The sequence below is a fragment of the Cyprinus carpio genome, unplaced genomic scaffold (assembly GCF_018340385.1).
Source record: "Cyprinus carpio isolate SPL01 unplaced genomic scaffold, ASM1834038v1 S000006753, whole genome shotgun sequence".
NCBI lineage: Eukaryota > Metazoa > Chordata > Actinopteri > Cypriniformes > Cyprinidae > Cyprinus > Cyprinus carpio.
In genome coordinates, this window is record NW_024879352.1 from 174,411 (window position 1) to 244,824 (window position 70,414).

General features: G+C 36.4%; 1 protein-coding gene and 2 pseudogenes across 1 annotated transcript; 1 reads left to right on the forward strand and 2 right to left on the reverse strand.

The window, feature by feature from the left end:
• Nucleotides 1-1,206: 1,206 nt before the first annotated feature.
• On the reverse strand, nt 1,207-13,904 carry LOC122144704 (transmembrane protein 165-like). Its single transcript, XM_042755848.1, is given in 7 exon segments — nt 1,207-2,450; nt 2,551-2,656; nt 2,943-3,080; nt 3,082-3,126; nt 3,242-3,417; nt 4,676-4,913; nt 13,848-13,904. Coding segments are annotated over 7 exon segments (837 nt in total). The 3' UTR covers nt 1,207-2,373.
• Nucleotides 13,905-16,234: 2,330 nt separating this feature from the next.
• LOC122144705 lies at nt 16,235-38,743 on the forward strand (annotated as a pseudogene).
• Nucleotides 38,744-63,359: 24,616 nt separating this feature from the next.
• LOC122144706 overlaps nt 63,360-70,414 on the reverse strand; it is a 25,555-nt pseudogene continuing 18,500 nt past the window's right edge.

Genomic DNA, 70,414 nt, shown 5'->3' on the forward strand with positions numbered 1-70,414 from the left:
AATCAAATTGTATATTCAAGTTCACAATACAACATTGCAGATAACACTATAGTATCAAAGTTATTTATGTTTACGTTTACGTCATCTACATTTATAAAATGCTAATTTATCCATTCACAATTTCTATACTAAATATTATTTTAATTAATATATTGTGCTGCTCTATTGTGTTGTTGTGAAGAGTGTAAGTAGCCAAGGGTATAAATGAAGTATGTCTCTAGTGTTTACTCTTCAGTCCCTTGCTTGTATTAAGGGTGTTGTGCTGAAAAGGAGTAGATATTCTACTGGAATAAGGTGGGTAATAGCAACTGATGTTTATAATGTTCTCTATTATAGATCAGTGGTAATAGCCCCTTTAGCAAAATGGGACACAACAATGTTTGGCGAAACTGCTGTCTTTTTAATATTAATATTAAATATTTATACTTTCAGAAAGCAATTACTAGAATGAGATGAGAAAATCCCCGGTTCACAAGTAATTACGTGTTCTACGAGGACGTGAACCTTTTTACAAATTGGGATCTTGTGCATGAACGCACCTTAACTTCTTGTTTATTGAACCGTTGTATAAAAACAACATAAAAAATAATGTATGGACCAGAGAAAATTCTCTGAATTATCTATAATAAAGATTTACAGTGGCCCCAAAAAGTAGAATGTTTTCGCCTCATTAAAAATGTATATATGTATCTATGACGAGCGGTATTTATTTAAATATAGCACAAGCACACATGTTAATCAAAATATTTACAATGTTTCTTAAGTTTCAAAATATAAAGCATAGGAATTTTATTCGAAAGTAAGACAAATCGTGATACAGTACGCTCTGGTTGTCAGACTCTGTGGAACACGTTCACACGTTAATGTGTTGAACTATACCGGCGATTATTCCTCTAGGACACCTGAATTAACTTAATGGCTGTGAAAAATTACCTTGAGACCAGTTGGTTAAAAATAATAATAATAAAAATTGGCTAAAAGAAAGTGAGGTTAGTTCTGAGGAAAGCTGAGGTGTCTTTTGTTTGGAGATGCAGTGGTTTGATCTTTTGCATCTAATGCAGTGCGTGACTCATGGCCTCATAACGTTTTTGGATATTCATGTTAACATCTTTGAAATTGTGCTTCATAACAGTGTAGAGTTATTACATCTGCTCCTTGATTTAATATTGTTTCCGTATTGTGAAAAAATAACCACATCTGACAGACTTGAGACTGACCTTTTTATTCAATATTTACAGGAATAATATTTTTCCAGTTCTTCTATATCTTCCAAAGTTTAACCCCTGTCAAATATTGACAGTCACCCTGAAAATGTTATATATATACTAATAAAACACACACACACAAGTACCAAATCTCCTCAATAGAACAAATTCTTCAACCATGACAAAATATCAGTATCTCTGCTCCATAGTAGAATAAATAAAAGCCATTCAGAAGAAAAGGGCAGACTTAAGAAATTATAGTCTTCCTAGACAATGAGAGAGCAAATGTATGCTGTGTGCTTCTTTCAGGGGAGCTTGTGAAAGCATGACTGTCCTTAACACTTTATGACCAGTGACGCAGAAGCACAAATGCATTTATGAGCACACAATGATGACTAATAAATACTGGGACTGGGTTTAAAGGCCACATGTGATGATGCAATCAGATCTGACATTATTTCATACTACATTTCAAGCCTTTGTAATATGGTATGAATAAAGGACAAACCATGAACAGGCAGTTTAGACAACAGGCAGGTTCTATAATTCAGCATTCAATTTGATGAGGGAACTGGGAGTGTTATATTGCTAAGGCTCTTGCCCACTAAATACTCCTGAGATGTGAATAGATTTACTGCTGTGCAGTGGGTAGACAGTCGTAGAGAAGAGTGACAGTGCTTCATCTGGTTTTAGTTTTAGAGCCGTTATAGTCAAGTAAGCTTGAACTTGAATTAAGCAGAATGGAACCAGGCCAGCATTTACCCATAGCACACTGCTCAAATGGGTAAAACAATAAGGAAACAAGATTCATGATTTGTTATTTTAAAATGTTACTATATGCCAGGAATTTACAGGAAAGTAAATTGTTAGGCGGCATACAGTCAGGAGAAATATAACGATCATCTAAAAATAGAACAGTGTCCGTTTGAAAGTAAAGAAAGACAAAAACAAGGAGGGATTAAGCAAAAAAAAAAAAAAAAATGAAATGCTCATTAAGACATGAGCAGTAAATGATTTTTCTTTCATTCATTCAGTCATACTTTACTTACACAAAAGAGATTCACTCAAACATATAAACAAGCCATCTGCAGTCTTTGTGCAGTCTCTCTCTGTTCCACTTGGTCTGGGTTGTATATATACAAAATGAAACCAAGAGTCAATTCTTCCATCAGAATCCAGAATCGGGCTTGATAAAGAGGGCGGAGAACGCAAAGGCAAGGAAAACGATTCCACCAATGATTGTAACTGTAGAGAAAGCAACAGGAAACATCATTAAATAAATCTGGCTATAGGTCAGTGCTTATGCAAACCAACAGAGCATAATGTACTGCACTAAATGACTCACCGGTTCTAACGGAGATCTTCTGAGCCACCATCCTTCCGCCGATAACAGCCAGGCCTGTGCACAGACAGTGTCCCAGTGTTCCTCCAACTGCTACTCCAAATGGATCCTGCAGCACAAACCCAACCAGTTATTAACAGTTAACAACACTAAAGCTAGCTGCTAATAATGAGCAATATGGAGTGCTGGATTATTTTAAGTTAATTACTTATAACGTAGAATAAGACTTAATTAAGAATAAAATATATTTAAAATCATATTATATATATATTATATATATATATAAGACATATATATATATATATATAATATATATATAATATATATATATATATATATATTTTTTTTTTTTTTTTTTAATTATATAAGGTCTAATTTGGATCCTGTGTACATACCTCTCTTGCAGCCAGCACAATAGTGGCAAGCTGAGAGCGGTCGCCCCACTCTGCGAGGAAGGTGAGGGTGAGTGCCTGAATGAATATAGGTGAGATCACGCTGTGCCACTTCCTCTGAGGTGATATGGTCGCCGTCCCTGGCTTCCACGTCAGGTGCTCCATTGGCTAGCTTATAGCGCTGAAGCTGCGAGAGGAGAGGAAAAAAACCAATCAAAGGTCAGATAAGATGCTTCAATTATGCAGGGGATGTTATTTAGCCACACCTGTAAACAAACACACTTGAGTTAGAAAGCTTTTACCTCCTCATCCTTTTTCTTTATCTCAGCCTGGACCTCCTCCAGCTCCTCTTGCCCTTCATCGGGACTCATCCTCAGTCCCTCCCTCAGCATCCTCAAACCAAATATGGCAAACAGCGCTGTCGATATGTAGTAGGTGTAGATCCGTGGGATAATGGTGGTGGCATAACCAAACAGGACTAAAGAGAAGACAGACAGAAAATTAGGTCATTCATGCTTTCAAATGATTTTATAAATAACACATGGTAGATAAACATGTGTTCTAAGCACTGAATTATAAACTAAAATATAACCCTTATAATTATATAAGACAGTGGTAAAGAGGCCTGTCATTAGAAGATGATATTGTGACAATGATGATATTGTTTTGGATGGATGCAAATGAAGAGTTTGGTTCCAAAACACTATAAATCCGTTTTGATTAATTTGAGTGTATTATGTGTTTTCTTTACCAAGAAAGTGGCAAGATGAAAACCACTATTTCTGTTTCAAACTTTCATATAGCATCTTTAGTTATAATAACATTAAAAATTCAAATCCAGATTTTGATTTTTTCAGAGTTTTTTATTATAAAAAAACTAAGGGTGTAATGGCATACGCTCTAAACTACAGTGAGCCCTTTTACATTAGGCCTAGGTTACCGTTAACAACAGAGCCCAAACTTAAATGTAATTACTATTTAGCTAAACTCAACTATAACATGTTAAATTGCACATAATGCAGTTTTTAAATTAACTTCTAAATTATAAAAATTCTATTTGTTGTTGAAATATATCAATTTACACAATGCCTCTCACAAATTGTTTCATAACAGATTTATTTAAACAATATAATTAAGACATCACTAACAGGTAAAGTAAAATATAATAGTCTTAATATTTCGCGAATTGCTCTTCTCTGCACTTCATTTATATCGCACTAATGAGCTATGGACACAGATGACTTCCTGAGGTAAATGAAATGCTGCATTACAGTCTGTTTAAACGCTGATTGAGCGATTACATGAGGCATGTGATGTTCATTCATGTTTATTTCACGTTAAAACTAGTAGTAAAGAGGAAGGAAAACTAGGATGCCAGGTGTATTCAAAGCACTGCCACTACTGTTTACAATATGTGGAATGGTGTGCTGTGATTGGTCGAGCGGATGTATCACATTCTGCAGAGAAGGGAGACTGGCGTTTGTCACGGTTTGGAAGATAGGGAGAGGGAAAAACATGACTCTAAGGTGGGACAGGAAAATTATTATAATTTTAACTCTAAGGTGGGACAGGACAATATCCCGGTTTTAAAAGAGGAGTGTCTTGATTTTGTTTAAATCTAGCTACTTTTTAATGCTATAAATACTGGTGAAAAGTGAAAGAGATGAGATGTGAGGTAAAAAATACAAACCACACAAAAAGACTTAAAAAATAAGATGAGATGTGAGACAACCTACCTGACAGACACGTCATGAGTCCCAAAGCCAACATGGCACCCACCAAAACAGTGAGGCGCTTGTAGCGCATAGCCATGATGGCTGCAATGAAGAATGTCTTGTCTCCCAGTTCAGAGACAATGATGACTGAGAGGGCTGCCACAAAGGCATGAATAAAGCCCAGGTTTCCCTTATTGGGTTCATCGACTCGCACTGCCGGGCCGGGTGCGTGACCGACTACAACGGTTGCCTTCTGCAGCTGGACAGAAATTATGATTCAGATACAGTTACATCAATTCAGATGTTACAAAAGACAACACATTTATTCAAAACATGGAGCAATATAAACATTTACAAACAATTACAGATACAAGTTCAGCATTTTAATATAAGAATTTATGTATTTTTTATACTATAAAGCAAGGATTAAAGGGATCATGAACTGGCTTTTTTATTATTCTGTACTGTTCTCTATGGTCCACTTATAATGCTATCAAGATTTTTACATAAAAAAAAAAACAATTTAGAATAGGCTATTTTCTGTCCTGTTTTTTTTTTTTTAAGTACAATGACCTTTTATACATCACAAGATCAAGGGAATTTAGATTTCTCAGTTCATGACCCCTTTAATGTTGGGAAAACTGAACTGTTCAGAAGAGCAGTTCCTGAGATTTTGTCAACTACTGCAGTAGTACGATGCTTATTCATCCAAACAGCTTGCCTGAAGAAATATATTGTAGAGTTAAATATAGAAATGTAAAGAATTTAACAAGAATGTTATGAATGTTCAACTTTCTATCAGTTTCCCAAATGCTTCAGGTAAACCAATAAATTCAGTCCAGCAAGTTAACCTTTCAAACTTACTCTATTTTTATTTCATATATGTGTGCTGTGAATGAATGTCAATATGATACTACTGTACTTTTCATTGTAGTTCTCAACCTTTTTTTATTCCAAGGCCCCCCCCGATTACAAACAATAAACTGAAAATATGAAAATGTTCAATCAGTTAAGTTGATTGTTTATTAAAACTAATATAAATAATTTCCAGACCTATTGGGCCCCCCCGTGGGAATTCTGCTGAGGCCCTGCTGGAGAACCACTGACTTAGACGATCAACTTTAACATGTTAAAACTTAAGAAAAGCAGCAACATAGACTACAAAAACACTTAATACAAACCGATGCACGTGGGTTTTTCATTTTGATCTGCTCTCAAACCCCTCAGAGTCAAAGCTTAATGTGTCTTCACAATGTGTCACTGACCAATAAAAAGGTCCCGCTTATGTTTGTGAAGAATAGGTTAATTCTTCACATAAAAATATAATACCAAATTATAAAAATGTCGATGATCTCGACATCAGAATCTCCTGAATGACCCTTGCTTGTCAAAATTTACATTCATCCGTTTAATAAGTGGACAAATCTATTACTCAAACCAGTTTCCCTTGAATGCCACCAGCCTACCAAAGTCCTCTTTGACAAATTTATGTTTTGTTATGTTATCTAGCAAGAAGATAAATGTCCCATACGAACCCCTCGGCGGGGCTGCTCCTCGTGAATGATTTTATTTCTCTTCTTGAGTTGCTGTAACTCCGGCTGAAAACAAACACGACGTTCGCAGAATAGATGAGCATATAAACCGGCCACCGCCATGCCGCTCGCCGGCCCGAAGAAGCATTTTTAAGGGCTGCCTTTATATGACTTCTGCCGTGGTAATACTTTGCAAATCAAGCTAATAAAATCGCTAATTTATATACATTAACGTAGCGTCGTTATGATCCAGCTAGGACCACCGTAGCCCATCTTCCCGGAGAGACCAATACCAAGGCTAAGACAAACTTATCGGTTGAAAACTGATCGCGATTGGTCACCTGGGACATAAACGTGTACCGTGAGACATACGTCACTTAACTGAGATAGACTATTGGTCGAAAACGTGCTTCCCAATGACGTGTGTTAAAGAACCGCCTTCAGGTAGGTAGAGTGGCAACGCGAAAGGGAAGGATGAGATTACAGACTAGACTCTCAGCTCAAAGAATAATTTATAGACATGAGTTTTCCTTCTCTTTGTTACACATTTCTGAAATGTAATTATTAGAAGCTGATTTTAAATGGTAGTAGATATGGTTTTGCTTAAAAGTGCAAATTCCCATCTTGTTTACACGAAGTTCAAATATTGATAGACGTTATTCCCATATAATGTAAAAAGTAAATAAAAGTCTATTTTTCTCTAAAGGAAAAATTGTCTGAACAATGGTGGGTATATAAACACCTTCTATACACTGGTTTGCAATACTGTCCTCAAGATTATTGAAACGAAGGCAGAACTAATTCATAACCACGTGTAAAATCTTGAATTACTTGTAACAATGCCCATTTTGTTTTAATCATTATTAGCACTACTGTTTAAATCATTGAAATTTTATATTTGTTAACCTTTCTCTCTGTTTTGTATTTTCTTATGGCTTGTCCTATATCCTTGTACATATGCAAGTGCAATAAAGTAAACCAAACAAACAAATAAAAAACAACCAACTGTAACCAGGTGATCAATTGCAGGAAACAGGCAGAAATATATTTCTCTCAGATTGATTCTGTTTTGTTTTAACAAGTCTTAATTCTAGACGCTGAGGAAGTTGGCTTTAGATAGCTAACTATGTCGTAAGAGCCACTTCCTTTTTAAGTACAGTTTGCTGACACCCCACATTACATCTTTAGCAAGTAGCTGTAGTCGGATCACCTTCTGAGTTTGAGTCCGTGTCGTGTGTCTTCACTCCTTGCCCTGTTCCTTATTGAACATGCTATGATCAATGTGTCAGCTGGTCCCATTTAAAAAGAAAGACATTTAAGATTATCTATGTTTTTATTGTTTAGTTGAATAATTAAATTTAATTCATTTGAGTCTTATTTCCATATAAAATAGCTTAATAATCACAGGGACAAACACACACGCATGGCCACATAAATCAGGAAGCTCATAGAGCCAGTTAATGTGGACAAGAGACCATAAACCAGCCCCCACACAGCATCTCTTGGCTGGGTACCAGGGTCTCTACTTTACCCTATCCTGGAGATAGAGGTGAACAAGGAGGATTCGGCAATATTAGTTTTTATAAGATATTAGGTTCTAAATATACAGTAATAAGGAAGACGTGATAGTCTTAAAATTTAAACTTTTTTTCTGAAGAAAAACGCAGCAGCTTTCTTTCTAGCCTGAGAACTGTCATCGTGCTCCATCTTGGCCCAGCAGTGAGAATGGGTGACCGGGCTCTCGGAGGAGGAGCGCTGCCCAGATGAAAAGACAGAGTACAGTCGCTCACCTGATGCCACGTGAGCTTGATTAAAGAGAGACCCTGGCACTTCAGAGACAATACTACCACAAACAGTTAGTTCAAATTCAGTGGGGAAACGTCGAGATACATTTGGGCTGATAAGTACTGAACTATCTTTTGGTTTCAATTTGGATTGGAGTGCATTTTAGAACAAAAATATGATAAAATGATGGCAGGTCAGATCTAGGAAACTGTACTAACCTGACTGTGGCAGAGAGGCATTTATAGACAGGACAGTTAGGCCAAGTAGGACATACAGTAGTAACCCAAGCCAAATGCATATGGGAATGGACCCATATATCACTTGTAAAAGCAGAATGGAGAGAGATGTAACTCTCAAAAGCACACATAATTAACCGTGTGAATATTTTATTGAAAGGTAAATGTAAAGCATATGCAACAAATAAAGCATGAAAAGATATTAAAATGTAAAGTTAAAAAAAAAAAAAAATACAGGATCTTCTTAAACAACAAAAATGTATATATAGCAGAGAATTCGAGAATCTTTCTGAGTTGGTAACACTATATTGAGCACGGTTTTAACTATTAGTAACAAACTGGTTGCCATTGTTTGAAAAAAGACAGATGAAGTGGGTAGGGAAAAAACATTATTATAGTACCTTTTCCAAGCAGCTCTTGGTCTGCCAGTCAGACACTAAAGCACGTCAATTAAGCCAATCAGGGAGAGCCTCATTCATGAACGACACAACGTAATGAGAAAAGTAGAGGAGGAGCCCATTCCACATGACAGACACCGCGTAGAAAATGATAGAAACCAACCTACAGACAAAACATCAGAAAAATTTTTCCTGCCTAATCGCCTTGAGTCTGTTTTTTATACACGTCTATGGTCTTGACATGCTCAATCAACTGGTTCTGTGGTGCGCATTCATCCGGGTGGATCTGCAGAGCACACTTGTTGTGGTTGAGGAAGATTACCCCTTTCTATGTTAAGGCGCTTTGAAGTGCACCAGAAAAAGCGCTAGATATAATTTAAGGATATTATTTTTTTTAAAATATGATATCTGAGGTCTACACAGAGTCCACTTAATCCCGATTCCTATCCCGTAACCTGATGAAAAACGTCAAACCGGCGCTGCCAGTTAGAGGGCGCTTGATGTCTTTCTTTTAGTTTTTCCATATCGTATTAAAATCCTAACACACGTGGTGTCTCGTAGACGAGCGAGGCAGTTTCAATTGAAAAACTTACAGAGAAAAACAGCTATTTTTAAAACACACAGCGCTAACAACAAAGAAAATTGCTAGTATGTTGTCGTTGTAAAGATACCGAGTGCAAAACAAAATCGTAGGTGATTTAGTGTTCCACTCTACTCACATAATTGGCTGCTATTGTATACCTCCGCTTCATGGTCAGTGTAATATGTGTGCCATATAAACCCACAAAGAAACACTTCTGCATGTCGCTCTATATACAAAATCTCTACAAATCTGCAGCGACGAGTATATATGAAATGTTTAAAATTAAAATGACTTTCGCTGAATTTATTCTCACTGTGTCATACTGTACAGAACGTGATAAATAGCTATCACAACGCACTGATAGCAAAACATTACATCGTACCATTTTCTAAACTATTTGTTAAATGTCCAGCGTGTGTATTATAAGTCACTAGCCATTGATCTGAAGCCGGACTCAGCACTCATTGGGGAAACCTTTTGAGTTGGAATATAAACATATTATATACGATTCATTTAAGATGAATCGGAGCCCATTCACAACTTCATTGTGACATCTTTAAAATGTAGTTTCAAAACGCCATTTTGCAGTTCTACCTATCACCACAGGGGGCAGGCAGGCACAATATATGTTGTCAGTATTCTTACAGAAATTCATGGGTTCACTGGAATAACTGGTTTGAGGATGTTTTGCATTGACCTCAAATAGTCTTTACATGTCTATAGGAAAGAGTGGGCTAATTTGTTGCCACAAGATATATGTATGTATGTATGTTTGTGTGTCTAAGTATTGAATTTCAGTATACATATATATATATATATAAATATTATATATAATCTTATATAATATATAATATATATATATATATCTATAATTATTAGCTATATTACTCTTAATATGGGGTTCTGATTAGTAGTAAAAATAATAACTCTTTAATGATGTTATTTCTTAAAGAGTAATATATATACTTACTTAAAAATACATTTAAAAAAAACTGTCTACTTGAGATTTTAATCTATGGCGGAGGAAGTACTCTCTGCACATTGAGGATTTTTTTAATGGTACCTGTTGTTTTTGTAAATTTACACACTTCAAACTGTTTGTATGAAAGCATATCACCCGTAGCGTGCAATAATGTCTCTATATCAGCACGGTTGTGATTACCTACGGTACTTCGGCTGTGGCCCCTTGTGGCTTTCAAATGTTTTTGACGTTAATTCCACCATTATCTTACCATTATACGGGATTTGTCTGATTTTACAGGAAGTAACACAATAACCAGACTAGGCACCAGTATCGTTTGTCTGTTTGCTTGGACGTTGTCCTGCCAATGGAAATGAAGCCTCATTCCTCAAATTGACCATTCACTATACCATTGTGTTCAGTCAATAAAAGAGGTGTGGTGAAAGATGTAAACACGCCCTAAAGTATTTGACTCCATGGATGCCTCATAGAAAGCGGTTTCCTATCTAATATTGTGTTCATTGTTTCCTGCCCCCCCCGACTCGTCCTCCCTTCCCCAGTGCTGGACCCCTATAACCTCCCTTATTGTCATTCCCTCCTCTTTCCATCCCTTTAGCCCCCTGCCCATTCCTACCATGCGGCTTCTACATCCTATTTTTCATGGCCTCCTTTGCTCGTCCGCTTTGTGTTCCCCAAACACACACTAACCCCATTTTCTCACAATACCTTGGATTTATTTTTCATTTGTTCTCTCCACATGGAAATTTATCCATCCACCATCCATACATCCATCCATCCAGGTCGTTTGCAACGGGCCGCATGTCCCCATCTGTAGGTCCAATAATATTGAAGCATAATCATATCATATGATTTAACTAAAAACGTGAGTATTTGTTGCTGCATATGTTTATTTGTGATTCATAAAATAACAATTTAAATTATATAATATCTATATAATATAATATCTATATATATATATAATAGTATATATATATAGATATATATATATATATTTATATATACATCGGGAACATAGTGTCTATATAGGGTAACTCGTATGCACTGATTCTTCTACTGGAAATTTGTCTGTCTCTTACTCCTCCCTCCTCTATAAGCCTCATATTAATACATATCGATATATCGATTGAAGGTGGTACCCTAACCCCACCTTAAGATACCTAACCCCAGCATGCACATGTGCACTCTCTAAGAACGCTTGGAACCATGCACATAGTTCTTGAGAGGCCAGTTTCATTGAAAACTTACAGAGAGAAACAGGCTATGTGATAAACACAGCCGCTAACAAAAAAAATAATTGCTATCAGGTTGTCGTGTAAAGATACCGAGTGAAACAAATAGTAGGTATTTTAGGTTCCACTCACATTAATTTGCTGCTTGATTAATCCGCTTCATGGTCAGGTAATATGTGCCATATAAAACCCAAAAAGAAACACTTCTGCATGTCTCTCTATATACAAAATCTCTACAAAATCCTGCAGCTACGAGTATGAATATGAATGTTTAATTAAAATGAGCTTTTCGCTGACTTTATTCCTCACTGGTGTCATACTGTACAAACGTGGATAAACAGCTATCACAGCGCCACTGATAGCAAAAACATTACATGGTACCATGTTTCTAAAATCTATGTTGTAAAATGTCCAGCGTGTGTGTGTGTATATTAAGCACTAGCAGTGATCTGAAGCCGGACTCAGCACTCATTAGGGGAAACCTTTTGAGTTGGAATATAAACAGATATATACGATTCATTTGAAGATGAATCGGAGCCCATTCAAACCTTCATTGTAGACATCTTTAAAATGTAGTTTCAAAACCGCCATTTGCAGTTCTACCTATCAACACAGGGGGGCAGCAGGCAAAATATATTTTGTCAGTATTCTTACAGAAAATTCATTGGTTCACTGGATAACGGTTTGAGGATGTTTTGCATTGACTCATAATAGTCTGTACATGTCTATAGGAAAGAGTGGGCTAAATTGTGCCACAATATATATGTATGTATGTATGTTTGTGTGTCTAATTATTGTAATTCAGTATACAATAGATATATAATATCTATATATATTATATATATATATTATATATATATATATATATATATATATATATTATATTATATATATATTACTCTTAATGGGGTTTCTGATTAGTAGTAAAAATAATACCTCTTTAATAGATGTTATTTCTTAAATATTAATATCTACTATAGCTGAAAAATACATTAAAAAAACGTGTCGACTGAAGATTTGAATCTATGGCGGAAGGAAGTACTTATGCACTTGAGGATTTTTTTAATGGCACTCTGTTGTTTTTTATTTACACACTTGTGCCTTCAAACTGTTGTATGAAAGCAATATCACACTCGTAGACGTGCAATATGGCTCTATATCAGCACGGTTGTGATTACCTACGGTTAACTCGGCCTGTGGCCTTGTGGATTTCAAATGTTTTTGAAGTTAACATTCCACTCATTATCTTACCATTAACGGGATTCGGATTTATAAACAGGAAAGTAACACAATAACCAGACTAGGACAGTATGCGTTTGTCTGTTTGCTTGTACAGTTTGTCTGCCAATGGAAGGAAGCCTCATTCCTCACTTGAGCCATTAACTATACCATATGTGTTCAGTCAATAAAAGAAAGTGTGTGAAAGAGAGTAAACCAGAGCCTCTAAAGTATTTGACTCCAGGATTACTCATAGAAAAGGCAGGTTTCCTATCTGAGGATGTTGTGCAGTGTTTCTGCCCCCTCCCGACTCTTCCTCACTGTCCCCAGTGCTGGACCCTCATTAGCCTCCCTTATTGTCATTCCCCTCCTCTTTCCATCCTTTTATCCCCCTGCCCATTCATCCATGCGGCTTCTACACCTATTTTTCAATGGCCTCCTTTGCATCTTCCGCTTTGTGTTCCCCAAACACACACTAACCCCATTTCTCACAATACCTTGGATTTATTTTTCATTGTTCTCTCACAATGGAAATTTATCCATCCATCCATCCATCCATCCATCCATTCGTTTGCCAAACCGCATGTCATCTGTAGGGTCATAAGATGGAAATGCATAATCATATCATAATGATTATAACTAAATAATAACGTGAGTATTTTTTGCTGCATATGTTTATTTTGTGAGTCATAAAAAGAACAATTATATATATATATATTATATATAATATATATATATATATAATATTATATAGATATAATATATATATATATATATATATATTCTGGAATCAGTAGTGTATAATATGGGGAACTCGTATGCACTGATTCTTCTACTGGACATTGTCTGTCTCTTTACCTCCTCCTCCTCTATAAGCCTATATTAATATCATATCGATATATCGATTGAAGGTGGGTACCCTAACCCACCTTAAAGATACCCTAACCCCAGCATGCACATGTGCACTCCTAAGAAACGCTTGACCATTCACATAGTCTTGAATCGTGATCTTCAGAAGAAAGTTAGATATGTTAAAACAATTTCTCTTAATGACATTTCAAAATGCAAACCGCTGGGATAAGCCATAAACATGGCGGGTATAATTGTGTGCATTTATGTTTCAAAGTGTTCACGCGTTTGATTCTGTTGATTATATTGCTTTCGCACTCTATTGTCTGGATGGCTGCAGGTTCTTTTTCCATGGCTTTTCCATGTTTTCTTTTCCAGTACCCCAACGCTGATGGACAGAGCAGGAAACTGGCACACCTTGGCCAGGCCCATTGACATGTGGTATGTAATAAATAAAGTATTCAATTATTATATTGTGGGTTAGCTACTATTTAAATACCAAAAAATAAAGAGAAGAAAATGTATGTTTTTAACTTACACAGAGTCAGGTCAGAATTTGAAAACTTAAAAGGAGTTTTGAATGTTTTTAAAGCTGAAGTGTGTATTTCTGAGGCTTTTCTGTCACCAAATTAAATTGGTTTGATTGTTTCAAATCTTCCAATGGTTTTGGATAAACAAATATTCCATCCCAAACTAAAAATTAAGCTCAAATAAAACAATCCCTGTGTATAAATATGTCTGTGTCCATATAGGCAAAAAACATTATGTGACATGAGTAGTATGTCATAGTATTCATAAAACAGTTCAGTTTCTCTGGATAACTTACAACTTCTAGCAAGATTCTGAAGTGAACATTCGATGGACACTTTACTATCCCATGAGGCCACGGGAGAGGAGTTGTGAATGGCAGGGAAGCCATTCCCTAACTAATGCCGCAAGTCACGTGACAGTGAAACCACGGCTACATCTAAATTTCCTACATAGATACACACATGCATACGAAGCAAGTTTCAAACCAAATGTAGTTGCCTACCTTCTACACAGTATGAGATTTCAAACACATGTAATGTCTACACTTTTCACACAAATCAACCTAGTGTAATAATGTAGCTTACTTGTAGCTTTTATTGTGAAACTGTAACAGAAGAAAGTATTTTAATATCAAAGAATTCTATCTATCTATCTATAGAGCAGCATCTCGCAATATTACAAGAACTTATGGTAGCTTAATAAATGATACAATTCTTCTCCATCCCTTTTTTATCCTTTTTTTGTATTTCTCTTGCCTATGTTGCTAAAAAGCAATGCGAAGTACAGAGTTCCCTTTGAGGGCTTTCCATGCATGCTGTTCGCATGAATCTGAAAGATAGGAAGTGCTCTTGTTTTCCTGATCCCCTGCTCAGAGCGGGAAGTGTTGTAGGTACTACGACTCCCAGCAGAAATGACCAGGACAGGAAACATGTGGTGGTTGGAGACTCAAACTCTAACCCTTTCGATCAAACCCCCACCTGAAAAACCAAGGCTTTTTAAGACCCATAATGCATCAGTTCAATGTCCCTATATACCAGCAACAACCAAAAAGAGAGACTAAATGGAATATACCAAAATGTAAATTTGCTGCTTCAAAAGCATAAATCAGGCAAATACAGGCCCAGAAATTGTCTTCTCAGACAAGATTAATTTCACACAATACAGGTACTTTTAAAAAACACTTTTTTCTACTATGCTATTAGTATTCCTATAATTAAGCCTCCCATTACATATGCACAACATTTCACTGATCCATGATTACAGTTCTGTCACACAGCAGTGGCATAATGGGGAAATGTAAGGTTGCCATAACTAAATGTTCAGCCACTCTACTCAAGAAATTGTGTAACCACTGTAAACAACCAACAGTTGACCCAAGGCCTGATATTGTCCATCACTCGTACACAAGGCCTACGTGCATTGTTTGCCTGGAGATGTCCTGTGTCATATGGCTTACTGTTACACAACAAAAGATACACCCTCCCCTTCCCAGTTTTATCCTTTGGATCCACCCATATCCCACTGGCAGCTTCTCTGGGACATTCTATCTCAGCCTGCTGGAAAAACAAGGGAGGTTACCATTACTCCACCAACCTCCTTACCTCCAGAGAGGGAGGGGGAAAGAAATACTATTAATGACTGTAGTGCTGTAACACTTTAAAGTACAGGAAACATGGCCACCCAGATTGTTTACAGACAATGGAAAAGTCAAAGTGTCTTCCTCTGCAAAATTAATCTGCTAGTGCTTTACAAACAAGCCATAATGTAGCATTTTTATAAGTTACTCAAAAAGTGGCCCAGATATTCAGCATGCCAAGCTAAGAAAGATATATTATGTTTAATTGTGACTTTTAATTACAATTAAAATGAATTGATCCAACTAATAAAAAAAAATCATTTTCATATTACATTACACTTTCTGTACTGCTCTTTAAAAAATCCATCCAAAAAATTAATCATAATACTTTTAAGACTCAACACAACTTTCTTAATTATGGGGTCACCATGCCCCCTAACCCACCATGATATTCAAATGCTAGTGGAAATTGTGCATTTTGCATATCTTCAGTTCTTGATTGAATTAGGTCCCTGCCTAATTGATCTCTGATAAAGTGATTTAGACTGTTCTGTTTAGTCCTGGGGATCTATGTTCTTCTGACCTTCGGCCTCTGGAGTCTACAGACATTAAATGAACAGTAGCCCAATGTCTTTGATTAGTGCTGCGCTCCTCCCTCCCTCGCCTTCCTCTCTATCAGCGCACTTCAGTCACGCGTCTATCCGTGAGCGCGCAACAGGTCTCTATCATTGTCAAACTCCGAAGAGCGCAAGGATTTCTGTCCCGATAGTATATTCGCCTTTGCAAGTTTAAGGATTTAAAGATAAAACAAAACGCATCTTAAAGAGGACAACTGTGTCGTATTATCGTGATGAGGAGTTAAGGAGCTTCTGAATTTTGGTTTCATGTCGGGTCGGTCAAGCGTAACGGACGATGGCAAAGACATCTCATGTGCTTTCTCTCGTCGACATACTCTTTACCATCAACTTGTCTAAATATGCAAAATATAGCCTACTCTAATATTAAATATTCAAATACTCACATCATCATTAGGCTCGATTTAAGAGAAATAATTGTAAACTTCTCTATCATAACAGGCAACTCATCCTAATTGTGATTGATTGAGTTTCAGCTCATAATGTTATACGCATTGTAAAAGCTTTATTAAAATATTCATTTATATGAAAAAATGTACACCTGTTACTGATTTGAAATAACTTTTATGATTTTTCTCTTCTCACTTTGTCCTTTATCTCTCTCTCTCTCTGTGTGTGTATATATATTAGATATATATATAACTATATATATAATATATATATATATATAAATAAATATAAAAAAAAAAAAAAAAAAAAAATAACTGTAAAAAAAAAAAAAAAAAAAAAAAAAAAAATTAGACAATAAAAATCTATTATTATTTATTTTATTTTTTTTAATAAAAAGTATTTGTTGCATTATAATTTGTCCAAAAAACCTGGACAAACCATAACATTTGTATAGATTGTTATTGGCTGTCATTTAGGCTATGTGCATTTTTAAGTTGCATTTATGTAATTTTTAGTTATAGCATTGCTTTGTTGTTTTTTTAATGGTTGTTTTGTGTGTTGTGTGGTGTAAATTATACCCTTACTTAATATTAGATGATGTAAGTCATTATGTAGTTTTATAGAATTGAATCAATATTATTGTCAGCACATTGTTTAGTAGCATGTAGTGGTTAGTATATTATATTAATTGAAAACAGTTAAATATTGTCACTGTGCTGCTGCTTATTAAAGCTTTAGTATCCAGAGCTTTAATTTATAAACCAAATTTAAAAGCTTGATTTTATCAATTTAACATAAATGTATAGTAGAGAGTTGTTTCAGTATAAAATTGCAAAATGTCTTTGTTGATTGATTTTGAATTTCAACATGGTATTCACAACTCTATGCTGTATGCATTATATAATAACTGCATTAATCAATGGTACCTTTTTTTCCCAGTCTGCTCCACCACTGCTAAAATGAAACTTATTCAAATTAAAAGTATAGTTTCAAGATTTCAGAGAGATGTTTGCTTTTAGAAGTTAAAAATAAACCTCCTATTCTTTCTTGCCCTTATGTTGTACTTCCCTCAATGTTCACTCTTATTCATCAGATACAATCAAGCCCCTCGCCACCATTGTTGTTTCAAATGCTTTCAGTTCCTGGCAATTTAAATGTTAAAACAAACAGTTGAATAAGTTAGTCTCCATGGAGTGCATGTGTTTTAGCATGATTGTGTGTGCCCATAAGAGTGTGTGTGTTCCCATAGTTCCTCTGGAGCAGGAATCCCACCTCAGGCTGTGGAGCACGGGGCCATTTAGCCCGGCCCCGGCCCATCTGCCCAGGCTTCCTGTTTTGACACATCCAGGCCTCCGTGCTGCTTTTGCAGCTCCAGTGGAAAAATATGGCAGTGTCCCACATCGCACTGCTCCACAATGCACTGTGCCATTCTGTGATATACACGTCTGCATCCCTTTTATATCCAGTGTAAAACCCAGGCCAGGCTATGGGCAGGCATTCATGGTCCCACCACTCTTGGCTTTCCCCAGTAGGCTGTGTATCCATGCTCATGTACAGAGACAAGCAGTAGTTTGACCGTTTGTTTGAGTGGCAGAGCAGCACAGTCTTTCTTTTAACTGCACATACCTTTTTTGAACATACATTGTTGTGGTTTGTTGATCATACAGTCTCATTATGTGTTGCAAATGCACTTGCATAGAGGTTAAAAAAAAGGGAAAAGGGAGCTGAAGTTGGAGATAAAGTGATGTTTAGGATTGAACAAAAGTCATTCTGTGCTTAAAGTTAACCATGTTAGGGAGATCTTAGGAAAGGTGTATATTTTGTCTTGAGGTTGATGTGATGTTTTGCAGTCATATTTGCAGTGGTTTAATATGCTGAGGATGGCAGTCCTACTGTTTAGTGCAATCTGGTAACATCTGTATCTTTATTTAATTTTATAAGACTATTTTTCATCAACAAAACTCAAAAAATGGTAACAGTATTATTACACATAATCACACTAGTTAAATGTACTCACGATAGTAATAACAGTTAATTATGCACAATTAGCATAAATATGCATAAATAAGCAACTAGAGTAAATGTACATGTAGTTAATTAATATTACTCAGTACTTACAGAACCCCAAACAAATAAAAAAAAAATAAATAAATAAAATAAATGTTTCAACCAGAAATAAGTTATTTGCACTTGTAATAAATGGCACGTATAAAATCTATCTAAAGTCGGAATAAGAGTTAAGGACTCATTAAAATCACTCATGTATTCATGTATTCATGTCAATATCAACAGCTTTTCTGATCAAAACCTTCTGGCTGGTTTTTTTTTCTCTTGCAGGGATAGAGCTCAGGTTTGTGCCTGATCCTCCAACCTTAAACATCACTGAGAAGACCCTCAAAATCAATGCTTCAGATACACTGGAGATCACGTGCAGGTAAGCTTTGCTTCTGAAGAAAAGCAGTTCTGTCTTCAAATGTACATTCATTTTCATTCTGAAGCAATTTTTTTTTATCAGAAGGGTGATGTACTAAACAATGTCAGCTAAACGTTGTCAGTTTACTCTGCTGACTGTCTTTTCACCCTGTTACACAGGGGGCGTCAGATCCTGGAATGGTCTACGCCTCACAACCGAACCCGTTCTGAAACCCGGCTCATCAAAACAGACTGTAGTGGCAATGGACTGTTCTGTAGCACTTTAACGCTCTCCAAAGCAGTAGCCAATGAGACTGGAGAGTATCGCTGCTTCTATAAAAACCTGCCTATAGAGGATGGAAAGACTTCTACTTCTGTATATGTCTTCATACAAGGTATGATTTTTCGAGTGTAATTTTATTACATAAGTTTTTTCAACAAATAGATACACGGTTTTCATAACTTTCTGACCCTTTCCCCTACTCTCTTCTGAAGAAAGTGTGAGCGAGAGTTGGAATGTTACAAAAATGTGTTCATTGCATACTTCCTCTATTATCCTTCGGGACAACCTCTTGACATCTTCAAACTTTATAACCTCTTCATTCTTGTGGAGCCACCACATTTTACTTCCCTTTTCAACCTTAGCTGTAAACTGCTTGTCCAGACATACAAAATAAAGGAAATGGGTTGTTTTAAGTGTGATTTTAAGTGTGAAGTTACTTTATTCCATACCTATGAAACTCGACTATCAAATATAACAGTTTGTAAGTACTGTCATATCTCTCATGTAATCTGAATAGTTTTTTTTTAGTGTAGTGTTAGTTAAGTAAAATTATACTTGATTTTGACAACATTATCTTTTTCTGCATTTGTTTTTTTTGTAAATATCTGGTTTGTAAATCCAGAATATACAATGCATGCCTATGTTTTTAGATTACCGTACACCATTTGTACGAATGGCTCAAGATTATGATGTGGTGTTCATTCGGGAGGGAGAAACAGGTGGTCATTCCCTGTCTGGTATCTGTGGAGAACCTAAACGTCACACTGTACACAGTGAGTGTTTATAAACACACATAATCTCCTGCCCTTTTTGTAACCTTCTATTTCTATTTGATCTAAACCAAAAATTTTGTTGGGCATTCATTTTATGTGTTAAGGATGGTTCAGTGATGTCAAATAATATTTTGACTTAAAGGTGCCATAGAATGCATTTATACAATATTTTAAATTGTTCTCTTATGTCCCCAGAGTGGGTATGTGAAGTTTTATCTCAAAATATCCCACTGATAATTTTTTATATTTTGAAATAGCCACTTTTAGGGTATGAGGCAAAACCCACGTTTTTTTGTTTTATCCTTAAAAAATAAAAATGTGCTGGTGCTCCCGCCTCCCTTTTCAGAAGAGTGCAGAGCTTCAAGAGCCCATGCTCTCGGGCATAACGTTACCGGTGTTATGGTTTAACTGGTGGTGGCCGTGTTAGTGATCCTCACATTGCTTCCAAAAATTTTAACTACCACATTCCTATTTACGATCATTCTGGTAACACGTGAAGGCAGCATTGGTGAAACTGCCAAAACTGTCAGAGACAATGGTAGCTTTAGCAACATTAGCCTTACAGAGAACCAAGAAGCTCTTTTGGAAACCAAAAATGAGGTGTGATGCTTACTTTGTCTGGAGTCTGGACGTTTGCGCACATAGCGTTAGTATCGATCCTTATTTCAGAAGCAAACTTTGCACAACTGCTGTGCTGAACTGACCCTTGTTTGTGAGGCAGTCAGGCGTAAAATGTTAGCACAAAAGTATAGGACTTTTCAGGTTTTTTTCGGGACATTTCCTTCGAAATTTAAATTTAACCACTGTGTCTTTAGCAGTCTAGACAGTTTATGATTTATTTAGGATTATAAAACAATGAGTGGGGGATTTTTACCATTATAGGCTGGTTGTTTTCACACACTGCGGCCACACAAAACTGTTCAGACACCTTATAAAAGTGATTTTCGCATACTATGGCACCTTTAAATAAAAGCAATTAGTTTGGATGTTGTTAAGTTGTTTGCATAACTTTGAGTGAGTTCTCTGAATCAGCAAACTACACTACTGTTAAATCTTTTTGTGTTTTTGAAACAAGTCCCTTATATCTCACTAAGGCTGCATTTTGAGAAGACTTTTATGACAAAAAAAACCATACAGTAAAAACAGAGATATTGTGGAAATAATAAAAATAAATAAATAATACTGAAATAATATAATAACAATTTTAATTACCACTTTTCTATTTGAATATATTTTAAAATGTAATTAATTCTTGTGATGGAAAACCTGAATTTTCAGCATCATTACTCCAGTCTTTAGTGTCACATAATCCTTCAGAAATCATTCTAATATGCTGATTTGCTGCTCAAGAAACATTTTTTTTCTTATTATTTATTATTAAAATTAATGTTGAAATAAATAGTTGTGCTGCTTAATATTTTTTATGGAAATTGTAATAAACTTTTTTTACGATTCTTTGATTTAGAGAAATTATTTGTAACATTTTAAATGTCTTTACTTTCCTGTTTGATCAATAGGATTCATTCTTACTGAAAATAAAAGTATTAGTTTCTTTCAAAAAATACTAATGGACATTATGTATTTAGTTTTTTCTGTTGACTACATATCTGTAATAAATGTGACTATATGAAAAGATGTGACTATAAAGTATTAAACTAATATTTTAACATGACGTTTACTCATCAAGATCCCTGTGTTGTGTTGCGATTGCCGCTGGTGATATGATGTGAACAGTGTGTTTATGGTGTTTGCCTTCACCAGAAGTATCCAGTAAAAGAACTGGCCACTGATGGAAAGACGTCATCTGGGATAGCAAGAGGGGCTTCGTCCTGCCTAGTCATGTGGTCAGCTATGCTGGGGTGGTCTACTGCCAAACCACTATTCGAAATGAGACCTATCAGTCCTCACCTTACATTGTGGCTGTCGTAGGTAAGCAAAAAAAAAAAAAAAGTTTATTTGGAAAGGTGAATGTTGCATGAAGTTCTGTAATTAAGAAATATGATACAACCATGATTTGTGCATCTGAGTTAATATTTATTTCAGTTTTGTAAGCATGTCAGAAATTATAAAACTGTTTTTGAGGAGGCAAGACTGCATTATTTTGAGACTTTAGAACAATCTGGTGTGAGATCAGCTGCCCTGGTCTCAAGAGAACAATGCTCCACCCGGCACGTCCCCCTTACTCCCCTTCCCTCTTCCGCAGGATACAAGATCCATGACCTCACCCCGAGTCCACCTCATGAGAGGCTAACGGTAGGGGAGAGGCTAATGCTAAACTGCACTTGCTCACACCGAACTCAATGTGGGAATTGACTTTCAATGGATTTTTCCTCATGAGAAGGTCAGTAAACTTGTTCAGAAAAACGTTTAATATGTTAACCTCAATATTCAGCATTTGTGACATAATCTTACATTACCACAGAAAAAAAAAAAAAAAAAATGGACTAGCCCCTGGAGTATTTTTTTTTTTTTTTACTCGTCTCCTTCCTGTTCTCTACATAAGTTCACAATGTCCGGTGATGAAAAACAGCCAAAAAAACAGTCTAAACAGAAAGCAGTCTTTTGCGTCTTTATTTGATAGTAGGTGTGTGACAGCTTGCCTCTGCTGATGTATGAACCATAAATGGTGACAAATAACTAGAGCTTCACCTATATAAATATTATTTACAATTTATTAACAATTTTATTTTACAATTTTAAATGGACATTGTTTTCTGTTTTTTTTTTAATATATATTTTAATATATAATAATTCATGTTGTGGCAAAATTAAAAGTAAAACAAAAAAAAACACCCTAATATTTCTGTGTGTATGTTTACATTTTGTAACACAGGCATAACTTGTACTGACCCCAGAACATTTGTTTCAAACTTATCATCGGCTAATCTTTTTCTGTGGCAATATCTGGCTGCTTAGCTATGTGACATTGATGTGTTACTTGAGACACTTTAATCATAATCAAGAATTTATGATTTGATCAGTTAGATTCAGTCACAGTCCAGTCCGGCTTATGGAACTCCGGATTGCAGTTCCATAGGAACATTGTGCATTTCTCAGGCTGGTTTTACACCCTCTGTCTCCTCTTGCAGAGAGGCGTCAACAGCTCAATACCAAGGTCACGCTATGAGACCAGCTCATCCAAGAAGAAGCTGTGGAACTCCTTAGAACTGTCCAATACCTCTCATTGTAAAGAATGTGACCGTAAATGACACAGGAGAGTACATCTGCACAGCCTCTAGTGGTCAGATGCAGAAAAATTGCCCCGAGCAGTCCTCATCGTCTATGGTATGTGCTTTTTTGTAGATAGAGACATTATATAATTGAAAACATCTACATTTCAGTGCTGCTTGCACATCTAAGCCAGTTATAAACTTCTGGCATAGGTAGCATAAAGACCATATGTTTTTACAATACAAACGATGCTAACATATTGATTGATATTTCAGAGAAACCATTTATAGCGCTCAATGATCAGATGTTGCAGACTGTGGAGGCAACTGCTGGCCAGGAAGAGGCAAAAATCCTGGTTAAATATTATGCTTATCCAGAGCCCTCCGTCAAGTGGTATGTGATTAGTGTAAATAGAGTGTGACTTATATAATTATATTATATTATTTAATGTGTCTATAAAGAGAAGATTAGGATTCTGTGCAAGTCAGACTGAACTTGCATGAAGTTTTTTTTTTTCACCCTTGTCAATCCAGGTATAAGAATGATCAGCTGATAGTGGCGAAGGATGAGTACAGGATAAAGCCCAGCAGAGGATCTCTCACAATATATGGTTGTTACAGAGAAGGATGCTGGGAAATTACACGGTGTTTGTCATGACAAATAAGATTACCAAGGAGGAGCAGAGAAGAACATTTCAACTATTGGTTAATGGTATCTCTCTTCTCTTCTCTTCTCTTCTCTTCTCTTCTCTTCTCTTCTCTTCTCTTCTCTTCTCTTCTTCTTCCTCTCTCTTCTACTCTTCTCTTCTCTTCTCTTCTCTCCTCTCCTCTCCTCCCTTCTCTTTCTCTTCTCTCATCTTCCCTCTCCTCTCCTCTCCTCTCCTCTCCTCTCCTCTCCTCTCCTCTCCTCTCCTCTCCACTATTTGACTGTTAACTTGTGTGTTTATATATACAGTTCACCCTAAGATCTTTGAGAAGGAAGGACGTCCATTGGATAGAGATGTTTCATATGTATGGCAGTAGCCCTACACTCAGATGCACAGCTAGCGGAGGATCCAGCCCTGTCACAATACAATGGCAGTGGATGCCGAGAGAGGACTGCCCACTCCGATTTCTGTAAGTCATGTGTCACATGGTTTAATGATATATTCTTGTTTTGCTTCAAATGTAACCTGTCTAATACAGCCAAGAATGTAGACTGTTAAAAATAGAAACTTAATGTTGGATAAATGTGTCATTCATGTGGTAACATCTAAATGAACTAGTTTTATTCAAGTAAATTTATTAAAAATATTAATTAGTATAACTCAATTATCATTATATAACCAGGTTGGGACTTAAACCCGTCCCTACCCTAAACCTAACCTTACCCATAATTTATTCCTAAAAATCAGAGGGAAATAATAGTTGATTAACAAGGGTATAGAAGCACCTAATCCTGATTGTAAGCCTAAAACTGACATTTGCTGAAAAGTTATATCTCAGTTCTGATTGGTTGATTGGAATGATGTTCCAGGATCAATAAGGATGTTAATCCAGGAACATGTTCCAATCCAATCCAATCCCAATCCAATCCACCTTATTTATAAAGCACCTTAATAACAACAGTGTTGACCAAATGCTGAACACAGTCCCTATAAATAAACAATAACATACAACAGAAGCACAACAAAAATAATAAAACAATAGATAAACATAACAATAAAATGCAACAATAATACAAAACTAGAAAGTCAACCTCAAACTGAGGTAAAGCCAAAGAAAATAAATAAGTCTTAAGATGGGATTTAAAAAACAGGAAGAGGACTCAATCAATCTGATGTGCAAAGGCAGCTCATTCCAGAGTCTCGGAGCTGCCACGGCAAACGCACGGTCACCTCTGGATTTTCGTTTAGTCTTGGGGGACGAGCCAGCAGTGCCTGGCAAGCTGACCGGGAGCGAACGAAGTGGGGTGTAAAGGCCCGTTCACACCAAGAACGATAACTATAAAGATAACGATATTTACGCGTCCACCACCATCGAACGATATCTTCTGTTTATTCTAAGCACACGCTCGTCTGCCGCTTTAAGTTCTCGAGCTCATTACCCAGCAGGATGGATTCTGATTGGCTGTCAATTTTTTTTCGTTCATCAGCTGGAAAAAATCGTTTTGAAACTAATTCCAACGATATCATTTTTCTTTGTCTTTATCGTTATAGTTTGTGGTGTGGACGCTGCTGTCTTTAATACTGAAAACGATTTTTAGAACTATATCGTTATCTTTATAGTTATCGTCGTTGGTCTGAACGGGCCTTAAGTCACGAGCAGATCTGACAAGTACTGGGGGGTCTAGGTCATGCAGACATTTAAAAAACAAATAAAAGAAGTTTAAATCAGTGCGAAAGTGCACTTGTTGTACTTGGTCAAATCCCGCTCACCATATCCAAACATAGTAGAAAGTATGTTTCTTGGCTCTCTCTGTTCTCTATTTATCTGCATTTGGATGACACCATGTAATGAAAATGTTAAAAACATTTATCACAGCAAAAACAGAATTTCCTCATGACCTCACAGACAGTGAGCTACTAGGAGGCAGCAGAAACCAAATAAATCTGCTGTAGCAAAACCTTTCAAAATTATACTTCCTAATTGCCAACATTTAAAGAGAAAACTAAAAATCAAATATGCTTCCTGTATTTTGTATGGGGAAGTCAGTTACTGTTGATGATAAAAAATCATTCGTCATTGTTTTTGCTGACAAAACACGCACACAAAGTATAATGTTTGCATAGTCCTTGTTTGCTCAATACTTTGGCATGCTTTTGTGTGATTGGGATTTTCTATTCATTCCAAGAGAAGAACATATCAGAAATCTATTCTAGCATATGTGTGTTCCCGGTGTTCAAGAGTGTTCCACAGTGCAATTCATTAGCATATTGTGCTCTAAATGGGCATTCATCCTGAAACAGCTGTTGTGATTGGGCCAGCCAGTATGACTGCTTTGGTTAGAGAGATCTGTTATGCTAAGAAATCAGCTCCTGTGAGTTTTGGTTGAATTGTGACTTTGATTGCCAGCATGCATTCGCAGAACATCACTTCCAAGGATGTTGTGATCATGTAACGAGTGTTCAGGGCCAGGCATCACGCGAGCCTTATCTTCAGATTGCACCCTCACCTACTTCCGTAGTCCTCATCACAACTTCCTGTTGTTCTAGAAAAGCAGACACATTCAAATCCACGTGTCCTTGATCAAACATGATATAACACATTGTCTGTCACTGTGTCCTGCTAACAAGAGTTCACCCCACGTCCTCACCTTTCATTACAGCTTTATGTGCCCTATTTTTGTGTTTGTCTTTTTTCATCTCTTTTTTTCCGCTCTTTCTCTGTCTCATATCCCATGGCTGACCTACTGGACCATAAGGTGCTGATGTCTAACCCAAGTCTTAAATCTTTAAATCTGATGTCTGTTTTATTGAAATTTAGATTAATTCCCATCGCTCATAAATATGTATGGCAGACAGAAGTGTAAAGATTACCTGAAAACCCTGTCTGTGAAACCAGGCCTTAAAGTATCTGATTTTAACAGTACTTAAGTATTTTACTTATACTAAATATAGGGCTCAAAAGATGCACTAATCAAAGAGACATGGCAGTGCAAAACTGTATGGTGTGGAGACAGCTGGGAAAACAGGCAGAGGCAAGAATCTAAGTGCAGGTATTTCATTGGAAAAGAACAAACAATAAGCCAAAAACCACGAGGGAACAGAATGGCAGGCAACACAGACAAACCCATTACATTCAACAACTCACAAGGATCTAAAGAAACACTAGGGCTATAGATAAAGGGGGCTAACAAGATAACAAGAAACACGCGGGGAGACTAATCAAGGAGAACCAATGAAAAAAAATGGACTACAATTCTGAGTACAAACACCACGGTAGACAGGAAGTGACATAAAAGTCCAAGACAAGGCACAGAGAACATGTAACAAAAATCAGAACGAGTTGATTTCTTAGGAGACGGGGAGCAATCAAATTTTTTTTTTTTTTTAAATTCTAAATAAAACTGAACATCTCCAAATAACAAACAAACAAAAAAAACCAATATCCTTTAAAAAGGTTTCTTCAGTATAACAAATAAATTAAATAATAAGTAAAATGTACTGGTTTCAGCCTCATTGCCGCTGCAGTCATGTCCTCATCTCATATATAAACCACATGTGATTCACAACTACTTAGGGCAAAACTCATAAGATATAGTACTTTGTGTACTTCACTTACTATACAATACACTACAACTCCCTTTAATAAAAAATAAACTAAGTGCCCTGTAGTTGGCATATCACTTCTTTGGTGTAGCCGCAATAAACTGCCAGAAAAAGCTAGGATGGCCATGCAAAATATAATGTGTAATTGCAAAACTCATTACAAATGTAGTGGGATAAACGAGTACAGATGCTTATTCAAAAAATGTATTGAAGTAGAGTAAAAGTTGCTAATATCTCTGATAATCAGTAAAACTACAGAGTACTCCAAAAGGATAAAGTACAGTAATTAAATAACATTGACTCAATACATCTCTGTGGCGGAAGTGGAATAATAGAGGAAGTTGTGGGGGATAGTCTAAATTTAGAACGCTAATAATAGGTGCATTGTTGTTGTTGATTCAGGCGTTTTCTGTTCCTGTTGGAGATGTGTAGCTAGATAGAGGTTTATATTGCTGTCTGCGTGTTCTCTTTTGAGATATGGATCCTCATGTCTTTGTTAAAATCAGCTAATATTTATATATATATATATATATATATATAAGATTAAGATTAGTTATATATATATATAGCGAGAGAGAGAGAGAGAGAGAGAGAGAGAAAGAGAGAACAATATTGATAGTACAATATTTGTAGTATAATAATAACAATTATTACTATTTTTTATTACAATATAATATAAACATAATGCATTACTTTCTAAAAATGTATAAGATTTTGGTACAGCGTACAAACTGATAAATCATATTTATTCTGTGTTATTCACAGACCTAAGTCCAGACCAAAGTGTGGTGAAGTGTGACAATGGAGGGAGATATCAAACAACACAGGGAGAATGAAGTCCATCATCACCCCAGACATCTGTAACTGAACGCTCTCTTAAGGTAAGCAATCAATTCCAGTACAGTGCAGTGCTGTTTAGAACATGCAAACACTATTTTCCAAACATAAAATATACTCAGAATAGGATTTAAAATCGAATTTAAACTGGTAATGAAACATTAAACAAGGAAATTTTTAGGATGTACTGTAAATAAATAAGATTCTGTACTCATTTTTTTAGGTCACTAATCAAAAAAGTGAATGTACAAAATGAAGTGCTTTATGCAGATGGTCATATGTTTTTGCTTCCACTGAAGCTCAACATTCTCTTGGATCATCACAAATGTTGCTGGAGAACATGATCAGCAATCAGATCAGTGAGTGTCACTGTCATTAAAGCAAAGATAGAGTGAGACAAACCAAATACGAAGATAGTTTGAATTTCAACATTGTCACATTGTCAATTATTTACTAAAATTTGTAATCAAAAATGCAAAATTTTCACTATAAGTCTAAGATTTTGGACCCCACTGTATTATTGGTCAATCTTGTAAATCTGACTATAATTATATTTTTAAATCATCTATTGCCTTTGATGTCATTTTGCCACTGATTGTGTCTCCAATAGACCATCAGCAACACTGAAGATTCCAGAAAGCAGTTGATCATGCCCTCTACAGTTGCATTGCCCTCCAATAAGATGGGAGCAGAAGAGCGAGTCATTGTGTTTCAAGTAGCTCGGGAGTGCCTTCAAACCCTGACACTGTCTCCACTATCTACAGCCCACTTCAACTACTGCAATCTAATTTTAAGCAATGTTTAAATCCAAACTTTCAATGTTGGTCTTGCCCTCACAGTGTTCCCTCAACCTAAGCATCCTTCCCCCCTCCAGTAGCCCTATTGAGGGAGAGGATGTGATAATGCGCTGTGTAGCCGATCTGACTGTGTACTCTAACATGCATTGGTATCGGGTAACAAGCGCATGCCAACCCTGATGCCTCTCCAGCAGCCGTGCCCTGTGATAACCCTTACCCTTTCACCTCTCCACCAGACCAATGTCCCATATCAGGCCTGCAGGGCACCAAAGCACGCTGGACTGCCCATACCCAATGCCACATTGATGGACCAAGGCTTGTATGCTTGCCAAGTAGAGAATGTGGGCACCAGTGAGAGAACCTGCTTACTTCACAACCTCAGACTCAGAGGTTAGTCCATAGCTTTATATTTTCAGGAAACTTGTTTTTGAAAGTGAAAGTGAAGTGATGTGTAGGGGATCCGCCTTTCCCATTTCTCAATGGCAAAGGGACGTCAGGAAACTTTTTTGAAAACCAGTTATTATTGGTTGTCATTTTATTTGTTGGTGAGGCTAGTGGGTGTCAGAAATTGGCACACTTAATGACCTATATTAGTTTCCATTACTCAATTTACTTTAAGTTTCAGATGGGATATATTGCAGAAATCATGCACAAGCTTTGAATGTTCAGCACAGATTGAGTTTAGAATCTTTCCTGCAGCACTCTTGAGATGTCAAGAATTGTGTCCAATCTGACTGCCCAGAGAGTAGTAAATGTGAGGACTCTACCACTCTAGTGTGTGAAGTGGTCCGGCACACCAACACCTACTGTAGTTTGGACTAAAGTACAACCAGACCTGTCACATAGGGATCAGGTAAGCTAAATAAAACTATCTATAAACGACAAAAATATTGTAGGTGTGAAGAATAAGCAACTCCTCTATGTTTTGCAGTATTATCAATTCACAAATGCTTTGGGTCTGTAATACATTAGGTGGCTTTTTTAGCGGCTTTTTTTCAAAACTAGCTGAAAAATGGGCAGAGCCAACATGCAAATTTTGGATTGCCATAGTTGACAGATTTCAACAGAAAATCATGTTGTGTATAATGGCCACAGACTCAGATTTTCTACAGATCCAGACTAAAATCAAATCACACGGAGGATATCAGTCATGTTTGATATTTTTATAGATGATTTTTAGCTAGGGCATATTTCTTCATTGTGTTCGTCTTTTTACCATGAGGCACATGTTTTTTCTGCATGAGTTTTGTTGGTTGTTTGTGATGATGATTCCTCAGTTGATCTAGTGGTGTGATGATAGTGGTGTCTGTAACCATGGTAGACAGTTGGTATAGTAATGTATAGTGCTAAGTGTTTTAAAATCTGCTCAGATTTTAAAAAGTCATGTAATGTATTCCATCCTTAAGTTTGGGCTGTTGCACTCTGAACTCAACATCTTTATTTATTTTTATTTTTATTTATAACTCAATTATTTTTGTGCTTATCTCGTTTTAGATGTTATGAAAATGCACATTAATTCAGGCTACCTGAACACAAGCATTTTTACAGTGACAGTAATGCTCACTACTTGTCATGCTTTTTGGTTGTAAGGTGTGTGATTCTGAAACAGTCAAATCGTCTCTTAACCATCCAACGGGTGAAAAAGAGGACAGTGGTCTTTACATGTGTATCGGGCCCCTGTAACCAGCAGGGCCTGTGACTCTCTCGAGGCACGTATCACTGTAGATGGTGAGTGTGTAAATAAAACTCATTGCTTATTTTTTTTATTATTTAATTTTCATTGGTTTGTAGAATTAAAGAAAGGGTTAGTTAGGGACATTTTTTTTCTGTGAAGGTAAGAAATACATATTTAAAAAAAAATGATCTTATGCTTACCAATGACCTACATTTATTTGATCAAAACAATACAGTGAGAACAGTAACAATTGTGAATAGTATTACAATTTAAAAATAACTGTTTGTCAAATCATTGAAACGACATCACGTAATACATCACGTAGTAGCCACACTGTTAAAAGACCCCTTTTAAGAAGAGACACATTCTCTGAAAGTGTCATGGTTGTAAGGTAAGCTCAGTCCTCCCGCTTCACTTTTTATCCTCATTGAGGATTTGTTGTAATCAAGGCCTTGTAGGCAATAATAGCTCTCTTTTTAGTCTGTCAGGAAAGGGGCTCTGTTAGTGTATTTCCTTTAGGGGAGTGCTAAAAGAAAACAAAGCAAAATCCCAGAACACCAAAGAAGAGTGGGGCGTCCCCACACCACTCTCTCTAATATCACTCTCGTGTCCACATCCGACATTTTTCCCCAGGACTTACATCATTGTATGGTTCCGCCTCTTTCCTCACACACATAAGGACAGGGAGTGCACACAGATAACAGCGACATACTCAGTGTGTACGTGACTCGTTTCTCGGCATCAACTGTGTTCTCGTTGTCATTGCAAAGGCGACAGTCGCAATTCACTAACAGCCCTGTTCCCACAAGGAAAAAGAAAGAGTAAAACATAGGAGAGAGAGAGAAATAACTGAATCATGTAGTGATCCACTGAGCAGTTTGGATGTTTCTATTATAGAAAAGGAGAATTTGGTGCTTTTCGTCTTCCTGCTGGTTGACTTTGGCTTCACTGGGGGGTTTTTTTTCATGTTGCTTTTTCACTCTTTACGCTTATTTTTGATTGGATGAAATATCAGGTCAGCAGACAATTCCACATTCCCTTGCTCTTGTAGCCATCATACACACCCAGCAGCATACAAATATTTCCTGTAAACTAGTTTTTTTTTTTTTTTTTTTGTTTCTTCCAGCAATTTGTTGCCTCCCTTTGCTATCAATATAAATGAAGAAGGATTTTTTCCAGTTCGCTCTCCAAAATAAAATAGTTTAAGCCTGGTTAAAAAGGACTTTTTTAACTGGCATTACGTTTTTGGAAAAATTGGTAACTCAGCTATTTTCCATCTCTCCATCCATCCATTTCATCCAATCCATTTTAGTTAAATCGTATGTCTTTTTGTCATCTTTTTTTTTTGGAGATTTCTGATCTATTGATCTGTTTCATCCCGGTGCAGAAGAAAAGATGAATGTGGAATTTGATCATGCCTATCGGTGCTGTGGTCATTGCCATGTTCCTCTGGCTCCTCCTCGTCTTCGTTAATCCGTTAACAGGAACGGGTAACATTCCATCTCTTTCCCTTTTTCCTCGTTTGCTTCCCCTCTCCTCATTTTTACAGCGCACCAGGCACACACTCCACTCGTCCTGGACTGATCAGAACTGACTACACGGACTTTGGCGTACGTCATCTCTATTGTATGCTAGCCCACTTCGTGCCTGCGAGGCGTCACGTAACACCGCAGCCATGGGGCCTAGTCCTCTGTACCTCACCGTAAGTCTGCCTCTGGTATCATAGTGGCTTCCCAGTAAACTCCATTAGTGGGAGTCTTTATAATGAAGGGCTTGATGCTGGGGACGCAAGCAAGACAAGTTGACAGTCTTGCGCTGGGTTTGTCGTTCATTTATCTCTTTCTCTCCCTTTTGACTCTTATCCCATATTTGTCATACATCAACCTTTCCATCCCTTTCCTCTTCCCATCTTTCACAGCCTAATTCCTCTCCCTCTTCACAGCCTATGAAGAGATCTGAAAACTGGCTCCCTGTTCAATCATTCTGGACTTAGATGATATGCCAATGGATGAGCACTGTGAGAGACTGACCTATGATGCAAACAAGTGGGGAATTCCTAATGATAGACTGAAGCTAGGTGAGGCTTGGCTAAATGTGAGAAATAAAACAACAAGAACAATAAGAATAATAAAAAGCTTAAATACCCAGGGGTTAAATTAACCAAGAACAATCTGGAATGGCTTTCCAGTACTTTTGATAAAAAAACAAAACAAAAAAAAAAACAATAAGTGCAAGAATCGTACCACTGGACCAAAGTATACTTTGTAATATGACATTTATTTATTTATTTATTTACTATGCTTCAGTGATAATTTTATATTTATCTATTTTCTTTTTTGTGTGTGTAGAATTTATTTATTTACTTATTTACCAGGCTTCAGTGATATTTTTATATTTATTTATTTATTTTTATATTTATATTTATTTATTTTACGAGGTATTTGGATATTTTTAGATGTATATCTTTATTTATTTGTATATGTGTGTATTTCATTTTGAATTATCATTTTGTTATTTTTCTTTGTTTTCTAATATGAGCAAATATATGCATTTAGTGCCATCATAACAGGGTGTCAAAATGTTATGGAATATATTATACATCTTTTTTTTTCTTCTTGGGGATGGAGAGCTAAACATATCAAAACTGGCCTAGAATCACCATAAGATTTTAGGCTTCCGACAAGTCCCAATTTAACCTCTGCAAACAGCAAAAATATTTGTACAAAATGTTACTATAAATCTACATGTAAGTGTTCACAAATAGAGCCGCTGGGCAGAGGGGCATTTGGCCAAGTTGTGGAGGCGACCGCTTACGGTTGTGGAGGTTGACAGCTGGCTACGGTATTGAGAAGGCCACCACCTGTACTACAGTAGCAGTGAAGATGCTCAAGGGTATGAGGCATCTGTTCACTAGCCTTAAACTGACTTCACCTATCTTTCATATAACACAACTGACTGCAGCATTATCAATCACCAACAGAGGGCGCTACCACCAGTGAGTACCGTGCTCTGATGTCTGAGCTGAAGATCCTCATTCACATCGGTCACCATCTCAATGTGGTTAACCTGCTAGGAGCTTGCACCAAACAAGGAGGTGAGTATATTTTTAGTAACTTTGACAGAAAATGACTACTGTTGTCCCTTTCTGTGAAGTTTGCTGAAGGAAACGCGTTCTGTTCAGTAGAATGTGCGGTGAATACTTATGGGTGACAAAATGCACAGTCATAGTAAGAAATGCATCAGAAATGCCACAAAGTGGTTGTGCATTGTTGAGAAAGAACATGATGTACACACATTAAAGGCCTTTCCTCTTTCTTTCTATCTCTATGTTTCCTACTTCAGGACCCTTGATGGTGATTGTTGAGTACTGTAAACATGGTAACCTCTCGGAGCTATTTAAAAAAGCAAGCGAGGAGAGTACAGTCCCTACAAGGTAAATTCCATCATAACATTGTGCTACTAGTAAAGTCAGGCTGTGATGTGGTTTTGAAGATCTCAGCTCCTCTTTTTAACAATGCTCTCTGATGAGGGACAGATTGATTCAAGTGCCTTATGTAAGACACTGGGTCTTTAAATGTTTGCTCAGGGTTGAAGGTGTTATGAAGTGTACCTGACATGTTGGCACTTCTTGACCCTGACAACAACATAAACTGATCTATGCGTATTTGTTTCCTCAGAAGCAATGCCACGGATGCCCGTGCAGGAGGGAGGAACCACAGGAAGAGGATTTGCATGAGGGGGGATCTGGGTCTGGGAACCAGCACTCGGCTGGACATCTGCACCGGCACTGCCTGTGTGCACCAGGATGGGAGAACAGACCTCCACGACCCAGCTGCAGGATGAACAAGGTACAGTATATTAGTCTGACTCTGTTGGATACTCTGTACTGTCTCTGGAAGAAGATAACAATGTCACATTTTGTCAAAGTTATGGAAACTGAATCAAAATGTTTAAATTAGTATTGTCATTTTAGTTCGATTTTACCACATGAAGCATATATTTTAGGTCATGAAATACACCTGGGAAGTTGACATGTCTTGTGCTGTCAACTCCATCTAAATGCTATACTTCATCTAAAACATATTTAGCTGAATAAACAAACAAACAAACCAATAAACAACTATTTTATTATTGATAGTAATTATTCAAATTATTAAGCAGCTTTAATGAGCTCATTATTTAAGAACCTACAGTATTTAAGAATTTGTCACATTGTAAATTAATAAATTCAACATTTGTATTTTTATAATAAAAACCGCAAAACATAAAATAAATAAATAGATAAATGAATAAACAAACAATATGATTATTTTATCAATAATAATAATTATTCACATTCTTAGTCAGCTTTAATGAGCTCATATTATTTAAGACAATAGATGGAATATTTGTAAAAAAAAAAATTATATATATATATATATATATATATATATATATATATATATATATATATATATATATATATATATATATATATATATTGTCAGATATAAAAAATTAATAAAAAGTTCAAATAATATTAGCACTTTGCAGAATATAAACAAATAAACAGCATATATTATTTTATTAATAATTATTATATCTTATTATTATTAATAATTATTATTAGGCAGCTTTAATAAGCTCATATTATTTGAAAATTGTAAATTAATAAAAAAATATAAATATAAAATATTTCAAAATAAAAATGAATGAGTAAAACAGTACATGTTAACCTAAAATCTTCATATATATATATATATATATATATATATATATATATATATATATATATATATTGATTGTGTTATCTTCTGATGTATAGAGAGTTCAGACTGGGATCACTTGACGATGAAGGATCTCATCAGCTATAGCTTCCAAGTGGCAAAAGGCATGGAGTTCCTAGCCTCTCGAAAGGTAAAACTGAAAAACACCACCATGGTCTGCTTGTGTGTGTGTGTGTGTGTGTATTCTTTGGTCATTAATATTTACAATTTTATTCCAAATGTTTGCTTTGGCCAATAATGCTTTTTTGTGTTTGTAGTGTATCCATCGGGACTTGGCAGCCAGAAACATCCTACTTTCCGAAAACAACGTGGTGAAGATATGTGACTTTGGGCTGGCCAGAGATGTTTATAAAGATCCTGATTACGTCCGCAAAAGGAGATGTGAGGGACTATAACTACACATATAGACAACTTCATTTCAGTTGTTCAGTAAAAAAAGACTGAGCATTTCCTCTCTATCATCACAGGCTCGTCTTCCTCTGAAGTGGATGGCTCCTGAGACCATCTTTGGACGCAAGGTACAACCACACAGAGTGATGTTTGGTCATTTGGTGTGCTGCTCTGGGAGATCATCTCACTTGGTAACACAATATTGATATTAACATTATCAGTGAGCTTATTAGACAAGCATAAAACTACTATAGTAGGGTGGCATGTGTTGAAGGCCCATCTTCTTTGGTGCAGGTGCGTCTCCATACCCAGGTGTGTGCATTGATGAGTCTTTCTGCAGGCGACTAAAGGAGGGAACCAGAATGAGAGCTCCAGACTACGCCACACCTGAGATGTAAATATACTTCACACTTTTAGTATTGGTTGTAAAATTAAAGGTCTGTGAAAACAAGCAGTCATAGTGTTTCCAATGGAAAATGGGCAAAAGTAGTAGTACTTACAATTTTGTTTAATTTTACTAGAAATATATAAGTACTTTCATACTATTTCATACTGTTTACATAGCACAGGGACCCTATTCTTATTATTGAAATGAGAGATGTAGAGAAATGTGATCAACCCCACCTCTTGATTGTTAATGTGAAATTCTTCCAGATACCAGACCATGCTGGATTGCTGGCTTGATCGACCAAAAGACAGGCCAACCTTTACTCAGTTAGTTGAACATCTGGGCAATCTTCTACAAGCTAGCGCTCAACAGGTTAGACTTGACTCCAAGTATATATTTTGTCTCTTTCATGTGTTTTTAATAATTGAGACATAAATAAATAAATATTTTTGTCTTGTTTTCCATTAAAATGATCTAAACATCTTTAAAAAAAAAGGTACATTTACTTGAGAAGTATATAAAGGAGTATAGTATAGAAGTATATATATGCATATATTAATATAAGATATTAATACTTTTTTCATTTATATTTTGAATTTTTATTTTCTTTGCGCCAGTGGCAAATAGTTTTCTCCTGTTGCCAAGCTATAATAATTAGAATTAGCTTTTTTTATATTTTCAGTTTTAATTTTTTTAATGTTTTTGTATATATCAGTTTTTTTAATATATCAGTTTTTTGTATTTCTATTCACCTTTAATTTTGATATTAGTTTTAGTAATTTAAGTACTCCAACTTATTTATTTCAGTTAGTTGCCAAGGCAACATTTATAATTTTTATTTATAAACCTTTTTTTTAAGTTTATCTAATATTTTGATTTTATTTAATTTCAGCTTTATTTCAGTTACCAAAAACATTTTTAGGTTTAAAATGTTTTTACTTAATTTTTTTTTTTTTTTTTTTTATCAAACACAGTTAGATGTAAGTATCAAGATATATTCTCTTAAAAAAATTTTTTTTATACAATTTCACATCTCATGTACATTTTTTGTTGTTGTTATTTAAGGATGGTTAGATATTTTTTTATTTTGAAACGAGACAGAAATAGAAATAAAGTGACTTTTGCAGAATGTAATGAAACATTTGTCATGTGACAAATTTTATATCTTTTAATTGAACTTTCATTTGGTACCTGTGTTTTAGGATGGAAAGGACTACATCCCATTGACAAACGGAGAGATGGAAGAGGAATCAGGGGCTCCTCACCTCAGTGTGATATCTAAAAGAGCGCTCTATGCAGGCAACAAAGAAGCCCAGCTCCACTATGACAATGCTCCACCTCTGGGGTTAGTTAAACTAACTTATATATCTTTTTTTTTTTTTTTTTTTTTTTTGTTTGTTGTTGTTGTTTTGTGCAGTCGTTGAGATCACTGACTCAAAACTAATCAGATTTAATTTTATCCTTGCAAGCACTCATACTTATCCACACCCCAGTCATCTGACTTTTTTCATGTCCACACAACACTGAAGATCTGACATTTGTGGATATAACGTGATTAACCTCTCCTTTGACAAACTAATGCAACAATGGTCCCACCCATACTTCTCCTGACAGGTTCCCACAGCAGATAGACAGTTGTGGTGTGCCAATAAGTAGGACAAATTTTGTGGACATTCCTCTGGAGCACACTGCTATGATGGTAAATAAACTCTACAATACTACAACTAGGATCATGTCATAATGGATGTCATGATCCAAAAACACTTTCAGCAGAAATTACAAATTGAAACTGCAGTTAGAATAAATTATTTTGATTGGTGTAATTAAAAAAGTCAAGTTAAGTAAAATATATTGAATTACATTTATAAATATTGTAGATGTATTTTTAGATATATAATATAATATATATATATATATATATATATATATATATATATATATATTACTTAAAAAAACAAACAGACAAAAAACCCCCCAAAAAACAGCTTATTTAGATTCTCTGCATCCCAGAAGTATTTATAATGATAAAAAGCTGTCAATTTTAAATGTTCGTTTCTTTGTACAGAACGGTCACATGGACTGTGGAGTGGGCTTATCACATGAGCAAATGAAAGCTTTTGGATCGGCAAGGCAAAGACCACGTAATTTCAGTGACCACTCAGCTGATCTCGGTAAGAACTACAATCCAAGACATTCCCGCATCTTTACCGGTCATGCTGTTATCGTCCGCAGCCACCGTACGTGCGTGCAGAGTAAGATCTTTGGCTTCTGAATCGTCCAATCAGACCCCGGCTATCAGATCCCGGCTGACCACTCTGATGAGAGCAGAAGCCCCACCTCTCACGCCCACGGGAGTATGATCTGAAGAGACATTCGCATGAAACCTCCACTGCCCACAAGATAAATGACAATTTAGCGCAGAGTTCCGTTATAGGTGTGCCCAAAAGGCCCCGGCCAGTGTAACATCTAAGCGCGTTCAAACAGTCTTTCCCTCTTTGTGTTATGCAGAACTTTAGATGTCGTTGCTCAGCCAAAGATAGAGCATTTCAGTTTACAGTAATTTAAACTGATTTTTTTTCTAAGTTCTGAACATACAAGAAGATTCTTTGATAATGATTAACCAAAACAGACTATGACTGATAGCCATTGACTTCCATCGTAGGCAAGAAAAAAAATACTATTGGGGAAGTAGTCCTAACCAGCCACCTATTTGGTCACTCAGCATTCTTCAAATATCCCTCCATTTTGGGTTAGGAAGCCGAAGATAGAATAGAAATTAATACAAATTGAGAGGTGAGTAAATTACGACAGATGTTTCATTTTTTTTGCTGAAATATCCATTCAATGTAATCTTTTGGTCCAAAAAGTAAAATTTGGACATTATGTTACGTTAGTTCTTTTTAAATCCTGTATGATTTTATTTATTGTCTGCCACACACAAAATGAGTGTATTTATAAACAGATGTCCCAAAGCTGCTCTTTTCCGTACCATGAAAGTGAACTACAACAAGATTTCATTAAATGCATAATAACCTTAAATTTTACCCTTGTTTTTCACATAAATGAGAATATTTATAATACGAGACAATATGAGCTACTTTATTGATGCTTTTAACAATGTTTTTGTACATTTTGGAGCTTGTCACCCTTGGTTCACCATTCACTTTCCATTGCCTGGTAGAATGCAGCCTGTTTTTTGTTACTTAGAAAGTCATACAGGTTTAGAACAACATGAATGTGCATAAATGATGACTACTTTTCATCTTTTGCAAACATTTCTTTCATGCTCATGCGACAGACCCAGCCAGAAAGAGGCAATTTCCTATCTAAAATGAGTAGCCAACTTTTCATCCCATATTAGGGTTTTTCCTGCCATCCTTACTCATAATGACTCCTGTATCCCCAACCACCATGACTGCATTCATCCAAAAACAACAAAAGCTCTTAAATTGGCTGTCGAGCTTTCGATTCCGGGTGCACCATTATCCGCGCTTCTTTCGTGATTGTATGCGTAAAGGAAACACTAACTCATTTGAACTGTCAACACTATTTCTTTTATCACAACTCACTTTTTGAAATAAAATGTAATATATTGTTTATATAACAGACTGTTTTGGAGCAGATAAGATGTATGTTTTTAGTTATGATGATCATCTAAATGTCAGGGGGGGTTGGAGATTGAGAAAGCCTTAGCAATACAATCATGTTTCACAGACTGCGGAAGCAAGATTGGTCTTCAGTGGAGCACGCGCACTTCCTGAGCAAAATGCATGCCCTCTTCCTACCACACAGTGAAATAGCAATGGAATGTCAGACAATGAGTGTGTGAATGGTTCCTTTTTTTTTTCTTCTTCCATCTTTTGCATTGTCTTTAAACGATTCGTGACCAGACTTGTTCTCTTCCCCAAGCAACAAACAGTCTGTCCTGAATTTTGTTATCGAAGCCTTTTGATTGTACAGTTTATAATGAGGGCCTCCTTTTTCTTTGTAAAAAAAAAATGTCAGTATTTTGCCATTATGATGATATTATTATTTAGTATACATCCATTAATGTGATTTAGTTTTTTTTACAATAAAACTCTCGTGCCAGTTAAAAACAACATTTACGTGTGCGTGTTTGCGTGCACAAGACTGCACCAATCTTTTGTGACACCCATCTCTTCCTGTATCTGTTTCTCAGTGACCCTGATGAGACAGTGTACTCATATATCCAGTTCTTTGTGTGCATCTGAGAAAACCAGGACAATTGCGTTTCAGCCTCTGTGAATAAGATTTGTTTTTGTTTTTTTTCTACTAGCATGTGCATTTTGGGATTCGGTGCGTTTGTGTATTTTTTTTTGTGTATTGTATCTGTGGTAGTTGGGCCTGAGGATACAATGCTCACACAGCCTTGGTTGTTTTCCTAGGAGTGCTGCTGCTGCTCCAAAATGTCTGCCCAGAATAGCATGCACAAGGTCATCAAAGCTGCACTCTGGGCCTGGCTTACATCCAGCTATGTGTTTCATTTATTATTGTACATTAATAATAATGAAAAACTAGGTTAGTTGATTCACACTCATGTGTCACTCCCATGGGTGGAAAACAACCTTATGAACACAAGTGCAACTGCACAAGTGAAAAAAAAAAGTATTTGCATTTTTGATCAAAATTTTTTTTTGTTTCATGTAAAATTGACATTAATTTATTAATGTCTTAGTATTCAGTTTGTCTCTATTTTGCTTTAATAACAGCAGCTCTCAAGCTACAACAACACAGGTTTGATCATGTTCTCCAGCATGATTTATCTAGAAAGAGTGCAGAATATGCCTTCTTCAATATATATTTCATTTTACATACAACATGTATTATATTTGTTTTATGTTTTACCCCAAGCGAGTATATTTTATTTCCTGGTTTAAATAAATGTTTTTGAATTTTAGACCACAGTGTAAATTTTGTAATGAAATCATATACTTCCTTAAAACATCTTTTGCCTCATAACCCTCTGTGTGCACTTGATATCTGGTGTTTTGTGTAAGTGAATTGGAGGTTTTATCCTGCTCTGTTTCCTACTGTGTGAGGAAGCTGTGCTTACACAAACTTACTCTTTACTGGTGCCTGCAACTCCTGAGAACATCAACATCAAAGAACTAACCACTGTCTCGCTGCCAAAGAAAATAATAAAATAAGGACATGTGATTTTACAGTGTTGCCCCCGGGCTATGCACATACTGTACAAGTTTTGTTCCAGAGTAAAATTGTCAAAATGCCATATTTGAAAATTACAACAATTAAATATAATTGTTAAAATACAACAATTTATTTCCCATTACTGTATTTAGGTTGCAAGATTAGAGCACTCAATTTTACAATTAGGATATTTTAGTCCTTATATTCTTACTAGCATCACCTAGAGATTAAAATAGCTCCACGTTGCTACAAATGAAGTCTGTGAGTACCTATCATGTCAGTGTGGATGTTTGCTCTGTAAAGTAGCCTAACATGCCATTTAAACCCAGTTTATATATGAGATTATTGAAAATAGTTGGGGATGATCGAAAACTGACGTTATCTGTTTGTTTTTCATGATAAAAGCGTATCCTTAGCTGCAGGAACTGTCATTTCCTTTGGAATGGGGGAAATATCCTGCAATGATCTGCAATGCAAGGAAATATATTTAAACACACAAACTCTGGCACACATGGGTAATGTGGAAAGCAGTGGATATGCACACACACACACAAATTTTGAACCCTGATATGTGGCATACATACACTGGAATATTATTGAGAGCTCTGACTATGAGTCCAAAGTATTCACCCTCTAATGAAAATTAAAACATCTGTTTAATGGAAATTAATTCAGAGAAATGGCAGTCCCTAAAAAATAGCATAGTATCCTCCATTACTCTCATTCCTTTGAAAATACACTATAGCATCATCCAAACCAAGCCAAACGATCTATTTAATATTTGTGATCCTGGTCCATTAACTAAATGATCAGATTATCGTGGTGCATTTTCCATTTATTATGTACATTCACCAACACTTTCTTGGAGCAATAAATCCATGCATCCAAGTTCTGAAAAAGGAGGAAAACAAATTAAGTTTTGCCCCCACCTAGTGGTGCATTTGGTGAGTAACATTTGATGATGGGTGACAACAGGAACAGTCCTTCTACGAAACTGAAATAAATGATAAATTAATATATAGTAAATTATTTATAATATATTTTATAAATAAAATGTATCTACTTAAACTTTAATATGAAATATGGTCTACAAATAAACCATGTACCTTAGTTTCAGGGAATTTGTAAATTGCTTTGATCTGCCTAGCAACACGCAAGGGCCTGAAACTACTCTAGACAAGCTCTACTAGAGTTCGTTCGGTGAGCTGCAGACATAGTCAAAGAAGAAGAAAAATGAACACTTGATTTTGAAGATACAAATTCAAGACCTAAATAGTTTATGAATGTCTGAAAAAGATGAAGTGGACACAACAAGTGACTGAAATGGAAAAGAAGCACGTTACATGGGCAAACCACCAACACAAAGGTATAGAATGAAATTCATTTTGTGATGATTTTGTGCATCACTAACACGTTTTTGTGACGATTTTGTACATTTTTAAAAGATTATAATCTTTATATGGGCCACAGGGCCAGTCATAATAACATCCCTGCTGAAAAACAAACAAACAAACAGTTAAAACCAACCTAAAGTGGTTAGCAGGTTTTAGCTGGTCGTCCAGCATTGTCATTGCTGGTCAGCAGGCTGGTTTTAGAGGGGTTTGACAACTTCTTTAGCTGGTAAGGGTGGTCTTAGGTGGTCAGTCTGGGAGACCAGCTGGAACAACAATTTAAAACCAGCTTGAAAGTGAAAAAAAGTGAAAGTGACGTGACCCAGACTCAAAATTCGTGCTCTGCATTTAACCCATCCAAAGTGCACACACACAGAAGTGAACACACACCTGGAGCAGTGGGCAGCCATTTATGCTGCGGCGCCCGGGGAGCAGCTGGGGGTTCGTCGCCTTGTTCAAGGGCACCTCAGTTGTGGTATTGCCAGCCCGAGACTGGAACCCACAACCTTAGGGTTAGGAGTCAAAAACTCTCTAAAAACATTAGGCCACAATTCCCAAGAATAACTAAACAAGCCAGATTAAAACAGCTATGACCAGCAAACCAGCATAGCTGGTTTTATCTGTGTTTTTTTTTTTTTTTTTCAGCAGGGTATTCTCCCTAATGTTGTGAATTTAGGTCACAGGCCTGTGAGGGTCTGTTCTGCTGTGACACATGGTATGCAGAAATGTTGCTGATGCACGAGTTTTGCATCTAGACCATCATGACAGTCTGTAGCAGAGCTGATGATGAATGAGCAGTTTTTCAAAACAATAACAAAAACAATAACAAAAGGCGAAGCTTGAGTGGAAGGAGAGTGAAAACATGGGTGCCTTCAAAATAACAATACAAATATTTCATAACCAACTTCACCTTCCAAATAAATTAATTATTTTTATTACCTGTACCTTCCAAAATTATTCAAACAGCGAATAAATTATATAGAGAAGCAAGCAAAGAACATTTAACGTTACATTGTCAAAGAACAGTACGCCTGAATTCAGTCTAGCGTGAGTTTAAGCACTCTCAAAAAACTCCCCTTATAATCAGTAAAGCTGTCACTGTTTGATGAATGAAACTCTTACATCATACATCTGCACTTTGTTGTTTATGAGAGAATATACTCAGTGAGCATGCGCACTGAACAAATCTCCGGTGTTTCAGCGATGACTCATCTTAACATCTCTGATTGGTCGGTGCGTTCATAAACCCAACAGACTCATGTGTGATTGGTTATAACGCGCAACACTGTAAAAGCGCGGAAAAGATTCATGGTGCAACACTGAGCAGATCTAAATTTGATGGTGCAGTCTACACTTTTCATTTCATTTCATTTTATTCGTTACTGCCGTAATGGATTTAGTTTAAACTGCAGCTGCATTTTTGTCCAGGTGTGTTGCCATAGTTAGCGCGGATAGTAGGCCTTTGTAATTGATAGGCGACAATGAACCGCAGCCATTATCTAAAACTGGAATTTCTCTGGATTTACAAATCCTTGGGAACTTTTGGGATAACCTATCTGCGTGAAATATATAATGTGCAAGTGTTTTTCTTTGGATATTTTACGAAAATCTTATCTACATATTGTGCCTTTAATGTGAGATCTGGTCATCTTTTTTTTTTGTCTTTTTTTAATTTATTTTATTTGAAAGCAGCTAGTGCTGTTAAAGTTTCTATCATAAGCACTTCAAGCGTATGTGTATACACAAGAATATGAATGCAGTATGACAATTGCATTTTTTTACATAACATGGACAAGTCCAGTTCATCCTCATCTGGTAATGCTTTAAAGGGATAGTTCATCCAAAAATTTAATTCTGTCATCATTTACCCTAATATTGCTTCAAACTTGTATCATGTTCTTGCTTCCGCTGAAACACAAACAAAAATAATTTGAACAATGTTGGTAATCAAACAGTTTTGGTGACCATTGACTTTCATTGTAGAACAAGACACATTTCTCAAAATATCTTCTTTTATGTTCAACAGAACGAAGACAGTCTTGCAGTTTTGAAATGTCATGAGGGTGAGTAAATTATAACAGAATTTTTATTTTCAAACTATCCCTTTAAGGGCATAAATGAAAATGAAAAAATTAATTAAAGTTGTAAGTTGTAATAAATTAGTTGTAATAAGTGTGTTCACTGATCAAGACTTAACTGGCAAGGTTTAGCAAATAGAATTTCAGCATCTAAAATCACTGCTGATATTGTGTAAGGAATGTAAAACAAGTTTAGTTTATGGAAACTGTAGAGACGTCACTGGTCCTCTGCCTACGCAGTTCATTTCAATGTTTTTCACTTCTTCTTCCATTCAAGACAGCAATGACAAGGACTTTGACATGACATGCCTCAGGGATAAACATAAAAGTCAATATTAACAAGCCAATTCCTGCTTTCTTTCGTGTACTCTTTATCTTAAATTAAAATAAATTAATGGATGAATGCAGAGATGAACGTGTAATTGATGATATTGAAGAAAAAAACAAACAAAAAAACAAACATGTTGTTTAGTCTGTGTATGCCACGCTTTCATCAGTGCGAACATGCACACATTCATGCTCAACCTGTTATCAGCCCTGTATAATTAAAAAATGATTGGGTAGTTGCATTTATATGTATCTAAACATTCGTAAAATTTGTGTAGGTATTAGTGTAATTGGCACATCTACAAGGACAAGTTGAAAGTAGTCTTAAAAAGATGAACTTTCTACTCTCCAAAAAATAAAAAATAAAAAAAGGGAAAAGAAGGTGAAATAGAAATGCCAAGATGGATGTATAGCTGCCTCTAGGTGGAGTATGTATTTCACTTTCCAGCTTTCCAGCAGACTTCTTTGACATGACAGCCTGTTAGGACTTTTAATAAATTGCTATGCTATAGAGCTAGTCTTGCTGCTAAATTCCTGAAATATGAGGGCTACATTAGCACAGAAGACTCTCCAAGACCTTCAGGCAAATTTTGTAAGACACTATCGAACATGCGAGAGAGTATGAGAATTATGCTTTAATGTATTATAATCAGATTTGCTCTGGGATTGTTTTTCATGTCAAGAACAGAACATTTTATAATGTATTCCAATATAAATCATGATTTTTTTTTTTTCCCAGAGCAATATTCTTTTTATCCACTTTCGGTGACTGCAGCTGCCCTGAGGATCATCTGTAAAATGATCTGGGAAATATGTAGACATTAACAGAACAGTCAAACACAATTTAAAGCTTTAACCTTTTCAATATGCCATATTCAACAGTTTAAACTCTGAAAGGCTTGCAGATGATTATCTTAGTATATTATTATAGACCTCCCTCCTTTGGCGGTATTAACATAAAAGCATGCAAATTAAGTTCAGTTCTAAAGTAGCATTTGTACATCAACAGAAGTCAGGACTCAGAACACTTTAAAATAGTCCTGAATGCTTCACTTGAGGCTTGAGGCAGCATTCACAGCTGAGTTGTGTTATGGTTTTACATTTTGGTGGTCTGTGTTTGGAGTGCAGTCCAGTGTAAAAAGGTGATGTTTTGAAGAGTTTGTGATGGTATCTCTCTGTCTGCATCTTTATTGTCAAAACCACATCATGGAGAAAACTGAAAAACATACCATATCATTTTTTTTTGGAACTTAAAGTTGCATTCGGCATTACACATAAGGAAAATGAATAGTATTTTTGAAAAATATGTTTAATGTACGTTCACATCAGATGAAGACTCCAGTTAAAATAGTAGATGTTTAATTTTTTTAATGGCACACCATGTTGAGATCACATAACCAGCCACATGCTTTTCACTTTATCTTTATAGTCTCCCTGTTATTAGACACTTAGCTTATAGAATTGTGTGTATAGGAATTTGTAAAAACAATAATTGGTAAATAATTTTATACAGAAAAATATGTTTGTGTCCAATACTCTGCGCACCTCAAATAGAAATGGCTAAATTTTAATTTCAGATCTCCTTTTCTAATATAGCACCATATTGAGATTACATGACTAGCAAAATACTACTTACTTGTGATCTACATATAGCCTCCCTGTTATTGGACACTTACACTCACAGAATAAATTAATCATGGCTGAGTGCAAATAGCACATTTCTGCAATGGCGTTGGTAACTAAAAAACGTTTTTGTTTTTGCGTGAGATGTAAATGGAATATATTCCATCTGTTGCATGTCTCAATGTACTCAAACTTGCACCACATAAAAAAAATGACTTTCTCAAACAATAAGCTCTTTTTTGTTCACTAACAGTTAACCCACATATGAAATTAGTCTTAATGACAAACAAACTGTCCTCGGCAGCGATTATCTTGCCAACACCATTTACACAATGTTCTTACAATGCCAGGCCCTGACTAACACAGAAACAGCTGAAATACACAAATCAGAAATAAGTTCTCACGTCTCTATGTCACTATCTAATGCCTACTAAAATCGTGGATCTGAATACAACAAGGGGATTTAATGAACTTTCCACACACAATGTCAGAAGAGTGTGCGCAGGGCCATTTGATGTGTGCAAGTTGAGTACAATGGCGTTGGTAACTAAAAAAAACTTTTGTTTTTTGCGTGAGATGTAAATGGAATATATTCCATCTGTTACATGTCAAGCTTTAATTAAAATAATGAGTCACTGATATGACATAATTTATGTGGTGGAAACAATGGAGAAACAGCATCTCAACAGAAACTTGTCTTTTAGCTGAAGACATAATGTAAAGGGGATACATTTCAAATGATATCCTGACATTAATGTTTATTAGAACTGAATGAATCAGACGATAATTGAATAAAGCTCTAAAGCCAAATCGGAAAAGATATTAAATTGGGAATGCAACAGCAGTGGACAAATGTGGTTTTCACATTAATAATAAAAATTAAATAGAATTTTACCTTTTTTAATGGTCTGTCACTCATTGCGAAGTTTTGGTGATATTTTTAATTAAACCTGATTGTGACTTAGTCCTCTGTCCAGTATTTCAGTTTCAAAAGTACTACTAATGAAAATACTTATTTAAATTTTTAAATGAAAATGAAGGATTTCAATAAATGATAATCAACAGATTGTTTTGGCCAATATTGATAACCAATAATTTTAGCCTTTTAACTTCCAACGGTCCGCTAGGTAATTAATTAAAGCACTAATCTGACACAAAACAGGTGTTAAAGCATATTATCTGGCACTTTATAATGCATATAAGTAATCTGATTCAAAAATTCATTTGTACTTTTCTGTACGATTCACACCTCAGTGATGTTATGTTTAGGGGTGGGCCTTCATGCTTACGTTTTTCTAAAAATTATACGTTTGTATGATTCACCATCATATAAAGTCACCACCTCTTAAAATAGTTTCTTTGACAGTGAAAATTGGATAAAAAAATATGTTTTTTATTTTCTAGTTCATGTGAAATATGATCATAATGAGAATTGGTAAAAGACAATTATTGGTAAATAACATATCAGCTGCTACACTGTGCAGTTTAAATTTCAAAATGGGTAGATCTCCTCCATAGCAAAACACAACGACATCACACTGAATATCGTGACGATTACTGAACTAATTAGGCTTCTTCGAAACAATTAGGTGTTATTCCAGCTATCACAGTCTGGAATACAGGGATGTACCTCAATCAGGACTGAAGCAATTATGCTCCCAAACCAATACAAATCCACAGGTTATAGTAAGTGCAGTGAGGTTGGACAGGAAGTGTCCTCTCTCTCTGCATCGGGAGTGTTGCCACATCTGTTTCGGGGAGGTCTGTAGGGAGCGAAAAAAACTCTCGTTACTGATAACTCACAATCTCTCAAATCTTGAGTATGATGTCACTAGATCTGAATAAGGTTTTAGCAGAGCTGGAGAGAGTTGCGGGATTTCAGGATGGTTTGTCTTTGTTTATTTACTATATACGTTAGTGCTTTCCCTGATGACAAACGGACATAGTAAATGGTGCCTGTTACCTTTGTGTGTGTGGGTGTGTGTGTGGTGCTCTGTGTGTGTGTGTGTGTGTACAGTCCAGTTGCCCTCTCCAGCTGTGCAGGAAGTGGTAGCTCTCTCAGGTTGTCAATTGTCCACGAGTGGGAGTCTCCCATGTCACATTCCCCTTATCCACCCAGCTGTGTTTGAGAAAAACAAATCTTGAACGGAAAAGACAAGCGAAACTAATGAAGAGACAATAGTCCACCCCCCCCACAGTACCTACTTTATACACACGCACACTACCAACCTTGGTCTGTTCACCCCCGGGGCCCCCTCAAGCACGGGGGCCCGGTGTGACCGCCCGCACCAGTTTGGCATCCCCTAAGGACGAACCCTCCTTTTGACATATGTGTGTGGAAAGTTCATTAAATCCCCTTGTTGTAATTCAGGTTCAATCCGATTTTAGTAGTCATTAGCATAGTGGAATAAGACATGAGAACGTTATTTCTGATTTGGTGTATTTTCACCTGTTTTTCTGTATTAGTCAGTGGCTGGGCTTGTGAGAAACATGTGTAAAAGGTGTTGGCAAGCCTAAGTATGCTGCCGAGTTAAGTTGTTTGTCATTAAGACTAATTACATATGTGGGGTTAACTGTTACGTGAACAAAAAAGAGCTTATTTTTTGCTGAGAAAGTCATTAAGTCCATTTTTGACTGTGTGCAAGATTGGAGTACAGAAACCAGCTCTATTTGATGCATAAACTGGCCGCGGGTAAACAGTACGATTTGTTTTGTTCTGCATTCACAATGCAAGATGTGACAGCTAGGAATTTGAATATGAAGTGAGTGTGAGACTACTAATTGTCTTTGGATTATCTTTGTTATAGATGGAGCGAGTCAATTGTTCATGACAAGAACAAGAGTCTACAGAGATTTTTTCCAGAAAATTAGAGCCATCCGTAGACTGCAACCAAAAAAAAAAAAAAAACAACAACAAACAAAAAAAACAAAAAAAAAAACAACAACAAACAAAGAAATGTCTTTTTAACTGGGCTGAAGCAGTGGTAATGTGTGCGTGCTACCAAAGCATTAGCAGCGTTTTTTCTCTTGCTTCCGATGTTTTATTTGTGTGCTCGTGTGTTAGCCTGTGATGGTTTTTGGGTTGTTAGCGTTGTGAATAGATTGTGGAGGACGGAAAAGTTGTTTCCTTCCTTGTCCTGTGTGGATCCAGAGAAACCCGGATTTTGTTTGTATGGATGTCCATAAGAATGCTCGCTTTCCAGTGGTGATATGATAAAAACAGGTGGCACCGACTCTCTTCTTCTGAGTGTCTCCTGATGAGTCTCACATTACTGTATGTAGCCAGGATGCTCTGCAGGATGTTTTTTGTTCTGTGGTGTATGTTTTTTATCTTGTTGGAAGAATGTAATTCTTGGTATGGACATACGTCAATGAGAGGCTTACTGACTTGTGTGCATTTGCATGAATGGACTACTGTTGGCCCACCAGAATAAGGACAAATGACCATTGCAACTAACTGCAAGGAAAGTTAATGTTGTAAACCAACAAAATACTGGCTTCTGTGCTATTATCCAAATATCCTTAATTTATGCAAATATCCCTACAAAGCTTTATAATGTTTAACCGCCCGTTACTGAATTGTGTAAACCTCTGAGTTTTCAGTGATGAACCGTTGGCTTGTTCCTTGATTTTCGGTATGCCAAACATTAATGGACGTCCAGCAGTCAGTCGGTCCACACAGACAGAAATATAAAACAAATGATGATCAACTAACTACTGCACACAATGAACCATTTAAAACTTGATTATAATTGTTGTTCAGTTTAACCAGGAGCAATCCAACCAACAGCAGCCTTGGTTTTCATTCTTACTCTCGATAAAATTACACATGGCAATAATAGTATACATTAAAAAACAAATGTTCTATAAAAACAAACAAATACTTATACTCTACAACCAATGTCAACAAGCACTTTTGCATTCATGGTCATTGTGAGCACAACGGAATTTCTCTCTGTGAAGTCCTCTCATTATAATGAACAAAGGTGTGTCGATGTTGATGCAACTACGAGATGAAGTGTGCAGTTGTAAGAGAGATTAATTGATTATAGCAGAATTTTCTGAGATAAACTGAAATGAGTGACAACTTTTCAGTGATTGTAAAGGGCGCAGTCTTTTGCTCGCTTCTCTTGTCTATACTCCGCTATCCAGAATTTGAATAAACGTTTTGTTCTTTCATGCTGCTAAGAGGACCAATGTGGCGTACTCTCTGCACAAGTTTTGGGAGTGGACTCCCGCATCGTTACCAGGGATGCCCTCTCGAAATTGCAATGAGTGGCATAGTGATAAGCATTGGATATGGACAAATATACGGATATGTCCAAAGCTATCTATTCTAGGCTTATGCTCTAGCCTACTGTTCTGCTATGCTATGCCATGTAATTGGTTGTATCGTGTCGCGTCACAATTAAAGAGAAAAAATGGGGTGCTCTTATAAAAAGTTTGAAGCACACTGCTATCAGGTCATTATTTTGTAATTGGCTTGCTTGCTTAACTACTGACAACAAAAACATTACATGCTCATCCCTTTAAGTAGAAAAACAATATTGTTTTCAATTAAAAAGGCCAATTTAGGCTTCTATGAATATTTGACGGCAAAGATCTAAAATCCTCACACATGGGCCTGTTCACCCACCATCTAACCACATATACATGATACGTTTTCCCTCAGTGTTAAATTAGTGAATGCAAATGCCAAAAAGATGCCCATGCTGAAATAGATCTTTTTTTCTCGCACAGGTTCCATTTTCCAGAGAAATGTGGCAAATCGCGCTTCTTTTAGATCTTCTTAACTTACCTTGTTCATTATTTAATGGCAGTAAACACCTGTTTCCCAGCAAGCGCTTTATTAGTAGAACCTACGTGCACCCATTACTGATCTTTCAGGTCAAGAAGTGCAAAAAAAGGGCAAATTTAGCCATCATCTTCTGTAGTCTGTAAAAAATATCTCCCCCTGCCCCAGAACCACCCCTGACTAAACGCTTGTCTATAGAGAAACATATTTTTCTTGGTGAGGTTCTTTTATTACTCACCATTGTGTACTCAAAAGATGAGCCAAATTCAGGGCTCCATTTACGCCTGTCCTAAATAGGATCTTAACATGGAAACTTGGGGATAAATTACCTTGAATGAGAGGGCTGGATATGAAGAAGCATAGGCAGCCCTTTGTGCAAGATGCTTTTGGTGTACTGAAGGCTTCCCAAGTGGCCTCTGGAATTTCAGAGAGCATTCCTGACTGAATCCCCTGTTTAATAAATTGACCGTCTCTCCTTTATACCCACAACTTATTCATTGGAAATACCATAAAGGTGGATCCCCTTAGCAAGAGAAATAGTAAAGAGAGAGATCCCATGGACTCACCTAACAGAAACGGATCCTAATATTTTTAAAGTTAATCTGTGGGGCAACTCTTAAAAGAAAGACCAAAGAAACAACGTCTGATGTGTATATTAACTATAACAAAGATTCAGGAGTCACTTTGCAAAGAAAATGGAAATGTAATTTGAGTAAACAAAAGTAAGTTCATGGGGTTACTTTATTAATGAGAGATGGGGGAAAAAACTGTAGAGTGAACCAGACTGCACACACGGTGTGGCAACACCTTATTGTTCAGTTGAATCCAAGTTACATTGAAACAATTGCCATTTTGGGGCTTAGAAAAGACCCAAAGACAGGAAATATAAACCAGTTTGAATTCGAAAAACTTTGTGTTCATTTGAGAAAGTACGGCCAGAGTATAAATAATTCTGTAGTTCAGCATGTTTTTTCACTACTTTGTTTGCAGACATACTATTGTCTGGGGGCAATTATTTTCTTTAAAGGTTGTCATGTTATAAAAAATAATATTTCCTTCCGTTTTGAGTTCTTGATATACTTTGAAAACATACTGAATTGTTGGAACTTTTGAATTTGATCCCCAGTCCAAAAAGGAGAATGTATGGGAACTAAGGGGCAAACTTCTGCAGACCCGATCTGTCCTCAGAATAGGTAGACTAATTTTCAGTCTCTGAATTGTTTTAGGAATCACTGCACAGTGTGACACACTTGTCACTTTGATGTATGGGGCCCAGTTAAAAGTAAGCTGTGCATTGTTAGCATATGTAAAATGAGCACTGATTTTTACGAAGATTTGTAATTCTTAAAACCTGGTAAACAGAGAGGAATGTTCAGAGTTTTAGCTTAAAACTTGTAGGTCCATCACAGTTTATGACATTTACATTAACCTGTTTGATACAATTAACATAATAAAACATATTGAAACATTTTATAACACACCGTTTAATGTATTTTACAGTGATGTTTTTATGTAATAAGCTTGATAAGACTCTAAGACTCAAGACTCAAACACTTAAAACGTAACTCTCACGTCCTGAAATCTGAAGTCTGCAGTGTAACCGAATGTAACAGACACACAAAGAATGAACAAAACTCAATGGCAGTAATAACCAGGAAGTCAAGTCAAGTGGAATGAGACTCTGGTCTCTAGGAATTTACTTGCTTACTTGATTAAAATATACAGAAACTCTTTGCATCTGCTTATATAATGGATTCGTAATCTTCTAGGATGTGCTTTAGCATAAAGCGCTTGACGATCATGCGTAGTGAAACTGTTCCTCCAGTTAAAATTAAACTGGCCAAGCTTAAGACCAGATCAGCCTGAAGAAACTAATGGCGCTTTCAGTTACACAGGCGAGGATAAAATTGTCCTGTGAATATTACAACATGCTTCACAAGCACCAAAATGAAGCAACAAACACTGTTTTTTTATGGAAATATCTTTTTTACTGAGGCTTATTGCTATGCATGCCCCATTGAAAAACACAGTTATGCAGTTATGCAGAACTACAGGTACACTAACCTTACCCTGTCATCGGGGGAGAGTTGCCTTATAATATTAGTCTAATAGTATAATCGTCTAATCTTATAATAGTAGCCTGGTCTTTGAGGGCTATGTGACCATTTGTGTAAACCTGCATGCAATTTACCCTTAATTTTTTGATTTAAACCAGCCAGAAAATGTGGCACCTGTGTGGATTTAACAAGGTGTTTTAGACTCTGTTGATTTTTAGGACATTCCTCCAGCCGGTTCCTGTCAGCATGGTGATAATTTTTCACTGAAATGCCACAGAAGCTGTACATCTTCATGCATGATTACTGTCTGACGTGCTTTGAGAGTTTGCTTTGTTGTCAAGCTTGATTAAGTATGTGCCACGTGACATAAATGCTTTTAGTGCTCTGTACTGTTTTTGACCTGCCATGATGAAGGACTTTGGGCATATCCTTAACATGCCTTTATCCTGACCACCCATCTGTGGGGGACAGTATGGGCTCCCAGATGGGAGAGAAAAATGTTTGTGTTCATCACCTCTGTAAAAAACACATGCTGATGGCACATCCAGACTCATCTTAGCAGGCATTTTTTTGCCTTATTCATCGGATCACTTGCATAATCAGATTGAACATTTGAGCAAGCACAAATGTTGTGCAAGAATAATTTGTCATAACATGTTATTTATTTATTTACGCATGCTGCACGAATAGATTGATTCTCTGAGGGGGATGTGATTTTTGACGTGATAATATGCCAAAGACCTAGAATGAGCCTAGAAGATGTAATATTCCTAAACATCTGTTTATCAAGCCAGTGAGGTGAGCATAATTATCCTTTTATATGTAGTGCTGATAGCCTCCTCCTTCCTTTTACTCAATGTAGTTTCCCAGTGTTGTTGACTGAGACACAGAATAGTTACCTATTTGGGAGGCTTGTACAAGTGACGCAAGTGTCATCGGCTGGTCAACCAAACAAGACCGCAGAACAAAAGGAAATGGATGAGGACAACAAAAATGTCACTCTAATATGGGTGTCCTCTGTGACCCCTCAACACCTCCCGCTGCATATTTAATGAGCAGATAGCTGATAGTTCCACACACCCGGAATGTTTCCGGGACCGAGTGCGTTGTCTGTGTTACAACTAAGATTCCCAGTGCGCGCGTTTCAAGCCTTTTGTTTTGAAATGTTGAAATATTTCGGCGGAGAATAAAGGACGTGATTAGCGACACTGTTTATGAACCCACCATAAAGTGGGGTCTTGTGGCTAAAGCCTTTTTTTAATGTATGTTCCCTTTTTAGTGTAAACGGCTTATCCCTACAGTATGTTTGGTCTGACTGATGCCGTTTGATGGTGTTGTGTGTTGTACGCCCCCCCCCAGTACTCTGAAACAGCATCATTTGTAACCATTGAGTTTCAGTGCATCATTACAACACTTAACGGTTCAGAATCTGCCTGGAGCTCTTGTGTAAAGCTTTTCTGTACTATAATAGTACAGATAAAAAAATAAAAAAAATAATAAATAAATATGATAAATATTACATTCAGCCACTTAGTTTGCTGGTAGCCATTGACTTCCATAAACAGTGGGAAAAAATACTATGGAATTCACTGGCTACCAACTACTGTTTGGTTATCAACATCCTTCAAAATATCTTCTTTTGTGTTCAACAGAAGAAAGAAATTTCATACAGGTTTGGAACAAAATGAGGGTGAGCAAATCTTGACAAAAAAGATACCTTTTTTGAAAACTATCCCTAAGCATTAGACGACAGTAAAGGTAGTCGAAATTAGGGCTGTCAAATAATTAATCACATCCAAAATAAAGTTTGTGTTTTTTACATTATATATATGTGTGTTGTCCTGTTTATTATGTATGTATAAATACACAGAAATGCATGTAGATATCTATATATGATATATATATATAATATATATATATATATATATATATATAAAATATAATAATAATATTATATAATATTATATAATGTATATATATAATTTTAGATTATATAAAAATATAAATATTTTTAACATGTGAATATATTTTTTTTTTCTTAAATGTATACATGCATGTGTATTTATTCATATTTATATACAATAATAAATATACACAGTACACACACAACACACACATATTATGTAAACACAAGCATTTATTTAGGTTTTATCTTATGCGATTAATCACGATAATCATTTGAGTTCCCTAGTCTAAATGTCAAAACAACAACAACAACAAACAATAATAATCATAATAATAAATAAATAAATTAAATAAAACTGTTGCATCTCCACATCAATCATAATACAACCGAGAAGTGTTGATGACTCATCCTGCACCTACACAAATTTTTGTCCAATGTCTCTAAACAATTTTGGGGAATGACATTTTTTATGGACATCAAACCTTCACTTCCTCTCCATCGTTTCCTGTCCCCTACCCTTTGAATGGCGTGAGTGTCATAACTGAGTAGCCTGCCATGTTCTTAGTTTAGTTTTAGGTCAGTTCTCTTGTGAGGTTTACTTTGCCCTGAATCTGTTATAGTTCGAGACTCTAGAGCAAGTAGATTCACTTAAAAGAAATAGGAGGATAAAGAGACCGTGTGTGTCGTGTACGTCCTGTCCTTACCTCTGGTTATTACTCACACCACTGGTGGTGGTTTTTGTTGTTGTTAGAGGAAGTTAAAGGAAATGGTTAACTGTATCAGAGATAACCAAAGCACACATTTCCCCACTCCCATTTCATCTATCTCTCCATCCTATCACCTCTCTGCTGTGGTTTCTCTGCACCAGTAGTATATATGTATGTGTGTTATTGCTTAAGGTTGTTTGTTGTGTGGTGGTTGTCACTGGCTGGGTGTGGGTTGTAGTGTTGTCCTGGACTGGCTTGATGGTGGCTCTTGTGGTAAACTATGCCCCTTTCAGTATATATACACACACATTCCAACACCCACACTTCCTCAGTCAGCTGGGACAAAAACAGGAAGTGGTGTTGTTTACCTGCCATGGACCTCCCCTGCTGTGTGACACACACAACATAAATTAGATTTACTCCTAGCATTAGATATAAAATGTATGCATGTCTCTCATCAACTAGCTGACTATTAAAAAAACACTATTTTGAATGTGTGTGTGTTTTATATTATATAATAAATTTATTAATTTAAGTAATGTTTATGAATAAAACAAACAAAAAAAAATTTTAAGTTTTGCATTCACTCACCCTTATACTCATTAAAACTGGTACATTTTTGTATCACATTTATACTAAGTAGTAAGGGTGTCACAACATGCTGGTATTGACGATAATCATGATATTTAAAAAAATAAATATTTATATAATTTTAATATTACCTATATGATAATATAAAAAAACATAATTCAATGCCAATAACAAATCGACATTCCAACATAATAGTTGGCAGTATTGCATCTTAAGGAACTGTTCGTACAAAATGCATCTTTGGCATTTTACTGGTGCTGGCTTTTCCATTGTTTTTTACTTTTGTAAACATGCATTACACAGTGCGTTTGCCCATTGCGTTTACATCTTTTACCGTCTTGCGTTTTATTGCTAGTGTGAAGTATTTTGCCCCATTATAACATTGTTGTGCTAGGGTTCTCATAAATCTGGCACTCGAGGTCCCGGTTTTCCTGCAGAGTTTAGCTCCAACCCTAATCAGGACACAATCTGAACAAGCTAATCAATGTACTCAGGATCACTAGAAAAGTTACAGACAGCTGAGTTTGATCAAGGTTGGAGCTAAAAGTTGAGAACCCCTGATCTCTATTTTTATTTGAGAAAATCTGACACGTGAACACCCACCTGCTAAGTAAGGCCACAATTATTGTTGTTGGTTCTGAGTGTGAGAGGAGTGTGCAGGGTTGCACTTTATTTTACAGTACAGGTACTAACATGTTACTTACAGTGTACTTAAAGTGGTATGTGCCTAAGAAAGTACTGGGTAATATTATGTAACTAATTTGGGTAGGGTTAGGTTTAGGGGTAGGTTCAGGGTTAGTAGTTAGTATAGTAGTAGTAGTTTTATTACATAGTTTTTGTAATAACATTAATAAGGTACATAGTATGTACTGTACATGAGGAACAGGGGACTGTAAAATAAAGTGCTGCCGTGTGCAGACAGAGAGATCTGTTCTGACTGGCTGTGTTTTTTTGATTGATTATGTCGCATCACACCCAATTTTTTACATCAGTGTAGACAGATTAATTGCTTGGATTAGAACTGGACTATAAAGTTACATGAAATGCCCATCCCTTATACACATGAACTCTCATGTACTTTCACATGTAGGGTCGCTAACAAACAACCAATCTTCCTTGAGCTCCCTGTATAATCTTCACAGCACATTAATTTGCCCGGGGCAGTCCTTCATCATTTAACTGCTCAAAAAACTGCCGGAGGCAGCTCCTCCCTGTTTATTCACTCTGTAGATCTTCGTTTGGGGCATTCTCCAGTGCAGTTAAAACTGCTGGCAATCCAAACGCCCAAGGAAATAACATCTGTAAATCTTATTAAAGCATGAAGAAATATTTTTTGGATTACCTGAGTACATTGGAAACCAATGTCTCGAAGACCACATAACCTGCAGTACGTGGAAAAACCAAGCTGATTGTTTGTGAATGCCAGAAACAAACAACTTGATTAAATGCAACTGTCAAGGTTCTAGATTAACCCAAGATTTTGTTTCCCAACATCCCATGTTTCCATCATGTCAAAAGATGTTGGGACTGAAGGTAGCAACAACGATGTAAATATTATCACCATATCTCATACCTGTATGACAGCCTGTGCTTCAACCCAAACAACAGAGAGGAGACTCTTATCTACATAAAGTCACAGTCCCTATCTGGAATCATAGAGGTCTGTCGCTGTCTTGTAATTCTTGTTACATTGTTGTTTTCCTCTAAACATTTCATCAGCACAGACCCAAGGAATGTGATAGATGACTATTCCCTACCTTTAGACTTAAAACGACTAGTTAATGATTAAAACTTGCTGCAAATACACAAATAAAAATACAAAACAAATGTAACCAAATATTATTTTACCTCAGTGACTTTTGTTTGTTTAGTGGTCTTGGACTTCATACTATATCCACATATGCTGATTTTGTTGTTTGAGTATTGGAAATTAACTAATTAAACATTGATTGCTCAGATTGCAAGACCGGGCTGGTCATGTGATCTCAAAATGGCCTACCCCTTATGTAAAAAGCAAAACCGCTGGTTTAGACCATTGTGATGACTGGAATCTTGATCTCATGTGTGTACACTACATAATTTTTTTTCTTAAGTTTCACATTTTTCTGAAACTTCAGAGACAGGTCCCAACAGGATGACTTTTTCCCATAAAGAATGATAGTCATTTTTAATGCAGATTATAATAATAATAATAAAAAAACATTCAGAGCTATTATCATTCAAGTAACTTCTCTTAATCTTTAAGTCACAATTGGCAACATAAGACTCCCTTTCTTGCGCTTCTCCACACTGTTTTCTTCATCACACAGTATTTTATCTTTTTCATCACTTCTTTCATAAACCCATCTAACCTTTCCACCCTCCTTGTCCTGTTCTGAGCACATTGAACAGGTCAAACTGTCAGCAACGCCACAAAAACCACCGGAAGAGGACGTTCATTAGAGAAAAGACTCTGACTGAAGGGTCCCTGACTGAAAGTACTATTACGGCAACACAGAAAAAACACAAAGCATTATTTTGTTTATTTTAATATATATTTCTAGCTAGAATCAAAAACATAAAATTCCATTCAGATTGTCAAGAATTAAAGTGTGTGTATATGTCGTAGCAATAAAGGGACAGTAAGACTGCATTTAGGGGGCGTAAATAAGGATGGTTTGCTTGTTTTGGAAACCCGTTTGGAACCAGTCATTATTTTTGTTTTTCACTTTCACAGCGCCAATGGAAATGAAAAAACTTCAGCTTTAAGTAGATATTATCAACTTCTTCAACATCTGGAGTTCACTGCAGGTGTTTCTTGTCTTGCAACAAAACTATAGTGTGTTGTAAAACTTAATTCTTTTATTCCCTCACTGTCTTTTGATTAGGCAGTAAGTGAAGTTCTCAGGTGCTGCTGACTCACTGCATGTATTTTGGTCATCTTCAATAGTGGGAAATCCTTTGCTTCTTATCAGATATGTGAACAATAAACTCTGACTGTGCTGGGGGATTCACATGCTCAGAGAGTTGTAAGATGTCTACAGGACACCTCAGAGTACAAGTACCATCTAAGAGCTTCCAAAATATACACAAAACACTTCAACCTACGTTAAGGACTCCAAAATAAACAATTTAGCTGAAGCACTCAAAGGAAAAAAAAACCCAACAACCTTGCAATGAGGTTTCATGCCTGTGGCCCATTGGAAACAGATGTCCAGAGTTGCATCAAAGCCCAAAGTCACAGTCGCCACGTCCACTGTCTCAACTGTCTCAAGCAATATGGTTTGACTTTATTTTGGACTCGCCACAGCTCATTGGGCATACTCATAAATGAGACACACAGGAGTTCAAAAGAGAGTTCTTCATAGACAGCTGCATTTGCTGCACTCTGCAAAAAAGTGTACTGCCTGCTTCAGACAGATGGCTGACAATATGGCTCAAAATCATTTGGTTCAAGTATTAGATACAGACTGATAGTATTTATTTCAAGAATATACAAAAATGGGACAGACTATGACTAGTATGAATTTACTTAATTTTACTGAAAAATTGGTTTGTCAGATATGATTGCCTCTTCAAAAAATAGACAGGCAGCATTTATACAAACTAATATAATGTAAACTTTATTTTAATATTATTACTTTTACTTTTTATATATATTTTGTAATTTGTTTTTATTTTCCATGGATCCCCTTTTTATTTTGAAAACAACCTTTATCAATGTATATTATTGTATTTAGTCCCTTTTTCTACTGTAATCTTTTAGTTTTTTTTTCCTGAACATTTTCAGTGATGCCTCAAAACACTCTTTAACTTCTCTTACTTTACTTTTTATTATTTTTATTTATTTATTTGAAGAACACCTTCATTTTGCTTCAGATGGCAAAAGAAACCTTGAAGCTAATAATCTTAATCATTCCAAGATTCATGGTTTCAGTTATTTATTTACATACTGAAGTAACAAGAGCTACACACAGAATTTGCACGTCTTTAAAATAAAAACTGTAAAATAAATATACAATAAAATACATTAAAACAATCTTTTCAGGGGCCAAAAAACCTTTTTTATCATTTAAAAATGCATATGAGATCTGTGTAGTGACTATGCAGACGCAAATGGAATTCCTGGACCGTCTGCATTTAGTTTTCACATATGTTCCTCCAGTTATCGTTCATACAATCACTGAAAGTACTGAAACGACAAGCGGCGCTTAAATATAACATTAATGGATTAAATATATATCCGTCTGTACTGGTGTGTGTCTGAAAAAACTGCACTTAAGAATAAATGAATCAAGAGGCAAAATAACCACAGACCACAGAAGATGATCACGTCAAGTTACATAAACTGGAAATGACAAACTGTAATATACAAAAAACCTTTTCAGCACATGAGAGAACGTACCGTGATAACATATATATAATTTACATATAAGAATACATATATATATATATATATATATATATATATATATATATATATATATATATATATATATATATATATATATATATATATATATATAATTTACATATAAGAAAAGAGCAAACAGTGATGGTAAGTATGTAGCGGCTGAACATCATTTGCTTCAGCACCATAATTCAAACAATCTGAAGTTCATTAACTAAAGTCGTTCTGCTAGAGGAACCCATCAGTGCTCTGGTATTTTAACAGCAAATGACCTGCATTTACACATTCATACACGCTCCCGCAGACACGCAAAACACATTAGCGCAAATGGAAGCGAAAGCCAGTGCCATCAGGAACAATGTTCCAGTGTGGGCGAGAAGGAGGGGGGTGAGCAGTAGAGATGGGAGACGGGATGAGTTGGATCTCCCCGGCTGAGACTTTGTGGAAGTGAGACATCCGCCGGAGGAAGCAGCTGGACACAAAGAACAGAGCGAGACCTGGGGAATGAGCTACTGACTGAGTGCCCGGACTACTGATGTTTGGACAGCTCTGAGTTCTGGGGTTGGTGTCGATTGAATCATTCAGTATGTAGCTCATATTCGGACCAATACTCTGCCCTTTTCCCTTTGGCAGTGGAATGAGAATCCTATTGGCTCATCTAAGCAACAGAAAGCCGCTCTTTTTGTCCTCCATCTAAAGGCCACCCTTCTATTGGCAGATCCTTCATTGGCTACTCCTACAGAGAACAAGAAGCCATTGGCACCCATTTCTACACAGCAGCGGCAGCTTTCTATTAGCTCAACCTTCAACAGCACGATTCTCATTGGCTAGAGAGCTGAGAGAACATTTCAGGCACAACAGTTGGTGTGGTAAGTAGAAGTCAGACAAATTGAGTCAAGTCTGCAAGAAACGATAACCCGCGATTTCCGCAAAAACATGAGAAAGCAGAGCGACGACATAATCTCAGAGCGGCCTCTACTTGAAACTACCAAACCCCACATTGCTTTTTATGCACAAAATTGGACGTAACAGAAGCAAAACATTTACAAATGTACAAAAGAACACTACTACTTGCTAAGTCCCTTTCAGTTTCATGGAGCAAAAAAAAAAATTAAGAACAGAACCGATGCTACAGAAGCTACTGATCTTGTACAGTTCACCATCACGTAACCACATCATGAAATTAAAACTACTTAAAGGAGCATTTCAAATGTGTTGAAACAAGCTACGTCTGTGCCATACAAATGAGTATTCTTTACCAAATATTATTCTTAAAACACATGGGAGAAGTGGAAGAAACTTTCTGCTGTGATCCCTAAAAGAAACACTGTCTAAAAATTTGATGCCTCAAGCTTGAATTACTGCTTGACTGGATCATTTTGCACTCCCAAATTATACTTCCTGGTTGAAAGGAAAAACACAACGCAAGCCAATAATATAATACTGCTATGTAACCAATATTTCACTGAATGTTTAAAGTAAACCATGAATTATGATTGATGAATTGCCTCTATGTGTCTCAACACCTTTCCTGACAGTGAACTGAAATGCACCTTAATTTGGTCTATTTAAACATAAAACAGTTTCAGCTGCCAACTGACAAAATACTATCCTGAACACAACATGCAATAAGTAGCTTGTTTTTTGGCTTGCGCAGCAACATGATCATGCAGACAATGTTACAATGCTAAGTTATTGCTGCTTATACATATAGTTTCCAAATAGTGCAGCCTTTTATGTGGTTGATATTTGAATTTATGAATGGATTTATGATGACCTGTGAAAATAGTTGATAGGAAAATAACTGTTTTTTACGCTCACGCCAGACACTTTTGCTACTGACAGTCATGACAATCATGTCAAACAGAGATGTTTTGGGAAAAGTCTCATTTCCATTGTTTTCACTCTGATGATGTCATCTAGTCTCGTACTTGAGTCTGTCTGATTGACTTCTGTCACTTGTAAAGACTTGACAGCTAGCAAAAGAAGCATTATTGTGTTTATATATATATATATATCCCATATAATAAAGCAAAAGATTTTTATAGAAAATAAGTTCAGTCCTCTTGCAGACTCACGTTGGAAATATAGTACCATGGAATGATACCAGCATTGATTATTAGCTTTCTCAAAAATTCTAAATATCCCACAATTCCAAAGAATACATGAAATGTTAATAGGAGTGCACTCCATCACTGTCCTTTCTGCCAGGGGGGCTTATATACACAATCTGTGAGAAAGTTATGACTGCTCTTGGATCCAAAAAGTGATTTATGATCAGTGTTTCCCACCAAAGTCCTCATGTATGTCAGACAGCTACAATGACGCTTAGCCAGGGCAAAGAGAGATGGATGGCATCTGCTAGAACGCCTGGTTTTTGCTGAGAATTAGATCTTCACACCAGAGGGTGATGTGGACTTGTCCCTTCCAAGAAGACATCGTTGCTGGAGAGCAGGGGTTGTGTGTGGGTGCTGTGACTTTCGACTGAGTTTAGCCGCTGGACATGAGAACTGGACTCCTCACGGGACCCCAGTGCCACATGCAACCTGGAGCTGAAGTTTAAGTAAATCTGAAGAGGAGAAAGGTAAAAATCTGGTTTAAAACATGCATTCTTAGAAAAATCCTTTGTATTCAAGTTGATTTTATATTGTTTTAGATGTATATTATACCATATTATACCATTTCTTGTTTTGAAATTCAAATTCTTTTTTTTTTAAATATAAAACCCTTCTATGTTTACATAGTTTTGAGAGCTAAAGAAGATAAGAGGAAGACATACATGTTTGGTGCTGTCTGAGATTTGCTGTATTTTCTCCACTATCTTGCTAAATGAAGGTCTTTTAAAGGGGTCGGCATCCCAGCATGAGTGCATGATCTCGAACCTGAAACATAAAAACACAGCGGCGCTGGTGTTAAACAGGAAACAGTGTTGTAGGGTGGTGTACATAATAAATTATGCCATTATACTTGACATTTTTTTTTTTTTACGCAGAAAAGAAATTTTAACTAATTACAGACTTACATTTCACCTCGGGGCAAAACTCCGGTGACTCCATTCGGTATCCTTCCTTGATCATCTTATAGAATTTAGAGTCCACAGTCATACCCGGGTAAGGACTACTCCCTACCGAAGCAGAGTGTCAAGTATTTAGATTAAAAACAGTATATCATAACAAGTCAATATAATAGGTTTAGGTTTAACTCACCGAGAGAGAAGATCTCCCATAGCAGGATACCATAAGACCAGACATCACTCTCAAAGGTGTACACACACTCAAAGATGCTCTCAGGGGACATCCACTTCAACCGGGAGACGAGCCTGCACAGAGAAGAGCCTCATTACAACACAGGCAGAGGATGAAAGCACATAGTACAAACCACATTTCTTGAACATTCAGTCTTTGGCTAGCAGAAATATTATTTGCAATCCAAACATGCATTTGGAAACCTCATATCATAGTCATACTGTTTTGTAGCAATTTTGACATTACCTTACTTGGCCAGTAAATTTAAAATATAAATATACAAAAAGAATACTGACTCAAAGACTATCAACACTATAGACCAAGTTTATCATGACTGTTTGTTGCTTTGGGCTTCTTTTAGATTGTTAAAACAAGATGCAAATGAAGTATCTGTAGTAGAAGCCAGAAATGGCATTTTATTTTATTTAAAATTTTTTGGGGAATTTTGGCCTTTATTGAGATAGGATAGTATAAAACTGACAGGAAGTGAAGTGGGAGAGAGAAGGGGAGGCAGGATCAGGAAAGTTCAAACTCAGGGTACAACCACGCTACATGTCGGAGTGCTGCCCACTCAGCTCTGACTGCTTTATGCAAATTCTTGTGAAATAAACCAACTGTCTTAAAATTGCCAAAACTATCCTATTCATGACCTGTTTTGCATCAACCTCTTGTCAATGTGTTACACTAAGATAATTCATATCTGGTACATGTCTCAAACATGGATAAAAGCACTTGTATTATAAAGTGATCATCGTCATTTTGTATTGAATAAACCACTTCCAATACACATTGTATGCATTAAAGAAGCATGTCTGCTTGTCTATTTACTTGTAAAACCAAGTGGGAAAATCTACAAATAAAATAAATGTAAAGTTGTTTATGTCACATGTAATGACAGTTAATACTTACATTGCCCTTAACAAACATAGTTTGAGTCAGTAGTGATGTCCCGGGCTAGTCCGAAATCACAGATCTTGGCCACTCGGCCTTGGGTGAGGAGAATGTTTCTGGCTGCCAGGTCTCTGTGAATACACTGCATAAACACACAAGCAGAACTACAGGTCAACATACACACTAAGTTATGTATTAAAGCAAACTGGCTGTGGGAATGGACTACTTATTTTTAGCATGATGTGATGTGAGCTAAAGAAGCTCAGACTGTACTGCTGATTTTAAAAAATGTAATTGAAAGGTATTGATGACAGCTTTTGAGATTTTGGCCTTTCACAATTCAAGCAGATAGAAGCTGTACTTGTATGCATGTAACATGCATTGGAATGAGTGGCCTAGAGGCATTACCGAAATGACCACATAGGGGGACTCACTTGTCTTAAAAGTTTTTCTTAAAATTGCTCTTATTTGTCTGGACCGTCCAAACTGTCAGGTATTTAAAAATAACCGTGCCAATATTCAAAACCTCATTAGCAAAGAAGTGTTCTAAGTTAGCATTGAGGTGATGAAATGAATTAAACAACTGACAGAAAACTAATCTAGTGTCCTTCCCCTAAACTGAATAATGGACCTGCTGACCATGTGGGGAAATGTGATATTTCTCAGCATGATCCTCAGTGAATGAGTGTGCATGTGCTTGACAACATGTATGTGTTTGTGTGTGACCTTGTGTAACCCAACCCTTGACTAGACAGAGGTAATGGAATGTGAGCCTGTGGCATTGTAGAGGAAGAGTGAGAAGATCTGCAGTATGGGATTACTGCAAACACTCGGAATATAAACTCAGTATCCGTCAGAGAGACGGAGAACACAAACAAATGAAAAAAAAAAAAAAAAAAACACTTACGTTCTTGGAGGCAAAGAAAATCCATCCCTTTGGCTACTTAGGAGAAGCTAAGAAGATCCTCAGTGTCCAGAGTCATGCCATCTTCATGCAGAATCTCACTAACGGCATCCGAATCGCTGTATGAATCACCTAAAGGGATGACAATTCATTTAGGAAGATGATAAAGACAAAATGAGACAAAAAGCCAACAGACAAGGCGAGACAACAAAAGAAAAGGGAAGGAGAATAGATGAGACAAGAAGACAACAGACAAGAAGGGACAAGACTAGATGAGACAGAAGAGACAAGATGAGAAAGGAGAAGGCATGAGAAGAAATGGGATGTGGACAGGAAAGGCATGATGAGACAAAAAGAGATGAGGTGAGACAGAAGAGGCAAGATGAGAAGATAAGATAAGGAAAGAGAAGGCATGACAAGAGATGAGACAAGGTGAGAAGACAAGGGCAGACAAGACTACAAGAGAAGACAAACCAAAAAAGAGATGAACCAAGATAAGAGAACAGATGAGAAAGAGACGAGAAGATATGAGAAGACAACAGACAAGAAGAGAGAAAAGGAAGGAGACAAGAAGAGACAAGACAATATGAGACAAAAAAGAGGTACGACAAAAGACGGAAAAAAAAAACAGACGAGATGAGAAGATAAAGAAAAGACACGAGAAGAAATGAACAAGAAAGACAAAATGAGACAAAAAGAAACAAGATGAGACAGAAGAGACCAGTTGAGAAGATAAAAGATAAGGCATGAGAAGAAATGAGACAAGGTGAGATGAGAAGAGAGATAGACAAGAATAGGAAAAAAATAGGGCAGCCCAGGACTAGAAGAGAAGATACAAGACAAAACAAAACAAAACGACTTTGGGTGACACAAGAAGAGATAGGATTACAGAATAAGACAATGACAAGGAGAACAGATAAGAAAAGAGACAAGACATTGATCCAACCTTTATTAAGTGATCTTCGGTTTTCTGAGGACAGAATTCCCATTACCGAGGGGCTTCATGGTCATGTATCCCATTCCTGCTCTCACTGTAAGCAAATACAAACTTGTTTTAGTGAACCCACAAGCACTTCACACTATCACACTTCACCAGCTGCACTGATCATACTTTACTTGCTTCTGGCTGCAGCATGACGTTTCTATAGTAAGAGTCTTCTCCCAGTGTAGTGTAGTAGAAGGATTCTCTCCTTCTGCGCAGGAAGTTCAACAGGTCACCAAAAAAGCAGTACTCTGTTATAACTAGAGTTGGACCTGTACAAACAGACCAGTAATGACCGTATGTAATGAAGACCACAACACAATCCCACACAGAGAAAACCTAGAAAAAATATATTTTACTTTAGCCTCTTACCTCAATAGTGCAGGCCCCGCAGCAGGTTGACAATGTTAATATGGTTGCCAAGATAACTAAGCACCTTCAGCTCCGACATCAGAGCCTCTTTCTCAGTGGCATGGGCACTTGCGTGTGGGCAAAACCACACAACAAAATAAAAGCATAAAATAAATCAGCAAAAAACAGAATGTTGTCCTAATGTTTAGTGTAGGTTCCCCTTTGGTTATTGCCTTGGAAAACAATTTTAAATATTATACAAATGTTTTGGTTTGATTCTCAGAATGTTCTGGGAACCAAAAATTGGGGGTTACTGGAATAATGTTTAACCTCCTTTCCTCTAATCACACAGGTTGTGTACTTTCCTGGTGTGTCTTTACGCACCGACTTATTTGCTTAAATAAACATGCTAGTTAAACATGCGTGGTGTACTAGCTACTCCTATTTCACAAGATTATGAACATGTTTTCTGTTGCTTTTCACTCACGTTTGAGCTATCTTCACAGCTACTCTGTCCTCACAGTGTCTGCTTTGGACATCCCGTATGCAGTGGACTCCACCACCTTCCGTCCCAATGCTCCAGATCCAAGAGTTTTTCCTTGGAAATGCAGGGAAGCAAAACAGATTCAGAAAATTGACACAGCATCAATTTAACTTTTTCCTCATACGGTTGTTAACAGTCAGTGCGCCTGGAAACTGATCCAAAACCAGCTCTTAGCCTGAACATCGACTTTTTATTGAATCAAGGGAGGTGTGGCTTGTGGGGAAAGAGGGGATATGCAAGATCCTGTTAGATCCTGTTTGTTGACGGATATGGCTGCTCCTTTCATGGGGGAGGATATGATTTTATGGTCACAAGGCACCAGCTATCAAGTGTCCCAAAAGTGTGGTAACTGCCAATGAAATGAAAGCAAGCTTTGTAAAATTTCAAAAGGCTTTTATGGCTTTCTGGGCATTTACTAAACCTTGTAAAACCTTTCAAAACCTAATGCTCTCTAACATAAGAAATGTGGAAAAAACTGTTTTTTGGAATAGTGATTTTTATGATTATGAAGTCGACAAGTTCCTAAAGCAGACAGATTAAGGGAAAACTTAATTTTTCTCTGCCACTCAATAACGCAGCTTATCTCTGGGAAACTCCCACTGGTTGGTCGATGGAGGAAGGTGGTGGGTTGGTGGTCAATATACACATAGCTATTCCATGGATACCTTCTATGATTTCCACTGTATTGCTATTTAGGTTTCGGTAGGAGAGACAAAAATAAGCAATGTGAGTGAAGGTTCCAGACAAACAAAACAACCTTTTACATTAGATCCAGTTACTGCAAGTGTAGGTGCTCTCATAGATGAAAGTAAACAGAGTCCACTAATAACAGTGTCATGTAAACAAACATAATTATTCAAACAACAATGTGAACAGTAATTTTGTGTGTTTGTGTGTGTGCGTGTGGGTGTGTGTGTGTGTGTGTTTGTGTATCACTGATCCGCTCCCGTGTGGCAAACAGTGCAAAACTGGTTTGGTGCGGGTGTGAATCATCAGGTGGTCTTATGGCCATGTAAGTAAATATTCCTTGTAGTGTGTATTGTTTAAAGTTCCCCTGAAGTGTGTGGGATGGATTGCAGGTGTGACAGGTAAAATTGCGTTGAGTATCATGTTTAAAATCCAAATAACCAAAAAACCACAGATGTACTAGAAAACAATCTATGCCACAATATTTTATTGCTTAGTAGGGTGAGGAGACGTTAAACAGTTCGACTTTTGTTATTTAATGAATAATTAGCATCACTTGCGTGCACCCTTTTCTTCCCTCTTCCTTCTCGTCAGCATGCACTTTCTGTGCTGGAAGACAAGCTATGAAATGAATGGACCACTTTACCTGCATGACTTGTAGGACAGGCACAATCAGGAGTGAGAACGAGGATTAACAGCCGCAGCAACAAAAACCGATGAGCAATGGACAGTAGTGAAAAGTTCAGGAGGAACAGTGTTCTCTGTGGAGATTAAAATTAAACATACAAGCTGCCATCAGAAACATGCAGATATGGACATATGTACTCTATCAACGCACAAACAAGATCTGTGTTCCTTTGGATCTAGGGAAGGATCTTTGATATTTAAAATTCTGCGCCGTTATGATTCTTTTCATGTATGGCACAATAACCAATAAATTCCAGACAGTTACATACAATCTAATAAAGTTTTGCTACTACCCCCCCCCCCCAACCAAAACACCCCAAAAATTCTATCCCACGAAAAATAATCTAAATATTCAAATTAAAATAATTTAATTTTGTCAAATATTTTGTACATTCATATTTTTAAATTCATAAATCAAAGTCCCTTTGTCATAATGGATATAATTAAGCGTTACCATTAATTGTATCATTTCAAGTAATATTAATTCATTCAATAATATAATATTTAAATGAATATATTTATTTAAATGGTATAAGGTATTGGGCCATTATGAGTTAAAAGTAGGGATGCACAATAATAATTTACTGATATGAATTATTACGTTTATATTTCGCACATTATTTGCAATATATATTTCAAATACTTGTGCATTTCATGGTATACATCATTAAGTATATTAATATTATATTGCATTTGCATATTATATATATATATATATATATATATATATATATATAATAATACAGCCAT